This window comes from Nomascus leucogenys, chromosome 21 (assembly GCF_006542625.1).
Source record: "Nomascus leucogenys isolate Asia chromosome 21, Asia_NLE_v1, whole genome shotgun sequence".
Lineage (NCBI taxonomy): Eukaryota > Metazoa > Chordata > Mammalia > Primates > Hylobatidae > Nomascus > Nomascus leucogenys.
The window spans coordinates 27,409,496-27,481,584 of record NC_044401.1 but is presented as its reverse complement, the minus strand read 5'-3'; positions in this window follow the sequence as shown (position 1 = coordinate 27,481,584).

Below are 72,089 nucleotides of genomic sequence, written 5' to 3'. Positions count from 1 at the left end.
AAAGAAGTTTCACAAAATGCCTCTGTGTAGTTTTTATTTGAGGATATTCCTTTTTCCACTATTGGCCCCTTAGCACTCTGAATGTCCACTTTCAGTTTCTACGGAAAGAGAGTTTCAGAACTCCACAATCAGAATTAAGGTTGAACTCTGTTAGTTGAATGCACAGATAAGAAAGAAGTTTCCCACAATTCTTCTGTGTAGTTTTTATTTGAAGATATTCCTTTTTCCACTACAGGCCTCTTAGCGCTCCGAATGTCGACTTGCACTTTATACAGAAAGAGTGTTTCAGAACTCCTCAATCAAAAGTACTGATCAACTCTGTTAGTTGAATGCAGAGCTCAGGAAGAAGTTTCCCAGATAGCTTCGGTGCAGTTTTTATTTGAAGATCTTCCTTTTTCCACAATAAGCCTCTTAGCACTCCGAATGTCCACTTGCAGTTTCTCCAGAAAGAGTGTTTCAGAACTCCTGTATCAAAAGTAAGGTTCAACTCTGTTATTTGAATGCCCAGATCAGAAAGAAGTTTCACAGAATGCTTCTGTGTAGATTTTATTTGAAGTTATTCCTTTTTGCACTGTATGCCTCAGCGCTCCAAATGTCCACTTGCATTTTCTACAGAAAGAGTGTTTCAGAAATCCTGCATCATAAGTAAGGTTCAACTCATGAGTTGAATGCACAGATCAGAAACAAGTTTTACAGAATACTTCTGTGTAGTTTTTATTTGAAGGCATTCCTTTTTCAACTATAGGCCTCTTAGCACTCCGAATGTCCACTTGCAGATTCTACAGAAAGAGTGTCTCAGAACTCTTCAATCTGAATTATGGTTCAACTCAGTTAGTTGAATGCACAGAGCAGAAGGATGTTTCACAGAATGCTTCTGTGTTGTTTTTAATTGAAGATATTCCTTTTTCCACTACAGGCCTCTTATCACCCTGAATGTCCACTTGCAGTTTCTAAAGAAAGAGTGTTTCAGAACTCCTCAATCAAAAGCAAGGTTCAACTCTATTTGTTGAATGCACAGATAAAAAAAAAGTTTCACAGGATTCTTCTGTGTAGTTTTTAGTTGAAGATATTCCTTTTTCCTCTATAGTCATCTTAGCGCTCGTAATTTCCACTTGCAGATTCTGCAGAAAGTTTCAGAACTCCTGAATCAAAAGTAACGTTGAACTCTGTTAGTTGAATGCACAGTCCAGAAAGAAATTTCATATAATGCTTCTGTGTAGTTTTTATTTGAAGGTATTCCTTTTTCAACTACAGGCCTCTTATAGCTCCGAATGTCCACTTGTAGTTTCTACAGAAAGAGTGTCTCAGAACTCCTGAATCAGAACTACGGTTCATCTCAGTTAGTTGAATGCACAGACAAGAAGGAAGTTTCACAGAATGCTTCTGTGTTGTTTTTATTTGAAGATATTTCTTTTTCCACTATAGGCCTCTTAGCGCTCCGAATGTCCATTTGCAGAAAGAGTGTTTCATAACTCCTCAATCAAAAGTACGGATCAACACTGTTAGTTGAATGCAGAGATCAGAGAGAAGTTTCACAGAACGCTTCGGTGTAGTTTTTATTTGAAGATATTCCTTTTTCCACTATAGCCCTCTTAGCCCTCCGTATGTCCACTTGCAGTTTCTACAGAAAGAGTGTTTCAGAACTCCTGAATCAAAAGTAAGGTTCAACTCTGTTAGTTGAATGCACAGATGAGGAAGAAGTTTCACAGAATGCTTCTGCGTAGTTTTTATTTGAAGCTATTACTTTTTCCGCTATAGGCCTCTTAGCGCTCCTAATATCCACTTGCAGTTTCTACAGAAAGAGTGTTTCAGAACTCCTCAATCAGAATTAAGGTTCAACTCTGTTAGTTGAATGCACAGATCAGAAGGAAGTTTCACAGAATGCTTCTGTGTAGTTTTTATTTGAATATATTCGTTTTTCCACTATAGGCCTCTTAGCGCTCCGAATGTCCACTTGCAGTTTCTACACAAAGTGTGTTTCAGAACTCCTCAATCAAAAGTAAGGTTCAACTCTGTTATTTGAATGCACAGATCAGAAAGAAGTTTCACAGGATGCTTCTGTGTAGTTTTTATTTGAAGATATTCCTTTTTCCACTACAGGCCCCTTAGCGCTCCGAATGTCTGCTTGAAGTTTCTACAGAAAGTTTGAGAACTCCTGAATCAAAAGTAAGGTTCAACTCAGTTGAGTGCACAGATGAGAAAGAAGTTTCACACAATGCTTCTGTGTAGTTTTTATTTGAAGCTATTCCTTTTTCCACTATAGGCCTCTTAGCGCTCCTAATATCCACTTGCAGTTTCTACAGAAAGAGTGTTTCAGAACTCCTCAATCAGAATTAAGGTTCAACTCTGCCAGTTGAATGCACATATCAGAAAGAAGTTTCACAGAATGCCTCTGTGTAGTTTTTAGTTGAATATATTCCTTTTTCCACTGATGGCCTCTAAGCGCTGCGAATATAAATTTGCAGTTTCAATAAAAAGAGTGTTTCAGAACTCCTCATTCAAAAGTAAGATTCAACTCTGTTAGTTGAATGCACAGATCAGAAAGAAGTTTCACAGAATGCTTCTGTGTAGATTTTATTTGAAGATATTCCTTTTTCCACTATAGGCCTCTTAGCCCTCCGTATGTCCACTTGCAGTTTCTACAGAAAGAGTGTTTCAGAACTCCTGAATCAAAAGTAAGGTTCAACTCTGTTAGTTGAATGTGCAGATGAGGAGGAAGTTTCACAGAATGCTTCTGTCTAGTTTTTATTTGAAGATATTCCTTTTTCCACTATAGGCCTCTTAGCGCTCCTAATATCCACTTGCAGTTTCTACAGAAAGAGTGTTTCAGAACTCCTCAATCAGAATTAAGGTTCAACTCTGTTAGCTGAATGCACAGATCAGAAGGAAGTTTCACAGAATGCTTCTGTGTAGTTTTTATTTGAATATAATCCTTTTTCCACTATAGGCCTCTTAGTGCTCCGAATGTCCACTTGCAGTTTCTACACAAAGAGTGTTTCAGAACTCCTCGATCAAAAGTAAGGTTCAACTCTGTTACTTGAATGCACAGATTGGAAAGAAGTTTCACAAAATGCCTCTGTGTAGTTTTTATTTGAGGGTATTCCTTTTTCACTATTGGCCCCTTAGCACTCTGAATGTCCACTTTCAGTTTCTACGGAAAGAGAGTTTCAGAACTCCACAATCAGAATTAAGGTTGAACTCTGTTAGTTGAATGCACAGATAAGAAAGAAGTTTCCCACAATTCTTCTGTGTAGTTTTTATTTGAAGATATTCCTTTTCCACTACAGGCCTCTTAGCGCTCCGAATGTCGACTTGCACTTTATACAGAAAGAGTGTTTCAGAACTCCTCAATCAAAAGTACTGATCAACTCTGTTAGTTGAATGCAGAGCTCAGAAAGAAGTTTCCCAGATAGCTTCGGTGCAGTTTTTATTTGAAGATCTTCCTTTTTCCACAATAAGCCTCTTAGCACTCCGAATGTCCACTTGCAGTTTCTCCAGAAAGAGTGTTTCAGAACTCCTGTATCAAAAGTAAGGTTCAACTCTGTTATTTGAATGCCCAGATCAGAAAGAAGTTTCACAGAATGCTTCTGTGTAGATTTTATTTGAAGTTATTCCTTTTTGCACTGTATGCCTCAGCGCTCCGAATGTCCACTTGCATTTTCTACAGAAAGAGTGTTTCAGAACTCCTGCATCACAAGTAAGGTTCAACTCATGAGTTGAATGCACAGATCAGAAAGAAGTTTTACAGAATACTTCTGTGTAGTTTTTATTTGAAGGCATTCCTTTTTCAACTATAGGCCTCTTAGCACTCCGAATGTCCACTTGCAGATTCTACAGAAAGAGTGTCTCAGAACTCTTTAATCTGAATTACGGTTCAACTCAGTTAGTTGAATGCACAGAGCAGAAGGATGTTTCACAGAATGCTTCTGTGTTGTTTTTAATTGAAGATATTCCTTTTTCCACTACAGGCCCCTTATCACCCTGAATGTCCACTTGCAGTTTCTAAAGAAAGAGTGTTTCAGAAGTCCTCAATCAAAAGCAATGTTCAACTCTGTTTGTTGAATGCACAGATAAAAAAAAAGTTTCACAGGATTCTTCTGTGTAGTTTTTAGTTGAAGATATTCCTTTTTCCTCTATAGTCATCTTAGCGCTCGTAATTTCCACTTGCAGATTCTGCAGAAAGTTTCAGAACTCCTGAATCAAAAGTAACGTTGAACTCTGTTAGTTGAATGCACAGTCCAGAAAGAAGTTTCATATAATGCTTCTGTGTAGTTTTTATTTGAAGGTATTCCTTTTTCAACTACAGGCCTCTTATAGCTCCGAATGTCCACTTGTAGTTTCTACAGAAAGAGTGTCTCAGAACTCCTGAATCAGAACTACGGTTCATCTCAGTTAGTTGAATGCACAGACCAGAAGGAAGTTTCACAGAATGATTCTGTGTTGTTTTTATTTGAAGATATTTCCTTTTCCACTATAGGCCTCTTAGCGCTCCGAATGTCCATTTGCAGAAAGAGTGTTTCATAACTCCTCAATCAAAAGTACGGATCAACACTGTGAGTTGAATGCAGAGATCAGAGAGAAGTTTCACAGAACGCTTCGGTGTAGTTTTTATTTGAAGATATTCCTTTTTCCACTATAGCCCTCTTAGCCCTCCGTATGTCCACTTGCAGTTTCTACAGAAAGAGTGTTTCAGAACTCCTGATTCAAAAGTAAGGTTCAACTCTGTTAGTTGAATGCACAGATGAGAAAGAAGTTTCACAGAATGCTTCTATATAGTTTTTATTTGAAGCTATTCCTTTGTCCACTAAAGGCCTCTTAGCGCTCCTAATATCCACTTGCAGTTTCTACAGAAAGAGTGTTTCAGAACTCCTCAATCAGAATTAAGGTTCAACTCTGTCAGTTGAATGCACAGATCAGAAAGAAGTTTCACAGAATGCCTCTCTGTAGTTTTTATTTGAATATATTCCTTTTTCCACTGATGGCCTCTAAGCGCTGCGAATATCAATTTACAGTTTCAATAAAAAGAGTGTTTCAGAACTCCTCAATCAAAAGTAAGGTTCAACTCTGTTAGTTGAATGCACAGATCAGAAAGAAGTTTCACAGAATGCTTCTGTGTAGATTTTATTTGAAGATATTCCTTTTTCCACTATAGGCCTCTTAGCCCTCCGTATGTCCACTTGCAGTTTCTACAGAAAGAGTGTTTCAGAACTCCTGAATCAAAAGTAAGGTTCAACTCTGTTAGTTGAATGCACAGATGAGGAAGAAGTTTCACAGAATGCTTCTGCGTAGTTTTTATTTGAAGCTATTACTTTTTCCGCTATAGGCCTCTTAGCGCTCCTAATATCCACTTGCAGTTTCTACAGAAAGAGTGTTTCAGAACTCCTCAATCAGAATTAAGGTTCAACTCTGTTAGTTGAATGCACAGATCAGAAAGAAGTTTCACAGAATGCTTCTGTGTAGTTTTTATTTGAATATATTCGTTTTTCCACTATAGGCCTCTTAGCGCTCCGAATGTCCACTTGCAGTTTCTACACAAAGTGTGTTTCAGAACTCCTCAATCAAAAGTAAGGTTCAACTCTGTTATTTGAATGCACAGATCAGAAAGAAGTTTCACAGGATGCTTCTGTGTAGTTTTTATTTGAAGATATTCCTTTTTCCACTACAGGCCCCTTAGCGCTCCGAATGTCTGCTTGAAGTTTCTACAGAAAGTTTGAGAACTCCTGAATCAAAAGTAAGGTTCAACTCAGTTGAGTGCACAGATGAGAAAGAAGTTTCACACAATGCTTCTGTGTAGTTTTTATTTGAAGCTATTCCTTTTTCCACTATAGGCCTCTTAGCGCTCCTAATATCCACTTGCAGTTTCTACAGAAAGAGTGTTTCAGAACTCCTCAATCAGAATTAAGGTTCAACTCTGCCAGTTGAATGCACATATCAGAAAGAAGTTTCACAGAATGCCTCTGTGTAGTTTTTAGTTGAATATATTCCTTTTTCCACTGATGGCCTCTAAGCGCTGCGAATATAAATTTGCAGTTTCAATAAAAAGAGTGTTTCAGAACTCCTCATTCAAAAGTAAGATTCAACTCTGTTAGTTGAATGCACAGATCAGAAAGAAGTTTCACAGAATGCTTCTGTGTAGTTTTTATTTGAAGATATTCCTTTTTCCACTATAGGCCTCTTAGCCCTCCGTATGTCCACTTGCAGTTTCTACAGAAAGAGTGTTTCAGAACTCCTGAATCAAAAGTAAGGTTCAACTCTGTTAGTTGAATGTGCAGATGAGGAGGAAGTTTCACAGAATGCTTCTGTCTAGTTTTTATTTGAAGATATTCCTTTTTCCACTATAGGCCTCTTAGCGCTCCTAATATCCACTTGCAGTTTCTACAGAAAGAGTGTTTCAGAACTCCTCAATCAGAATTAAGGTTCAACTCTGTTAGCTGAATGCACAGATCAGAAGGAAGTTTCACAGAATGCTTCTGTGTAGTTTTTATTTGAATATAATCCTTTTTCCACTATAGGCCTCTTAGTGCTCCGAATGTCCACTTGCAGTTTCTACACAAAGAGTGTTTCAGAACTCCTCGATCAAAAGTAAGGTTCAACTCTGTTACTTGAATGCACAGATTGGAAAGAAGTTTCACAAAATGCCTCTGTGTAGTTTTTATTTGAGGGTATTCCTTTTTCACTATTGGCCCCTTAGCACTCTGAATGTCCACTTTCAGTTTCTACGGAAAGAGAGTTTCAGAACTCCACAATCAGAATTAAGGTTGAACTCTGTTAGTTGAATGCACAGATAAGAAAGAAGTTTCCCACAATTCTTCTGTGTAGTTTTTATTTGAAGATATTCCTTTTCCACTACAGGCCTCTTAGCGCTCCGAATGTCGACTTGCACTTTATACAGAAAGAGTGTTTCAGAACTCCTCAATCAAAAGTACTGATCAACTCTGTTAGTTGAATGCAGAGCTCAGAAAGAAGTTTCCCAGATAGCTTCGGTGCAGTTTTTATTTGAAGATCTTCCTTTTTCCACAATAAGCCTCTTAGCACTCCGAATGTCCACTTGCAGTTTCTCCAGAAAGAGTGTTTCAGAACTCCTGTATCAAAAGTAAGGTTCAACTCTGTTATTTGAATGCCCAGATCAGAAAGAAGTTTCACAGAATGCTTCTGTGTAGATTTTATTTGAAGTTATTCCTTTTTGCACTGTATGCCTCAGCGCTCCGAATGTCCACTTGCATTTTCTACAGAAAGAGTGTTTCAGAACTCCTGCATCACAAGTAAGGTTCAACTCATGAGTTGAATGCACAGATCAGAAAGAAGTTTTACAGAATACTTCTGTGTAGTTTTTATTTGAAGGCATTCCTTTTTCAACTATAGGCCTCTTAGCACTCCGAATGTCCACTTGCAGATTCTACAGAAAGAGTGTCTCAGAACTCTTTAATCTGAATTACGGTTCAACTCAGTTAGTTGAATGCACAGAGCAGAAGGATGTTTCACAGAATGCTTCTGTGTTGTTTTTAATTGAAGATATTCCTTTTTCCACTACAGGCCCCTTATCACCCTGAATGTCCACTTGCAGTTTCTAAAGAAAGAGTGTTTCAGAAGTCCTCAATCAAAAGCAATGTTCAACTCTGTTTGTTGAATGCACAGATAAAAAAAAAGTTTCACAGGATTCTTCTGTGTAGTTTTTAGTTGAAGATATTCCTTTTTCCTCTATAGTCATCTTAGCGCTCGTAATTTCCACTTGCAGATTCTGCAGAAAGTTTCAGAACTCCTGAATCAAAAGTAACGTTGAACTCTGTTAGTTGAATGCACAGTCCAGAAAGAAGTTTCATATAATGCTTCTGTGTAGTTTTTATTTGAAGGTATTCCTTTTTCAACTACAGGCCTCTTATAGCTCCGAATGTCCACTTGTAGTTTCTACAGAAAGAGTGTCTCAGAACTCCTGAATCAGAACTACGGTTCATCTCAGTTAGTTGAATGCACAGACCAGAAGGAAGTTTCACAGAATGATTCTGTGTTGTTTTTATTTGAAGATATTTCCTTTTCCACTATAGGCCTCTTAGCGCTCCGAATGTCCATTTGCAGAAAGAGTGTTTCATAACTCCTCAATCAAAAGTACGGATCAACACTGTTAGTTGAATGCAGAGATCAGAGAGAAGTTTCACAGAACGCTTCGGTGTAGTTTTTATTTGAAGATATTCCTTTTTCCACTATAGCCCTCTTAGCCCTCCGTATGTCCACTTGCAGTTTCTACAGAAAGAGTGTTTCAGAACTCCTGAATCAAAAGTAAGGTTCAACTCTGTTAGTTGAATGCACAGATGAGAAAGAAGTTTCACAGAATGCTTCTATATAGTTTTTATTTGAAGCTATTCCTTTGTCCACTAAAGGCCTCTTAGCGCTCCTAATATCCACTTGCAGTTTCTACAGAAAGAGTGTTTCAGAACTCCTCAATCAGAATTAAGGTTCAACTCTGTCAGTTGAATGCACAGATCAGAAAGAAGTTTCACAGAATGCCTCTCTGTAGTTTTTATTTGAATATATTCCTTTTTCCACTGATGGCCTCTAAGCGCTGCGAATATCAATTTACAGTTTCAATAAAAAGAGTGTTTCAGAACTCCTCAATCAAAAGTAAGATTCAACTCTGTTAGTTGAATGCACAGATCAGAAAGAAGTTTCACAGAATGCTTCTGTGTAGATTTTATTTGAAGATATTGCTTTTTCCACTATAGGCCTCTTAGCCCTCCGTATGTCCACTTGCAGTTTCTACAGAAGGAGTGTTTCAGAACTCCTGAATCAAAAGTAAGGTTCAACTCTGTTAGTTGAATGCACAGATGAGGAAGAAGTTTCACAGAATGCTTCTGCGTAGTTTTTATTTGAAGCTATTACTTTTTCCGCTATAGGCCTCTTAGCGCTCCTAATATCCACTTGCAGTTTCTACAGAAAGAGTGTTTCAGAACTGCTCAATCAAACGTAAGCTTCTACTCTGTTAGTTGAATGCACAGAACAGAAAGAAGTTTCACAGAATGTTTCTGTGTAGTTTTCATTTGAAGATATTCCTATTTCCACCATAGGCCTCTTAGTGCTCTGAATGTCCAATTGCAGTTTATTTCAAAACTGCTCCATCAAAAGTAAGCTTCAACTCTGTTAGCTGAATGCAACGATCAGAAAGAAGTTTCACAGAATGCTTCTGTGTAGTTGTTATTTGACGATATTCCTTTTTCCACGATGGGCTTCAAGAGGCTCCAAATGTCCACTTACAGTTTATACAGAAAGAGTGTTTCAAAACTGCTCCATCAAAAGTAAGGTTCAATTCTGTTAGTTGAATGCACATATCAGGAAGAAGTTTCACAGAATGCTTCCATGTAGTTTTTAGGGGAAGATAATTCATTTTTCACCATAGGCCTCAATGTTCTCCAAATATCCACTTGCTTATTCTACAAATGGAGTGTTTCAAAACTGCTCAATCAAAGGTAAGTTTCACCTCCATTAGTTGAATGCACAGACCATAAAGAAGATTCGGAGAATGCTTCCGTGCAGTTTTTAGAGGAAGACATTTCGTTTTTCACCGTAGGCCTCAATATTCTACAAATGTCCACTTGCAGTTTATACAGAAAGAGTGTTTCAAAACTGCTCAATCAAAAGTAAGGTTCAACTCTGTTAGTTGAATGCACAGATCAGAAAGAAGTTTCACAGAGTGCTTCCATGTAGTTTTTAGGGGAAGATATTTCTTTTTTCACCATAGGCCTCAAAGTTCCCCAAATGTCCACTTGCTGAATCTGCAAATGGAGTGTTTCAAAACTACTCAATCAGAAGTAAGGTTCAGCTCCGTTAGTTGAATGCACAGATCACAGAGAAGTTTCACAGAATGCTTCCTTGCAGGTTTTAGAGGAAGATATTTCGTTTTTCACTGTAGGCCTCAATGTTCTCCAAATATCCACTTGCAGTTAATAGAGAAAGGGTTTTTCAAAATTGCTCAGTCAAAAGTAAGGTTCAAGTGTGTTAGTTGAATGCACAGATCAGAAAGAAGTTTCACAGAATTCTTCCGTGTAGTTTTTAGGGGAAGATATTGATTTTTTACCATGGGCCTCAAGGTTCTCCAAATGTCCCCTTGCAGATTCTACAACTGGAGTGTTTCAAAACTGCTCAATCAAAAGTAAGGTTCAACTCTGTTAGTTGAATGCACAGATCAAAAGAAGTTTCACACAATGTTTCAGTGTAGTTTTTATTTGAAGATATTCCTTATTCCACGATAGACTTCAAAGGGCTCCAAATGTCCACTTGCAGTTCATGCAGGAAGAGTGTTTCATAACTGCTAGATTAAAAGTAATGTTCAACTCTGTTAGTTGAATGCACTGATCAGAAAGTGGTTTCACAGAATGCTTCCGTGTAGTTTTCAGGGGAGGATATTTCTTTTTTCACCTTAGGCCTCAATTTTCTGCAAATATCCACTTGCTGAATCTACAAATGGAGTGTTTCAAAACTTGTCAAACAGAAGGAAGTTTCAGCACCATTAGTTGAATGCATAGTTCAAAAGAATTTTCACAGAATGCTTCCATGCACTTTTTAGAGGAAGATATTTCGTTTTTCACCGTAGGCCTCAATGTTCTCCAAATGTCCACTTGCAGTTTATACAGAAAGAGTGTTTCAAAACTGCTCAATCAAAAGTAAGTTTCAACTCTGATAGTTGAATGCACAGATCAGAAAGAAGTTTCACAGAATTCTTCCGTGTAGTTTTTAGGGAAGATATTTCTTTTTTCACCAAAGGCCTCAACATTCTCCAAATATCCTCTTGCAGATTCTACCAATGGAGTGTTTCAAAAGTTCTCAATCAAAAGTAAGGTTCAACTCCGTTAGTTGAATGCACAAATCAGAAAGAAGTTTCACAGAATGCTTCTGTGTTGTTTTTATTGGAACATCTTCCTTTTTCCACGATAGGCTTCAGAGCTCTCCAAATATCCACTTGCTGTTTATACAGAAAGAGAGTTTCAATACTCCTCAATCAAAAGTAAGGTTCAACTCTGTTAGTTGAATGCACAGATCAGAATGAAGTTTCACAGAATGCTTCTGTGTACTTTTTATTTGAAGATATTCCTTTTTCCACGATAGGCCTCAAAGTGCTCCAAATGTCCACTTGCAGTTTATACAAAAAGAGTGTTTCAAAATTGCTCCATCAAAAGTAAGGTTCAACTCTGTTAGCTGAATGCAACGATCAGAAAGAAGTTTCACAGAATGCTTCTGTGTAGTTTTTATTTGAAGATATTCCTTTTTCCACGATGGGCTTCAAAAGGCTCCACATGTCCACTTACAGTTTATAAAGAAAGAGTGTTTCAAAACTGCTCAATCAAAAGTAAGGTTCAACTCTCTTAGTCGAATGCACAGATCAGAAAGAAGTTTCACAGAATTCTTCCATGTAGTTTTTAGGGGAAGATATTTGTTTTTTCACCATAGGCCTCAATGTTCTCCAAATGTCCATTTGTACATTCTACAAACAGAGTGTTTCCAAACTGGTCAATCAAAAGCAAGGTTAAAGTCTGTGAGTTGAATGCGCAGATCAGAAAGAAATTTCACAGAATTCTTCCCTGTACTTTTCAGGGGAGGATATTTCTTTTTTCACCATAGGCCTCAACGTTCTCCAAATGTCCACTATCAGATTCTACAAAAGGAGTGTTTCAAAACTGCTCAATGTATAGTAAGGTCCTACTCTGTTAGTTGAATGCACTGATCAGAAAGAAGTTTCACAGAATGCTTCTGTGTAGTTTTTAGGGGAAGATATTCCTTTTTCCACAATAGGTCTCAAAGCGCTCAAAATGTCCACTTGCAGTTTATACAGAAAGAGTGTTTCAAAACTCCTAAATCAAAATTCAGGTTCAACTCTGTTAGTTGAATGCACAGATCAGAAAGAAGTTTCACAGAATGCTTCTGTGTAGTTTTTATTTGAAGATATTCCTTTTTCCACGATGGGCTTCAAAAGGCTCCAATTGTCCACTTACAGTTTATACAGAAAGAGTGTTTCAAAACTGCTCAATCAAAAGTAAGGTTCAACTCTCTTAGTCGAATGCACAGATCAGAAAGAAGTTTCACAGAATTCTTCCATGTAGTTTTTAGGGGAAGATATTTGTTTTTTCACCATAGGCCTCAATGTTCTCCAAATGTCCATTTGTACATTCTACAAACAGAGTGTTTCCAAACTGGTCAATCAAAAGCAAGGTTAAAGTCTGTGAGTTGAATGCGCAGATCAGAAAGAAATTTCACAGAATTCTTCCCTGTACTTTTTAGAGGAAGTTATTTCTTTTTTCACCATAGGCCTCAACGTTCTCCAAATGTCCACTATCAGATTCTACAAAAGGAGTGTTTCAAAACTGCTCAATGAATAGTAAGGTCCTACTCTGTTAGTTGAATGTACTTTTTTTTTTCAAAAAAAAAGTAAGGTTCAACTCTGTCAGTTGAATGCATAGATCAGAAAGAAGTTTCACAGAATGCTTTGTGTAGTTTGTATTTGAAGATATTCCTTTTTCCACGATAGACCTCAAAGTGCTCCAAATGTTCACTTGCAGATTCCAGAAATAGAGTGTTTCAAAACTCCTCAATCAAAAGTAAGGTTAAACTCTCTTAGTTGAATGGACTGATCAGAAAGAAGTTTCACAGAATGCTTCTGTGTAGTTTTTAGGGGAAGATATTTCTTTTTTCACCACAGGCCTCAATTTTCTCCAAATGTCCACTTGCAGATTCTACAATCTGAGTGTTTCAATACCGCTCAATCAAAAGTAAGGTTCAACTCTGTTAGTTGAATGCGCAGATCAGAAAGAAGTTTCACAGAATGCTTCTGTGTAGTTTTTATTTGAAGATACTCCTTTTTCCACGATAGGCCTCGAAGCCCTCCAAATGTCCACATGCAGTTTATACAGAAAGAGTGTTTCAAAACGGCTCAATAAAAAGTAAGGTTCAACTCCGTTAGTTGAATGCACAGATCAGAAAGAAGTTTCACAGAATGCTTCCCTGCAGTTTTTAGGGGAAGATATTTCGTTTTCCCCATAGGCCTCAATGTTCTCCAAATGTCCACTTGCAGTTTATAAAGAAAGAGTGTTTAAAAACTGCTCAATTGAAAGTAAGGTTACACTCTGTTACTTGAATGCACAGATCAGAAAGCAGTTTCACGGAATGCTTCCGTGTAGTTTTTAGGGGAAGATATTTCTTTTTTCACCATAATCCTCAATGTTCTGCTAATGCCCACTTGCAGATACTACAAAAAGAATGTTTCAAAACTGCTCAATCAAAATGAAGGTTCCACTCCGTTAGTTGAGTGCACGGATCAGAAAGACTTTTCACAGAATGCTTCCATGCAGTTTTTTGGGGAAGATAATTCATTTTTCACCATAGGCCTCAATGTTCTCCAAATGTCCACTTGCAGATTCTACAAATAGAGTGTTTCAAAACTGCTCAATCAAAAGTAAGTTCCAACTCCATTAGTTGAATGCACAGATCAGAAAGCAGTTTCACAAAATGCTTCTGTGTAGTTTTTATATTAATATATTCCTTTTTCAATGATAGGCCTCAAAGTGCTCCAAATGTCCACTTGCAGTTGATTCACAAAGAGTGTTTCAAAACTGCTCCATCAAAACTAAGGTTAACCTCTGTTAGTTGAATGCACAGATCAGAAAGAAATTTCACAGAATTCTTCTGTGTAGCTTTTATATGAAGGTATTCCTTTTTCAATGATAGGCCTCAAAGCGCTACAAATGTCCACTTGCAGTTTATACAGAAAGAGTGTTTCAAAACTGCTCAACCCAAAGTAAGGTTCAACTCTGTTAGTTGAATGTGCAGATCAGAATGTGGATTCACAGACTGATTCTGTGTAGTTTTTATTTGAAGATATTCCTTTTTCAACGACAGTCCTCAAAGCGCTCCAAATGTCCACTTGCAGATTATACAGAAAGAGTGTTTCAAAACTGCTCAATCACAATTAAGGTTCCACTCTGTTAGTTGAATGCACAGATTAGCAAGAAGTTTCACCCAATGTTTTGGTGTAGTTTTTAATTGTAGATATTCCTTTTTCCTCGATAGGCACCAAAGCGTTTCAAATGTCCACCTGCAGTTTATACAGAAAGAGTGTTTCATAACGGCTCCATCAAAAGTAAGGTTCAACTCGGTTAATTGAATGCAGAGATCAGAGAGAAGTTTCACAGAATGCTTCTGTGCAGTTTTTAGGGGAAGATATTTCGTTTTTCACCATAGGCCTCAATGTTCTCTAAATATCCACTTGCAGATTCTACAAGAAGAGTGTTTCAAAACTCCTCAATCAAAAGTAAGGTTCAACTCTGTTAGTTGAATGCACAGATCAGAAAGTAGTTTCACAGAATGTTCTGAGTACTTTTTATTTTAAGATATTCCTTTTTCCACTATAGGCCTCAAAGCACTCCACATTTCCACTTGCAGTTTAAACAGAAAGAGTGTTTCAAAACTGCTCCATCAAAAGTAAGGTTGAACTCTGTAAGTACAATGCACAGATAAGAAAGAAGTTTCACAGAATGCTTCTGTATAGTTTTATTTGAAGATATTCCTTTTTCCACAATAGGCCTCAAAGCCCTCCAAATGCCCAATTGCAGTTTATACAGAAAGAGTGTTTCAGAACTGCTCCATCAAAAGTAAGGTTCAACTCTGTTAGTTGAATGCGCTGATCAGAAAGAAGTTTCACAGAATGTTTCCGTGTAGTTTTTAGGGGAAGATATTTCTTTTTTCACCGTAGGCCTCAATGTTCTCCAAATATCCACTTGCTGTTTCTACAAATGGAGTGTTTCAAAACTGCTCAATCAGAAGTAAGGTTCAGATCCATTAGTTGAATGCATAGATCAAAAGATGTTTTACAGAATGTTTCCATGCACTTTTTAGAGGAAGATATTTCGTTCTTCACCGTAGGCCTCAATGTTCTCCAAATATCCACTTGCAGATTCTACAGATAGAGTGATTCAAAACTGCTCAATCAAAAGTAAGGTTCAACTCTGTTAGTTGAATGCACAGATCAGAAAGTAGTTACACAGAATTCTTCTGTGTAGTTTTTATTTGACGATATTCCTTTTTTCGCCATAGGCCTCAATGTTCTCCAAATGTCCACTTGCAGATTCTACAAAAAGAGTGTTTCAAAACTTCTCAATGAAAAGTAAGGTTCAACTCCGTTAGTTGAATGCACAGATCAAAAAGAAGTTTCACAGAATGCTTCCATGTAGTTTTTATTTGAAGATATTCCTTTTTCCACAATAGGCCCCAAAGTGCTCCAAATGTCCACTTGCAGTTTACACAGAAAGAGTGTTTCAAAACTCCTCAATCAAAAGTAAGGTTCAACTCTGTCAGTTGAATGCAAAGATCAGAAAGACATTTCACAGAATGCTTCTCTGTAGTTTTTATTTGAAGATATTCCTTTTTCCATGATAGGCGTCAAAGCGCTCCAAGTGTCCCCTTGCAGATTCTACAAATAGAGTGTTTAAAACTGCTCAATCAAAAGTAAGGTTCAACTCTGTTAGTTGAATGCACAGATCAGAAAGAAGTTTCACAGAATCCTCCTGTGTAGTTTTTGTTTCAAGATATTCCTTTTTCCACAATAAGCCTCAAAGCGCTCCAAATGTCCACTTGCAGATTCTGCAAATAGAGTGTTTCAAAACTGCTCCATCAAAAGTAAGGTTTAAATCTGTTAGTTGAATGCACAGATCAGAGAGAAGTTTCACAGAATGCTTCTGTGTAGTTTTTATTTGAAGATATTACTTTTTCCACGACAGGCCTCAAAGCACTCCAAATGTCCACTTCCAGTTTATAAAGAAAGAGTGTTTCCAAGCTGCTCCATCAAAAGTAAGGTTCAACTCTGTTAGTTGAATGCACAGATCAGAAAGAATTTTCACAGAATGCTTCCTTGCACTTTTTAGGGGCAGATATTTGGTTTTTCTCCGTAAGCCTCAAAGTTCTCCAAATGTCCACTGCAGTTTATACAGAAAGAGTTTTTCAAAACTGTTCAATCAAAAGTAAGGTTCAACTCTGTTAGTTGAAGGCACAGATCAGAAAGTAGTTGCACAGAATGCTTCCGTGCAGTTTTTAGGGGAAGATATTTCGTTTTTCACCATGGGCCCTAATGTTCTCAGAATGTCCACTTGCAGTTTATACAGAAATAATGTTTCAAAACTGCTCAAACAAAAGTAAGCTTCTACTCTGTTTGTTGAATGCACAGATCAGAAAGTAGTCTCACAGAACGCTTCTGTGTAGTTTTTATTTGATGATATTCCTTTTTCCACGATAGGCCTCAAAGCCCTCTAAATGTCCACTTGCAGTTTATACAGAAAGAGTGTTTCAAATCTGCTCAATAAAAAGTATGGTTCAACTCTGTTAGTTGAATGCACAGATCAGAAAGAATTTTCACAGAATGCTTCCGTGCAGTTTTCAGGGGAGTATATTTATTTTTTCAACATAGGCCTTAATGTTCTCCAAGTGTCCTCTTGCAGATTCTACAAATAGAGTGTTTCAAAACTGTTCAATAAAAAGTCAGGTTCAACTCCGTTAGTTGAGTGCACAGATCAGAAGGAAGTTTCACAGAATGATTACATGCAGTTTTTAGGGGAAGATATTTCCTTCTTCACCGTAGGCCTCAATATGCTTCAAATGTCCACTTGCAGTTTATACAGAAAGAGTGTTTCAAAACTGCTCCTTCAAAAGTAAGGTTCAACTCTGTTAGATGAATGCACAGATCAGAAAGAAGTTTCATAGAATGCTTCTGGTTAGTTTTTATTTGAAGAAATTCCTTTTTTCTGCTATAGACCTCAAAGCGCTCCAAATGTTCACTTGCAGTTTATACAGAAAGAGTGTTTCAAAACTCCTCAATCAAAAGTAAGTTTCAACTCCGTTAGTTGAATGCACATATCAGAGAGAAGTTTCACAGAATGCTTCTCTGTAGTTTTTATTTGAAGATATTCCTTTTTCCACGACAGGCCTCAAAGCGCTCCAAATGTACACTTGCAGTTTATACAGAAAGAGTGTTTGAAAACTGCTCCATCAAAAGCAAGGTTCAACTCTGTTAGTTGAATGTACAGATCAGAAAGAAGTTTCACACAATGCTTCCATGCAGTTTTTAGAGGAAGATATTTCGTTTTTCACCATAGGGCTCAATGTTCTCCAAGTGTCCACTTCCAGTTTTTACAGAAAGAGTGTTTCAAAACTGCTCCATCAAAAGTAAGCTTCAAATCTGTTAGTTGAATGCACAGATCAGAAAAAAGTTTCACAGAATGCTTCTGTGTAGTTTTTCTTTGAAGATATTCCTTTTTCCATGACTGGCCTCAAAGCGCTCCAAATGTCCACTTACACTTTATACAGAAAGAATGTTTCCAAAGTCCTCAATCAAAAGTAAGGTTCAACTCTGTTAGTTGAATGCAAGGATCAGAAAGACGTTTCACAGAATGCTTCTGTGTAGTTTTTATTTGAAGATATTCCTTTTTCCACGATAGGCGTCAAAGCGCTCCGAGTGTCTCCTTGCAGATTCTACAAATAGAGTGTTTAAAACTGCTCAATCAAAAGTAAGGTTCAACTCTGTTAGTTGAATGCACAGATCAGAAAGAAGTTTCACAGAATGTTTCTGTGTAGTTTTTGTTTCAAGATATTCCTTTTTCCACAATAGGCCTCAAAGCGCTCGAAATGTCCACTTCCAGATTCTGCAAATAGAGTGTTTCAAAACTGCTCCATCAAAAGTAAGGTTTAAATCTGTTAGTTGAAAGCACAGATCAGAAAGAAGTTTCACAGAATGCTTCTGTGTAGTTTTTATTTGAAGATATTTCCTTTTCCACGACAGGCCTCAAAGTGCTCCAAATGTCCACTTCCAGTTTATACAGAAAGAGTGTTTCCAAACTGCTCCATCAAAAGTAAGGTTCAACTCTGTTAGTTGAATGCACAGATCAGATACAGGTTTCACAGAATGGTTCCGTGCACTTTTTAGGGGCAGATATTTGGTTTTTCTCCATAAGCCTCAATGTTCTGCAAATGTCCACTGCAGTTTATACAGAAAGAATTTTTCAAAACTGCTCAATCAAAAGTAAGTTTCAACTCTGTTAGTTGAATGCACAGATCAGAAAGTAGTTGCACAGAATGCTTCCGTGCAGTTTTTAGGGGAAGATATTTCGTTTTTCACCGTGGGCCCTAATGTTCTCAGAATGTCCACTTGCAGTTTATACAGAAAGAGTGTTTCAAAACTGCTCAAGCAAAAATAAGGTTCTACTGTGTTTGTTGAATGCACAGATCAGAAAGTTGTCTCACAGAATGCTTCTGTGTAGTTTTTATTTGAAGATATTCCTTTTTCCACAATAGGCCTCAAAGCCCTCTAAATGTCCACTTTCAGTTTATACAGAAAGAGTGTTTCAAACCTGCTCAATAAAAAGTATGGTTCAACTCTGTTAGTTGAATGCACAGATCAGAAAGAAGTTTCACAGAATGCTTCCATGTAGTTTTCAGGGGAGTATATTTATTTTTTCAACATAGGCCTCAATGTTCTCCAAGTGTCCCCTTGCAGATTCTACAAGTAGAGTGTTTCAAAACTGTGCAATAAAAAGTCAGGTTCAACTCCGTTAGTTGAGTGCACAGATCAGAAAGATGTTTCACAGAATGCTTACGTGCAGTTTTTAGGGGAAGATATTTCGTTCTTCACCGTAGGCCTCAATGTGCGTCAAATGTTCACTAGCAGTTTATACAGAAAGAGTGTTTCAAAACTGCTCCATCAAAAGTAAGGTTCAACTCCGTTATTTGAATGCACAGATCAGAAAGAAGTTTCACAGAATGCTTCTGTGTAGTTTTTATTTGAAGATATTCCTTTTTTCCACGACAGGCCTCAAATCGCTCCAAATGTCCACTTGCAGTTTATACAGAAAGAGTGTTTCTAAACTGCTCAATCAAAAGTAATGTTCAACTCTGTTAGTTGAATGCAGAGATCAGAAGGAAGTTTCACAGAAGGCTTCCGTGTAGTTTTTAGGGGAAGATAATTCTTTTTTCACCACAGGCCTCAAAGTTCTCTAAATGTCCATTTGCAGATTCTACAAATAGAGTGCTTCAAAACTGCTCAATCAAAAGTAAGGTTCAACTCTGTTAGTTGAATGCACAGATCAGAAAGAAGTTTCACAGAATGCTTCTGTGTAGTTTTTATTTGAAGATATTCCATTTTCCACGATTGGCCTAAAAGCGCTTCAAATGTCCACTTGCAGTTTATTCATAAAGAGTGTTTCAAAACTCCTCAATCAAAAGTAAGTTTCAAATCTGTTATTTAAATGCACAGATCAGAAATACGTTTCACAGAATGCTTCTGTGCAGTTTTTATTTGAAGATATTCCTTTTTCCACGATTGGCCTCAAAGCGCTCCGAATGTCCACTTCCAGATTCTACAAATAGAGTGTTTCAAAACTGCTCAATCAAAAGTAAGGTTGAACTATGTTAGTTGAATGTACAGATCAGAAAGAAGTTTCACAGAATGCTTCTGTGTAGTTTTTATTTGAAGATATTCCTTTTTCCACGACAGGCCACAAAGCGCTCCAAATGTCCACTCCCAGTTTATACAGGAAGAGTGTCTCCAAACTGCTCCATCAAAAATAAGTTTCAACTCCGTTAGTTGAATGCACAGATGATGAAGTAGTTTCACAGAATGCTTCCGTGCACTTTTTAGGGGAAGATATTTCGTTTTTCTCCGTAAGCCTCAATGTTCTCCAAATGTCTACGGCAGTTTATACAGAAAGAGTTTTTCAAAACTGCTCAATCAAAAGTAAGGTTCAACTCTGTTTGTTGAATGCACAGATCAGAAAGCACTTTCACAGAATGCTTCCGTGTAGTTTTTAGGGGTAGATATTTCTTTTTTCACAATCGACCTCAAGTTTCTCCAAATGTGCACTAGGAGATTCTACAAAAAGTGTGTTCCAAATCTGCTCAATCAAAAGTAAGGTTCAACTCTGTTATCTGAATGCACAGATCAGAAAGAAGTTTCACAGAATACTTCTGTGTAGTTTTTATTTGAAGATGTTCCTTTTTCCACGATAGGTCTCAAAGTGCTGCAAATGTCCACTTGCATTTTATAGAGAAAGAGTGTTTCAAAACTGCTGAATCAAAAGTAAGGTTCAACTCTGTTATTAGAATGCACAGATCAGAAAGAAGTTTAACAGAATGCTTCCGTATAGTCTTTAGGGGAAGATATTTCGTTTTCCCCGGAGGCCTCAATGTTGTCCAAATGTCCACTTGCAGTTTATACAGAGTGTTTCGAAACTGCTGCATCAAAAGAAAAGTTAAACTCTGTTAGTTGAATGCACAGATCAAAAAGAAGTTTCACAGAATACTTCCGTGCCGTTTTTAGGGAAGATTGTTCTTTTTTCACCATCAACCTCAATGTTCCCCAAATGTCCACTTGCAGATTGTACAAATAGAGTGTTTCAAAGCTCCTCAATCAAAACTAAGTTTCAAATCTGTTAGTTCAATGCACAGATCAGAAAGAAGTTTCACAGAATGCTTCTGTGTAGTTTTTATTTGAAGATATTCCTTTTTCCAAGATAGGCCTCGAAGCCCTCCAAATATCCACATGCAGTTTATACAGAAAGAGTGTTTCAAAACGGCTCAATCAAAAGTAAGTTTCAACTCCATTAGTTGAATGCGCTGATCAGAAACTAGTTTCACAGAATGCTTCCATGCAGTTTTTAGAGGAAGATATTTCGTTTTTCACCATAGGCCTCAAAGTTCTCCAAATGTCCACTTGCAGTTTATGCCGAAAGTGTGTTTAAAAACTGCTCAATCAAAAGTAAGGTTAAACTCTGTTACTTGAATGCACAGATCAGAATGTAGTTTCCCAGAATGCTTCCGTGTAGTTTTTCGTGGAAGATGTTTCTTTTTTTACCATAAGCCTCAATGTTCTGCAAATGCCCACTTGCAGATACTACAAAAAGAATGTTTCAAAACTGCTCAATCAAAATGAAGGTTCCACTCCATTAGTTGAGTGCACAGATCAGAAAGACTTTTCACAGAATGCTTCCGTGGAGTTTTTAGGGGAAGATACTTCGTTTTTCACCATAGGCCTCAATGTTCTCCCAATGTCCACTTGCAGATTCTACAAATAGAGTGTTTCAAAACTGCTCAATCAAAAGTAAGATCCAACTCTGTTAGTTGAATGCACAGATCAGAAAGTAGTTTCACAGAATGCTTCTGTGTAGTTTTTATATGAAGATAATACCATTTCAATGATAGGCCTCAAAGCTCTCCAAATGTCCACTTGCAGTTTATACAGAAAGAGTGTTTCAAAACTGCTCCATCAAAAGTAAGGTTAAACTCTGATAGTTGAATGCACAGATCAGAAAGAAATTTCACAGAATTCTTCTGTGTAGTTTTTATATGAAGGTATTCCTTTTTCAATGATAGGCCTCAAAGCGCTCCAAATGTCCACTTGCCGTTTATAGAGAAAGAGTGTTTCAAAACTGCTCAAGCAAAAGTAAGGTTCAACTCTGTGAGTTGAATGTGCAGATCAGAAAGTAGATTCACAGAATGATTCTGTGTAGTTTTTATTTGAAGATATTCCTTTTTCAACGATAGGCCACAAAGCGCTCCAAATTTCCACTTGCAGTTTATTCAGAAAGAGTGTTTCAAAACTGCTCAATCAAAATTAAGGTTCCACTCTATTAGTTGAATGCGCATATCAGCAAGAAGTTTCACAGAATGTTTCGGCGTAGTTTTTATTTGTAGATATTCCTTTATCCACGATAGGTCTCAAAGTGCTCCAAATGTCCACCTGCAGTTTATACAGAAAGAGTGTTTCATACCAGCTCCATCAAAAGTAAGGTTCAACTCAGTTAGTTGAATGCACAGATCAGAGAGGTTTCACAGAATGCTTCTGTGCAGTTTTTAGGGGAAGATATTTCGTTTTTCACCATAGGCCTCAATGTTCTCTAAATGTCCACTTGCAGATTCTACAAAAAGAGTGTTTCAAAACTGCTCAATCAAAAGAAAGGTTCAACTCTGTTAGTTGAATGCACAGATCAGAAAGAAGTTTCACAGAATGCTTCTGTGTAGTTTTTATTTTAATATATTCTTTTTCCACTATAGGCCACAAAGCACTCCCCATTTCCACTTGCAGTTTATACAGAAAGAGTGTTTCAAAACTGCTCCATCAAAACTAATGTTGAACTCTGTTAGTACAATGCACAGATCAGAAAGAAGTTTCACAGAATGCTTCCGTGCAGCTTTTAGGGGAAGATATTTTGTTTTTCACCGTAGCCTTCAATGTTCTACAAATGTCCACTTGGAGTTTATACAGAGTGTTTCAAAACTGCTCACTCAAAAGTGAGGTTCAACTCTGTTAGTTGAATGCACAGATCAGAAAGAAGTTTCACAGAATGCTTCCATGTAGTATTTATGGGAGGATATTTCATTTTTAAACATGGGCCTCAAAGTTCTCCAAATATCCACGTGCAGATTCTACAAATAGAGTGTTTCAAAACTCCTCAATCAAAAGTAAAGTTTACCTAAGTTAGTTGAATGCACAGATCAGAAAGAAGTTTCACAGAATTCTTCCGTGCAGTTTTTAGGGGAAGATATTTCGTTTTTTGCCGTAGGCCTCAAAGTTATCCAAATGTCCAATTGCAGTTTATATAGAGTGTTTCAAAACTGCTCAATCAAAAGTAAGGTTAAACTCTGTTAATTGAATGCACAGATCAGAAGGACGTTTCACAGAATATTTCCGTGCAGTGTTTAGGGGAAGATATTTCTTTTTTCACCATCGTCCTGAATGTTCTCCAAATATCCACTTGCAGATTCTACAAGTAGAGTGTTTCAAAACTTCTCAATCAAAAGGAATGTTCGACTCTGTTAGTTGAATGCACCGATGAGAAAGAAGTTTCACAGAATGCTTCCATGTAGTTTTTATTTGAAGTTATTCCTTTTTCCACGATAGGCCTCAAAGCATTCCAAATGTCCACTTGTAGTTTATACAGAAAGAGTGTTTAAAAACTACTCCATGAAAAGTGAGGTTCATATCTGTTAGTTGAATGCAGAGATCAGAAAGAAGTTTCACAGAATGCTTCCTTGTAGTTTTTAGGGGAATATAATTCTTTTTTCACCGTAGGCCTCAATTTTCTCCCAATGTCCGCTTGCGGATTCTACAAAGAGAGTGTTTCAAAACTGCTCAATCAAAAGTAAGGTTCAACTCCATTAGTTGAATTCACAGATCAGAAAGAAGTTTCACAGTATGCTTCTGTGTAGTTTTTATTTGAAGGTATTCCTTTTTCCACGACAGTCTTCAAAGAGCTCCAAAACTCCACTTGCAGTTTATACAGAAAGAGTGTTTGAAAACTGCTCCATCAAAAATATGGTCCAACTCTGTTAGTAGAATGCACAGATCAGAAATAAGTTTCACAGAGTGCTTCCGTGTAGTTTTTAGGGGAAGATATTTCTTTTTTCACCATAGGCCTCAATGTTCTCCAAATGTCCAGTTGCCGATTCTACAAATAGAGTGTTTCAATACTGCTCCATCAAAAGTAACGTTCAACTCTGTTTGTTTAATGCACAGATCAGAAGGAAGTTTCACAGAATGCTTCCGTGTAGTTTTTAGGGGAAGATATTTCTTTTTCCACTGTAGCCCACAATGTTCTACGAATGTCCACTTGCAGATTCTGCAAATAGAGTGTTTCAAAACTGGTCAATCAAAAGTAAGGTTCAACTCCGTTAGCTGAATGCAGAGATCAGAAAGAAGTTTCACAGAATGCTTCCGTGCGGTTTTTATGGGAAGATATTTCGATTTTCGCCACTGGCCTCAATATTCTGCAAATGTCCACTTGCAGTTTATACAGAAAGAGTGATTCAAAACTGCTCAATCAAAAGTAAGGATAAACTCTGTTAGTTGAATGCGCAGATCAGAAAGAAGTTTCACAGAATGTTTCCATGTAGTTTTTAGGTGAAGATATTTCTTTTTTCACCATCGACCTCAATTTTCTCCAAATGTCCACTTGCAGATTCTGCAAAAAGAGTGTTTGAAAACTGCTCAATCAAAAGTAAGGTTCAAATCTGTTAGTTGAATGCACAGATCAGAAAGGAGTTTCACAGAATTCTTCTGTGTAGTTTTTATTTGAAGATGTTCCTTTTTCCACGATATGCCTCAAAGCGCTCCAAATGTCCAATTGCAGTTTATACAGAAAGAGTGTTTCAAAACTGCTCCATCAAAAGTAACGTTCAACTGTGTTAGTTGAATGCACAGATCAGAAAGAATTTTCACAGAATGCTTGGGTGTAGTTTTAAGGAGGAGATATTTCTTTTTTCACCCTTGGCCTCAATGTTCTCCAAATGTCCACTTGTAGATTCTACAAAGAGAGTGTTTCAAAACTGCTCAATCAAAACTAAGGTTAAACTCCGTTAGTTGAATGCACAAATCAGAAAGAAGTTTCACAGAATTCTTCTGTGCAGTTATTAGGGGAAGATATTTCTTTTTTCACCATAGGCCTCAATGTTCTCCAAATGTCCACTTGCAGATTCTACAAACAGAGTGTTTCAATAGTGATCAATCAAAAGTAAGGTTCAACTCCGTTTGTTGAATGCACAGATCAGAAAGAAGTTTCACAGAGTGCTTCCATGCAGTTTTTAGGGGAAGATGTTTCATTTTTCACCGTAGGCCTCAATGTTCACCAAATGTCTACTTGCAATTTCTACAGAAAGAGCGTTTCACCACTGCTCAATCAAAAGTAAGGTGAAACTCTGTTAGTTAAATGCACAGATCAGAAAGAAGTTTCACAGAATGCTTCTGTGCAGTTTTTAGTTGAAGATATTCCTTTTTAAACGATAGGCCTCAAAGCACTCCAAATGTCCACTTGCAGTTTACACAGAAAGAGTGTTTCCAAACTGCTCCATCAAAAGTAATGTTCAACTGTGTTAGTTGAATGCACAGATCAGAAAGAAGTTTCACAGAATGCTTGGGTGTAGTTTATAGGGGAAGATATTTCTTTTTTCACCGTGGGCCTCAATGTTCTCCGAATGGCCACTTGCAGATTCTGCAAATAGATTGTTTCAAAACTGCTCAATCAAAAGTAAGGTTCAACTCCGTTAGTTGAATGCACGAATCCAAAAGAAGTTGCACAGAATGTTTCCGTGCAGTTATTAGGGGAAGATATTTCGTTTTTCACCGTAGGCCTCAATGTTCTCCAAATGTCCACTTGCAGTTTATACAGAAAGAGTGTTTCAAAACTGCTCAATCAAAAGTAAGGTTCAACTCTGTTAGTTGAATGCACAGATCAGAAAGTAGTCTCACAGAATGCTTCTCTGTAGTTTTTATTTGAAGATATTCCTTTTTCAACGATAAGCCTCAAAGCCCTCTAAATGTCTGCTTGCAGTTAATACAGAAAGAGTGTTTCAAAACTGCTCAATCAAAAGTATTGTTCAACTCTGTTACTTGAATGCACAGATCAGAAAGAAGTTACACGGAATGCTTCCGTGTAGTTTTTAGGGGAAGATATTTCTTTTTTCAACATAGGCCTCAATGGTCTCCAAGTGTCCCCTTGCAGATTCTACAAATAGAGGGTTTCAAAGCTGTTCAATAAAAAGTCAGGTTCAACTCTGTTATTTGAATGCACAGATCAGAAAGAAGTTCCCAGAATGCTTCCGTGTAGTTTTTGGGGGAAGATATTTCTTTTTTCATGGTAGGCCTCAATGTTCTCCAAATGTCCACTTGAAGATTCTACAAATAGAATGTTTCAAAACCGCTCAATCAAAAGTAAGGTTCAACTCCACTAGTTGAATGCAGAGATCAGAAAGAAGTTTCACAGAATGCTTCCGTGTAGTTTTTTGAGGAAGATATTTCTTTTTTCACCAGAGGCCTCAAAATTCTCCAAATGTCCACTTGCAGATTCTACAAAAACAGTGTTTAAAAACCGCTCAATCAAAAGTAATGTTCAACTCTGTTATTTGAATGGACAGATCAGAAAGAAGTTTCACAGAAGCTTCCGTGTCCTTTTTAGGTGAAGATATTTCTTTTTTCACCATAGGTCTCAATTTTCTCCAAATGTTCACTTGCAGTTTATACAGAAAGAGTGTTTCAAAACTGCTCCCTCAAAAGTAAGGTTCAACTCTGTTAGTTGAATGCACAGATCAGAAAGAAGTTTCACAGAGTGCTTCTGTGTAGTTTTTATTTGAAGATATTCCATTTTCCATGAGAGGCCTCAAAACTCTCCAAATGTCCAGTTGCAGATTCTGCAAATACAGTGTTTCAAAACTGCTCAATCAAAAGTAAGGTTCAATTCTGTTAGTCGATCGCACAGATCAGAAAGAAGTTTCACAGAATGCTTCTGTGTAATTTTTATTTGAAGATATTCCTTTTTGCACGATAGGCCTCAAAGCGCTCCAAACATCTACCTGCATTTTATACAGAAAGAGTGTTTCAAAACTACTCCATTAAAAGTTAGGTTCAACTCTGTTAGTTGAATGCACAGATCAGAAAGAAGTTTCAGAGAATGCTTCCGTGTAGTTTTTAGGGGAAGATTTATCCTTTTACACCATAGGGCTCAAAGCCCTCCAAATGTCCACTTGCAGATTCTTCAAACAGAGGCTTCCAAACTGCTCAATCAAAGGAAAGGTTCAGCTCTGTGTATTGAATGCACCGATCAGAAAGAAGTTGTTCAGAGTGCTTCTGCCTAGTTTTTATGTGAAGATAGTTCATAACCCGCTTGGGATGAAATAATCTCAAATATCCACTTGCAGATGCTAGAAAAAGACTGTTTCAAACCTGCTGAAGTTAGAGAAAGCTTTATCTCCGTGAGATGTATACACGCATCTGAAAGAAATTTCGCAGAGTGTTTCTATGTAGTTTTGTGGGAAGATATATCCTTTTTCATCATAGGCCCCAAAGCCCTGAAAATGTCCACTTGCAGATTCTTCAAATAGAGTGTTTCCACACTGCTCAATCAAACGAATGTTTCAGCTCTGTGTATTGAATGCAACAATGAGAAAGAAATTGTTCAGAATGATTCTGTCTAGTTTTTATGTGAAGATATTTCATAACCCCCTTCGGATGAAATAATCTCTAATATCCACTTGCAGATTCTAGAAAAAGACTGTTTCAAACCTGCTGAACTTAGAGAAAGCTTTAACTCCGTGAGATGAATACACATATCTGAAAGAAATTTCGCAGAATGTTTCTGTGTAGTTTTTGTGGGAAGATATATTGTTTTTCAACATAGGCCTCAAAGCCCTCCAAATGTCAACTTGCAGATTCTTCAAACAGAGTGTTTCCATACTGCTCAATCAAACGAAAATTTCAGCTCTGCGTATTGAATGCACCAATCAGAAATAAGTGTTCAGAATTCTTCTGTCTGGTTTAATGTGACGATATTTCATAATCCGCTTTGGACGAAATAATCTCAAATATCCACTTGCAGATTCTAGAAAAAGACTGTTTCAAACCTGCTGAACTTAGAGAAAGCTTTAAATCCGTTAGATGAATACACACATCAGAAAGAAATTTCGCAGAATATTTCTGTGTAGTTTTTGTGGGAAGATATATCCTTTTTCAACATAGGCCTCAATGCACTCCACAAGTCCACATGCAGATCCTTCAAACAGAGTGTTTCCAAACTGCTCAAGCAAAAGAAAGGTTCAGCTATGTGTACTGCATGCAGTGATCAGAAAGAAGTTGTTCAGAATGCTTCTGTCTAGTATTTATGTGAAGATATTTCATAACCCACTTCGAATGAAATATTCTCAAATATCCACTTGCAGATTCTAGAAAAAGACTGTTTCAAACCTGCTGAACTTAGAGAAAGCTTTAACTCCATGAGATGAATACACACATCAGAAAGAAATTTGGTAGAATGTTTCTGTGTAGTTTTTGTGTGAAGATATATCCTTTTCCACCATAGGCCTCAAAGCCCTCCAAATGTCCACTTGCAGATTCTTCAAACAGATTGTTTCCAAACTGCTCAATCAAAAGAAAGGTTCAGCTCTGTGTATTCAATGCACCGATCAAAAAGAAGTTGTTCAGAGTGCTTCTGCCTAGTGTTTATGTGAAGATATTTCATAACCCGCTTGGGACGAAATAATCTCAAATATCCACTTGCAGATGCTAGAAAAAGACTGTTTAAAACCTGCTAAGTTAGAGAAAGCTTTATCTCCGTGAGATGTATACACGCATCGGAAAGAAATTTCGCAGAGTGTTTCTATGTAGCTTTTGTGGGAAGATATATCCTTTTTCACCATAGGCCTCAAAGTCCTCCAAATGTCCACTTGCAGATTCTTCAAACAGAGTGTTTCCAAACGGCTCAACCAAACGAAAGTTTCAGCTCTGTGTATTGAACGCACCAATCACAAAGAAGTTGTTCAGAATGCTTCTGTCTGGTTTTTATGTGAAGATATTTCATAACCTGCTTCCGATGAAATAATCTAATATCCACTTGCAGATTCTAGAAAAAGACTGTTTCAAACCTGCTGAACTTAGAAAAGCTTTAACTCCATGAGTTGAATACACACATCAGAAAGAAATTTCGCAGAATGTTTCTGTGTAGTTTCTGTGGGAAGATATATTGTTTTTCAACATAGGCCTCAAAGCCCTCCAAATGTCAACTTGCAGATTCTTCAAACAGAGTGTTTCCAAACTGCTCAATCAAACGAAAATTTCAGCTCTGTGTATTGAATGCACTGATCAGAAAGAAGTTGTTCAGAATGCTTCTGTCTAGTTTTTATGTGAAGATATTTCATAACCTGCTTCTGACGAAATAATCTCAAATATCAACTTGCAGATTCCACAAAAAGACTGTTTCAAACCTGCTGAACTTAGAGAAAGCTTTAACTCCGTGAGATGAATACACACATCTGAAAGAAATTTCGCACAATGTTTCTGTGTAGTTTTTGTGGGAAGATATATCCTTTTTCACCATAGGCCTCAAAGCCCTCCAAATGTCCACTTGCAGATTCTTCAAGCAGAGTGTTTACAAACAGCTCAATCAAAAGAGTGTTTCAGCTCTGTGTATTCAATGCACCAATAAGAAAGAAGTTGTTCAGAATGCTTCTGTCCAGTTTTTATGTGAAGATATTTCATAACCCGCTTCGGACTAAATAATCTCAAATATCCACTTGCAGATTCTAGAAAAAGACAGTTTCAAACATGCTGAATTTAGAGAAAGCTTTAACTCCATGAGATGAATACACACATCATACAGAAATTTCACAGAATGTTTCCGTGTAGTTTTTGTGGGAAGATATATCCTTTTTCACAATAGGTCTCAAAGCGCTCCAAATGTCCACTTGCAGATTCTACAAACAGAGTGTTTCCAAACTGCTCAATCAACGAAAATGTTCAGCTCTGTGACTGAATGCACCGATCGGAATGAAGTTTTTCGGAGTGTTTCTGTCTAGTTTGTATGTGAAGATATTTCAAAACCCGCTTGAGGCGAAATAATCTCAAATATCAACTTGCAGATTCTACAAAAAGACTGTTTCAAACCTGCTGAACTTAGAGAAAGATTTAACTCCGTGAGATGAATACACACATCTGAAAGAAATTTCGCAGAATGTTTCTGTGTAGTTTTTGTGGGAAGATATACCCTTTTTCACCATAGGCCTCAAAGCCCTCCAAATGTCCACTTGCAGATTCTTCAAGCAGAGTGTTTACGAACAGCTCAATCAAAAGAGTGTTTCAGCTCTGTGTATTCAATGCATCAACAAGAAAGAAGTTGTTCAGAATGCTTCTGTCTAGTATGTATGTGAAGATATTTCATAACCCGCTTCAGACGAAATAATCTCAAATATACACCTGCAGATTCTATAAAAAGACTGTTTCAAACCTGTTGAACTTAACAAAAGCTTTAACTCCGTGAGATGAATACACACATCATACAGAAATTTTGCAGAATGTTTCTGTGTAGTTTTTGTGGGAGGATATGTCCTTTTTCACCACAGTCCTCAAAGCCCTCCAAATGTCCACTTGCAGATCCTTCAAACAGAGTGTTTCCAAACTGCTCAATCAAAAGAAAGGTTCAGCTCTGTGTATTGAATGCACCGATCAGAAAGAAGTTGTTCAGAATGCTTCAGTCGAGTTTTTATGTGAAGATATTTCGTAACCCGCTTCGGACGAAATAATCTCAAATATCCACTTGCAGATTCTAGAAAACGACTGTTTCAAACCTGCTGAACTTAGAAAAGCTTTAACTCCATGAGATGAATACACACATCAGAAAGAAATTTCGCAGAATGCTTCTGTGTAGTTTTTCTGGGAAGATATATCTTTTTCACCATAGGCCTCTAAGCCCTCCAAATGTCCATTGCAGATCCTTCCAACAGAGTGTCTCCAATCTGCTCAATCAAAAGAAAGGTTCAGCTCTGTGTATTGAATGCACCAATCGGAGTGAAGTTGTTCTGAATGCTCCTGTGTAGTTTTTATGTGAAGATATTTCATAACCCTTTGGACGAAATAATCTCAAATATAAACTTGCAGATTCTAGAAAAAGACTGTTTCAAACCTGCTGAACTTAGAGAAAGCTTTAACTCCGTGAGATTAATAGACACATCAGAAAGAAATTTCACAGAATGTTTCTGTGTAGTTTTTGTGGGAAGATATACCCTTTTTCACCATATGCCTGAAAGCCCTCCAAATGTCCACTAGGAGATTCTTCAAACAGAGTGTTTCCAAACTGCTCAATCAAAAAAAAATGTTCAGCTCTTTGTATTGAATTCACCGATCAGGAAGAAGTTGTTCAGAATGCTTCTGTCTAGTTTTTATGTGAAGATATTTTGTAACCCGCTTCGGACGAAATAATCTCAAATATCCACTTGCAGATTCTAGAAAAAACTGTTTCAAACCTGCTGAATGTAAAGAAAGCTTTAACTCCGTAAGATGAATACACACATCAGAAAGACATTTGGCAGAATGTTTCTGTGTAGTTTTTCTCCTAAGATATATCCTTTTTCACCGTCGGCCTCTAAGCCCTCCAAATGTCCACTTGCAGATTCTTCAAACAGAGTGTTTCCAAACTGTTCAAGCAAAAGAAAGGTTCAGCACTCTGTATTGAATGCACCAATCAGAAAGAAGTTGTTCAGAATGCTTCTGTCTAGTTTGTATGTGAAGATATTTCATAACCCGCTTCGGACGAAATAATCTCAAATATCCACTTGCATATTCTAGAAAAAGGCTGTTTCAAGCCTGCTGAACTTAGAGAAAGTTTTAACTCCGTGAGATGAATACACACATCAGAAAGAAATTTCGCACAATGTTTCTGTGTAGTCTTTGTGGGAACATATATCCTTTTCACCATAGACCTCAAAGGCCTCCAAATGTCCACTTGCAGATTCTTCAAACAGTGTGTTTCCAAACTGCTCCACCAAAAGAAATGTTCAGCTCTGTTTATTGAATGCACTGATCAGAAAGAAGTTGTTCAGAATGCTTCTGTCTAGTTTTCATGTGAAGATATTTCATAACCCGCTTCGTATGAAATAATCTCAAATATCCACTTGCAGATGCTACAAAAAGACTGTTTCAAACCTGCTGAACTTAGAGAAAGCTTTAACTCCGTGAGATGAATACACACATCAGAGAGAAATTTCACAGAGTGTTTCTGTGTAGTTTTAGTGGGAAGATATATCCTTTTTCACCATAGGCCTCAAAGCCCTCCAAATGTCCACTAGGAGATTCTTCAAACAGAGTGTTTCCAAACTGCTCAATCAAAGGAAATTTTCAGCTCTGTGTAATGAGTGCACTGATCATAAAGAAGTTGTTCAGAATGTTTCTTTCTAGTTTTTATGCAAAGATATTTCATAACCCGCTTCGGACGAAATAATCTCAAATATCCACTTGCAGATTCTAGAAAGAGACTGTTTCAAACCTGCTGAACTTAGAGAATGCTTTAACTCCATGAGATGAATACACACACCAGAAAGAAATTTCACAGAATATTTCTCTGTAGTTTTTGTGGGAAGATATATACTTTTTCACCATTGGCCTCTAAGCCCTCAAAATGTCCCCTTGCAGATTCTTTAAACATAGGGTTTCCAAACTGCTCAATCAAAAGAAAGTTTCAGCTCTGTGTATTGAATGCACACATCAGAAAGAAGTTGTTCAGAATGCTTCTGTCTAGTTTGCATGTGAAGATATTTCATAACCTGCTTCGGATGAAATATTCTCAAATATCCACTTGAAGATTCTAGAAAAAGACAATTTCAAACCTGCTGAACTTAGAGAAAGCTTTAACTCCATGAGATGAATAGACACACCAGAAAGAAATTTCACAGAATGTTTCTGTGTAGTTTTTGTGTGAAGATATACCTTTTTTCACCATAGGCCTCAAAGCCCTCAAAATGTCCACTTGCAGGTTCTTCAAACAGAGTGTTTCCAAACAGCTCAATCAAAAGAAAGGTTCAGCTGTGTGTATTGCATGCACCGATAATAAACACGGTGTTCAGAATGCTTCTGTCTAGTTTTTAGGTGAAATTAATTCATAACCCGCTTCGGACGAAATAATCTCAAATATCCACTTGCAGATCCCAGAAAAAGACTGGTTCAAACCTGCTGAATTTAGATAAAGCTTTAACTCCATGAGATGAATACACACATCAGAAAGAAATTTCGCACAATGTTTCTGTGTAGTTTTTGTGGGAAGATATATCCTTTTTCACCATAGTCCTCAAAGCCCTCCAAATGTCCACTTGAAGATTCTTCAAGCAGAGTGTTTCCAAACAGCTCAATCAAAAGAGTGGATCAGCTCTGTGTATTGAATGCACTGATCAAGAAAGAAGTTGTTCAGAATGCTTCTGTCTAGTATGTATGTGAAGATATTTCATAACCCGCTTCAGATGAAATAATCTCAAATATCCACTTGCAGATTCTAGAAAAAGACTGTTTCAAACCTGCTGAACTTACAGAAAGCTTTAACTCCGTGAGATGAATACACACATCAGAAAGAAATTTCACAGAATGATTCTGTGTAGTTTTTGTGGGAAGATATATCCTTTTTCACCTTAGGCCTCAACGCCCTCCAAATGTCCAATTGCAGATTCTTCAAACAGAGTGTTTCCAAACTGCTCAATCAAAAGAAAGGTCCACCTCTGTGTATTGAATGCACCGATCAGAAAGTAGTTGTTCAGAGTGCTTCTGTCTAGTTTGTATGTGAAGATATTTCAAATCCCGCTTGAGACGAAATAATCACAAATATCCACTTGCAGATTTTACAAAAAGACTGATTCAAACCTGGTGATCTTAGAGAAAGCTTTAATTCCATGAGACGAATAGACACATCAGAAAGTAATTTCACGGAATGTTTCTGTGTAGTTTTTGTGGGAAGATATACCCTTTTTCACCATAAGCCTCAAAGCCCTCCAAATGTCCACTTGCAGATTCTTCAAAGACAGTGTTTCCAAACTGCTCAGTCAAAAGAAAGGTTCAGCTCTGTGTATTGAATGCACCCATCAGAAAGAAGTTGTTCAGAATGCTTCTGTCTAGTTTTTATGTGAAGATATTTCGTAACCTGCTTCAGACGAAATAATCTCAAATATCCACTTGCAGATTCTAGAAAAAACTGTTTCAAACCTGCTGAACGTACAGAAAGCTTTAACTCCATAAGATGAATACACACATCAGAAAGAAATTTGGCAGAATGTTTCTGTGTAGTTTTTCTCCTAAGATATATCCTTTTTCACCGTCGGCCTCTAAGCCCTCCAAATGTCCACTTGCAGATTCTTCAAACAGAGTGTTTCCAAACTGTTCAAGCAAAAGAAAGGTTCAGCACTCTGTATTGAATGCACCGATCAGAAAGAAGTTGTTCAGAATGCTTCTGTCTAGTTTGTATGTGAAGATATTTCATAACCCGCTTCGGACGAAACAATCTCAAATATCCACTTGCATATTCTAGAAAAAGGCTGTTTCAAGCCTGCTGAACTTAGAGAAAGTTTTAACTCCGTGAGATGAATACACACATCAGAAAGAAATTTCGCACAATGTTTCTGTGTAGTCTTTGTGGGAACATATATCCTTTTCACCATAGACCTCAAAGGCCTCCAAAATGTCCACTTGCAGATTCTTCAAACATTGTGTTTCCATGTGTTTCCGTCAAAAGAAATGTTCAGCTCTGTTTAGTGAATGCACTGATCAGAAAGAAGTTGTTCAGAATGCTTCTGTCTAGTTTTCATGTGAAGATATTTCATAACTCGCTTCGTACGAAATAATCTCAAATGTCCACTTGCAGATTCTAGAGAAAGACTGTTTCAAACCTGCCTAACCTAGAGAAAGCTTTAATTCTGTGAGATGACTACACACATCAGAAAAAATTTTGCAGAATGCTTCCGTGTAGTTTTTGTGGGAAGATATATCCTTTTTCACCATAGGCCTCAAAACTCTCCAAATGTCTGCTTGCAGATTCTTCAAAGAGAGTGTTTCAAAACTGCTCAATCAATAGAAAAGTGCAGCACTGTGTACTGAATGCATACATCTGAAAGAAGTTGTTCAGAATGCTTCTGTCTAGTTTTTATGTGAAGATATTTCATAACCCGCATTGGATGAAATAATCTCAAATATCCACTTGCAGATTCTACAAAAAGACTGTTTCAAACTGTTGAACTTAGAGAAAGCTTTAACGATGTGAGATGAATACACACATCAGAAAGAAATTTCGCAGAATTCTTCTGTGTACTTTTTTGTGGGAAGATATATCCTTTTTCTCCATAGGCCTCAAAGCACTCCAAATATCTGCTTGCAGATTCTTCAAAGAGTGTTTCCAAACTGCTCAATCAAAAGAAATGTTCAGCACTGTGTACTAAAGGCACACACCAGACAGAAGTTTTTCAGAATGCTTCTGTCTAGTTTTTATGTAAAGCTATTTCATAAACCGCATTGGACGAAATAATCTCAAATATCAGCTTGCAGATTTGTAGAAAGACTGTTTCAAAGGTGCTGAACCTGAGAAAGTTTTAACTCTGTGAAATGAATACGCACATCAGAAAGAAATTTCTCAGAATGCTTCTGTGTAGTTTTTGTGGGAAGATATATCTTTTTTCAAAATAGGCCTCAAAGCACTCCAAATGTCCACTTGCAGATTCTTCAAGCAGAGTGTTTCCAATCTGCTCAATCAATAGAAAGGTTCAGGTCCGTGTATTGAATGCATATATCAGAAAGAAGTTTGTTCGGAATGCTTCTGTCTAGTTTTTATGTGAAGATATTTCATAACCCGCATTGGAGGAAAGAATCTCAAATATCCACTTGCAGATTATAGAAAAAGAGTGTTTCAAACCTGCTGAACCTAAAGAAAGATTTAACTCTGTGAGATGAATACACACATCACAAAGAAATTTCACAGAATGCTTCTTTGTATTTTTTGTGGGAAGACATATCCTTTTTCACCATAGGCCTCAAAGCACTCCAAATGTCCACTTGCAGATTCTTCAAACAGAGTGTTTCCAAACTGCTCAATCAATAGAAAGTTTCAGCACTGTGTACTGAATGCATACATCAGAAAGATGTTGTTCGGAGTGGTTCTGTCTAGTTTTTATGTGAAGATATTTCATAACCCGCATTGGACGAAACAATCTCAAATATCCACTTGCAGATTCTAAAGAAGGACGGTTTCAAACCTGCTGAACCTAGAGAAAGCTTTAATTCTGTGAGATGAATACACACATCAGAAAGAAATTTTGCAGAATGCTTCTGTGTAGTTTTTGTGGGAAGATATATCCTTTTTCACCATAGGTCTCAAAGCTCTCCAAATGTCCGCTTGGAGGTTCTTCAAAGAGAGTGTTTCAAAACTGCTCAATCAATAGAAAAGGGCAGCACTGTGTACTGAATGTATACATCTGAAAGATGTTGTTCAGAATGCTTCTGTCTAGTTTTTATGTGAAGATATTTCATAACCGGCATTGGATGAAATAATCTCAAATATCCACTTGCAGATTCTAGAAAAAGACTGTTTCCAACCTGCTGAACCTAGAGAAAGCTTTAACTCTGTGAGTTCAATACACATATCAGAAAGAAATTTCGCAGAATGCTTCTGTGTAGCTTTTGTGGGAAGATATATCCTTTTTCTCCATAGGCCTCAAAGCACTAGAAATGACTGCCTGCAGATTCTTCAAACAGAGTGTTTCAAAACTGCTCAATCAATAGAAAGGTTCAGCACTGTTTATTGAATGCAGACATCAGAAAGAAGTTGTTCAGAATGCTTCTGTCTAGTTTTTATGTGCAGATATTTCATAACCCGCATTGGACGAAGTAATCTCTAATATCAACTTTCAGATTTATAAAAGGACTGTTTCAAATCTGCTGAACCTGGAGAAAGGTTTAACTTTGTGAGATGAATACAAACATCAGAAAGAAATTTCGTAGAATGCTTCTGTGTAGTATTTGTTGTAAGATATATACATTTTCAACAAAGGCCCCAAAGTACCTCAAATGTCCGCTTGCAGATTCTTCAAACAGAGTATTTCCAAACTTCTCAATCAATAGAAAGGTTCAACTCTGTGTGTTGAATGCGTACATCAGAAAGAAATTGTTCAGAATGCTTCTGTCTAGTTTTTACTTGAAGATATTTCACATCCCGCACTGGACGAAATAATCTCAAATATCCACCTGCAGATTCTAGAAAAAGACAGTTTCAAACCTACTGAACATAGAGAAAGCTTTAACTCTGTGAGATGAATACACACATCAGAAAGAAATTTCTCAGCATGCTTCTGTGTAGATTTGTGGGAAGATATATCCTTTTTCACCACAGGCCAGAGTGCACCCCAAATGTCCACTTGCACATCCTTCAAACAGAGTGTTTCCAAACTACTCAATCATGAGAAAGGTTCACCTCTGTGTATTGAATGCATACATCAGAAAGAAGTTGTTCAGAATGCTTCTGTCTAGTTTTTATGGGAAGATATTTTATAACCCACATTGGAAGAAATAATCTCAAATATCCGCTTGCAGATTCTAGAAAAAGACTGTTTCAAACCCACTGAACCTAGAGAAAGCTTTAACTCTGTGAGATGAATACACACATCAGAAAGAAATTTCGCAGAGTTGTTCTGTGAATTTTTTGTGATAAGATATATCCTTTTTCCCCGCAGGCCTCAAAGCACTCAAATGTCCACTGGCAGATTCTTCAAACAGAGTGTTTCTAAGCTACTCAATCAATAGAAAGGTTAAGCTCTGTGTATTGAATGCATACATCTGAAAGAACTTATTCAGAATGCTTCTGTGTAGTTTTTATGTGAAGATATTTCATAACCCGCATTGTATGAAATAATCTCAAATATCCACTTGCAGATTCTAGAAAAAGACTGTGTCAAACCTGCTGAACGTAGAGAAAGCTTTAACTCTGTGAGATGAATACACACGTCACACAGAAACTGCACAGAATTATTCTGTGTAGTGTTTGTGGAAGATATACCCTTTTTCACCACAGGCCTGAAAGCACTCCAAATGTCCACTTGCAGATTCTTCAAACAGAGTGTTTCCAAACTGCTCAACCAATAGAAAGGTTCAGCTCTGTGTATTGAATGCAAACATCAGAAAGAAGTTGTTCAGAACGCTTCTATGTAGTTTTCATAAGAAGATATTTCATAACCCACATTGGATGACATAATCTCAAATACCCAACTGCAGGTTCTAGAAGAAGATGGTTTTAAACCTGCTGAACTGAGAGAAAGCCTTAACTCTGTGAAATGAGTACACACATCAGAATGAAATTTCACGCAATGCTTCCATGTAGTTTTTGTGGGACGATATATCCTTTTTAACCACAGGCCCCAAAGCACTACAAATGTCCACTTGTAGATTCTTCAAACAGAGTGTTTCCAAACTGCTCAATCAATAGAAAGGTTCAGCACTGTATACTGAATGCATACAACATAAAGAAGTTGTTCAGAATGCTTCTGTCTAGTTTTTATGTGAAGATATTTCATAACCCGCATTGGACGAAATAATCTCAACTATCCACTTGCAGATTCTAGAAAAGACTGTTTCAAACCTGCTGAACCTAGATTGCTTTAACTCTGTGAGATGAATACACACATCACAAAGAAACTGCGCAGAATGCTTCTGTGTAGTTTTTGAGGAAGATATATTCTTTTTCACCACAGGCCTGAAAGCACTCCAAATGTCCACATGCAGATTCTTCAAACAGAGTGTTTCCAAACTGCTCAATGAATAGAAAGATTCAGCTCTGTGTATTGAATTAATACATCAGAAAGAAGTTGTTCAGAATGCTTCTGTGTAGTTTTCATGTGAAGATATTTCATATCCCGCATTGGATGAAATAATCTCAAATATCGACTTGCAGATTCTAGAAAAAGACTGTTTCAAACCTGCTGAACCTAGAGAAAGCTTTAAATCTGTGAGGTGAATACACACATCAGTAAGAAATTTCGCAGAATGCTTCTGTGTGGTTTTTGTCGGAAGATATATCCTTTTTCACCACAGGCCCCAAAGCACTCCAAATGTCCACTTGCAGATTTTTGAAGCAGAGTGCTTTCAAACTGCTCAATCAATAGAAATGTTCAGCTCTCTGTATTCAATACCTACATCAGAAAGATGTTGTTCAGAATGCTTCTGTCTAGTTTTCATGTGAAGATATTTCATAACCCACATTGGAAGAAATTATCTCAAATATCCACTTGCAGATACTAGAAAAAGACTGTTTCAAACCTGCTGAACTTAGAGAAAGCTGTAACTCTGTGAGATGAATACACCTATCACAAAGAAATTTCGCAGAATTCTTCTGCGTAGTTTTTGTGGGAAGATATAACCTTTTTCACCACAGGCCTCAAAGCACTCCAAATGTCCACTTGCAGATTCTTCAAACAGAGTGTTTCCAAACTGCTCAATCATAGAAAGATTCAGATCTGTGTATTGAATGCATACATCAGAAAGAAGTGGTTCAGAATGCTTCTGTGTAGTTTTTATGTGAAGATATTTCATAACCCGCATTTGATGAGACAATCTCAAATATCCAATTGCAGATTTCAGAAAAAGACTGTTTCAAACCTGCTGAACCTAGATAAAGCTTTAACACTGTGAGATGAATACACACATCAGAAAGAAATTTCACAGAATGCTTCTGTGTAGTTTTTGTGGGAAGATATATCCTTTTTCACCATAGGCCTGAAAGAATTTCTAATGTCCACTTGCAGATTCTTCAGAGTGTTTCCCAACTGCTCAATCATAGAAAGGTTCAGATCTGTGTATTGAATGCATACATCAGAAAGAAGTTGTTCAGAATGCTTCTGTCTAGTTTTTATGTGAAGATATTTCATCACCCGCATTGGACGAAGTAATCTCAAATATCCACTTGCAAATTCTACAAAAAGACTGTTTCAAACCTGCTGAACCTAGAGAATGCTTTAACTCTGTGAGATGAATACACACATCAAAAAGAAATTTCGCAGAATGCTTCTGTGTAGTTTTTTTGGGAAGATATATACTTTTTCACCCCAGGCCTCAAAGCACTCCAAATGTCCACATGCAGATTCTTCAAACAGATTGTTTCCAAACTGCTCAATCAATAGAAAGTTTCAGCTCTGTGTATTGAATGCATACATCAGAAAGAAGTTGTTCAGAATGCCTCTGTCTAGTTTTTATGTGAAGATATTTCATAACCCGCATTGGATGAAATATTCCCAAATATCCACTTGCAGATTCTAGAAAAAGACTGTTTCAAAACTGCTGAACATAGAGAAAGCTTTAACTCTGTGAGATGAATACACACATCAGAAAGAAATTTCGCAGAATGCTTCTGTGTAGTTTTTGTGGGAAGGTATATCCTTTTTCACCATAGGCGTGAAACCACTGCAAATGTCCACTTGGAGATTCTTTAAACAGAGTATTTCCAAACTGCTCAATCAATAGAAAGTTTCAGCTCTGTGTATTGAATGCATATACCAGAAAGAAGTTGTTCAGAATGTTTCTGTCTGGTTTTTCTGTTTAGATATTTCATAATCCGCATTGGAACAAATACTCTCAAATATCCAGTAGCAGATTCCAGAAAAAGACTGTTTCAAACCTGCTGAACCTAGAGAAAGCTTTAACTCTGTTAGCTGAATACACACATCAGAAAGAAATTTTGCAGAATGCTTCTGTGTAGTTTTTGTGGGAAGATATATCCTTTTTCACCACAGGCCTCAAAGCACTCCAAATGTCCACTTGCAGATTCTTCAAAGAGAGTGTTTCCAAACTGCTCAATCATAGAAAGTTTCAGTTCTGTGTATTGAATGCACCGATCAGAAAGAAGTTGTTCAGAATGCTTCTGTGTAGTTTTTATGTGAAGATATTTCATAACCCGCATTGGACGGAATAATCTCAAATATCTGCTTGCAGATTCTCGAAAAAGACTCTTTCAAACCTACTGAACCTAGAGAAAGCTTTAACTCTGTGAGATGAATACACACATCAGAAAGAAATTTTGCAGAATTCTTCTGTGTAGCTTCTGTGGGAAGATATATACTTTTTCACCACAGGCCTCAAAGCATTCCAAATGTCCACATGCAGATTCTTTAGAGTGTTTCCAAACTGCTCAATCAATAGAAACGTTTAGCCTGTGTATTTAATGCATACATCAGAAAGAAGTTGTTCAGAATTCTCTGTAGTTTTTATGAGAAGATGTTTCATAACCCGCACTGGATGAAATAATCTCAAATATCCACCTGCAGATTCTAGAAAAAGACTGTTCCCAACCTGCTGAACTTAGAGAAAGCTCTAACTCCATGAGATTTAAACACATACATTACCAATAAATTTCGCAGAATGCTTCTGTGTAGTTTCTGTGGGAAGATATATCCTTTTTCACCACAGGCCTCAAAGCACTCCAAATGTCCACTTGCAGATTCTTCAAACAGAGTGTTTCCAAACTGCTCAATCAATGGAAAGTTTCAGCAATGTGTATTGAATGCATACATCAGAGAGAAGTTTTTTGGAACGCTTCTGTCCAGTTTTTAAGTGAAGATATATCATAACCCGCATTGGACGAAATAATCTCAAATATCCACTTGCAGATTCTAGAAAAAGACTGTTTCAAACCTCCTGAACCTGGAGAAAGCTTTAACTCTGTGAAATGAATGCACACTTCAGGAAGAAATTTCACAGGATGATTCTGTGTAGTTTTTGTGGGAAGATATATCCTTCTTCACCACAGGCCTCAAAGCACTAACAATTTCCACTTGCAGATTCTTCAAACAGAGTGTTTCCAAACTGCTCAATCAATAGAAAGGTTCAGATCTGTGTATTAAAGGCATACATCAGAAATAAGTTGTTCAGAATGCTTCTGTCTAGTTTTTATGTGAAGATATTTCATGACCCTCATTGGACGAAGTAATCTCAAATATCCAATTGCAGATTCTAGAAAAAGACTGTTTGAAACGTGCTGAACCTAGAGAAAGCTATAACACTGTGAGATGAATACACACATCACAAAGAAATTTCGAAGAATGCTTCTATGTAGTTTTTGTGGGAAGATATATCCTTTTTCACCATAGGCCTCAAAGCACTCCTAATGTCCACTTGGAAGTTCTTCAACCTGAGTGTTTCCAAACTGCTCAATCAATAGAAAGGTTCAGCTCCGTTTACTGAATGCCTACATCAGAAAGTAGTTGTTCATAATGCTTCTGTCTAGCTTTTATGTGAAGATATTTCATAACCTGCATTGGACCTAATAATCTCAAATATCCACTTGCAGATTCTAGAAAAAGACTGTTTCAAACCTGCTGAACCTAGAGAAAGCTTTAACTCTGTGAGATGAACACACACATCAGAAATATATTTTGCAGAATGCTTCTGTGTAGATTTTGTGGGAAGATATATACTTTTTCACCACAGGCATCAAGACCCTCCAAATGTCCATTTGCAGATTCTTCAAACAGAGTGTTTCCAAACTGCTCAATCAATAGAAAGGTTCAGCTCTTTGTATTGAATGCATACATCAGAAAGTAGTTGTTCAGAATGCTCCTGTCTAGTTTTTATGTGAATATATTTCATAAGCCGCATTGGATGAAATAATCTGAAATATCCACTTGCAGATACTAGAAAAAGACTGATTCAAACCTGCTGAACATTGAGAAAGCTTTAACTTTGTGAGATGAATACACACATCACAAATAAATTTCGCAGAATGCTTCTGTGTAGTTTTTGTGGGAAGATATATCCTTTTTCAACCTACTCCTCAAAGCACTCCAAATGTCCACCTGCTGATCCTTCAAACAGAGTGTTTCCAAACTGCTCAATCAATAGAAAGGTTCAGCTCTGTGTGTTGAATACATATATCAGAAAGAAGTTTTTCAGAATGCTTCTGTCTGGTATTTATGTGAAGATATTTCATAACCTGCATTGGATGAAATAATCTCAAAGATCCAATTGCAGATTCTAGAAAAAGACTGTTTCATACCTGTTGAACCTAGAGAAAGCTTTAACTCTGTGAGATGAATACACACATCACAAGGAAATTTCTCAGAATGCTTCTGTGTAGTTTTTGTGGGAAGATATATCCTTTTTCACCGTAGGCCTCAAAGCACCGGAAATATCCAGTTGCAGATTCTTCAAACAGAGTGTTTCCAAACTGCTCAATCAATAGAATGTTTCAACTCTATGTATTGTATACATACATCAGAAACAAGTTGTTCAGAATGCTTCTGTCTAGTTTTTATGTGAAGATATTTCATAACCCGCATTGGATGAAATAATCTCAAATATCCACTTGCAGATTCTAGAAAAAGACTGTTTCAAACCTACTGAACCTAGAGAAAGATTTACCTCTGTCAGATGAATACGCACATCAGAAAGAAATTTCGCAGAATGCTTCTGTGTAGTTTTTGTGGGAAGATATATCTTTTTTCAACACAGGCCTCAAAGCAATCCAAATATCCACTTGCAGATTCTTCAAACAGAGTGTTTCCAAACTGCTCCATCAATAGAATGGTTCAGCTCTGTGTGTTGAATGCACACATCAGAAAGAAGTTGTTCGGAATGCTTCTGTCTAGATTTTATGTGAAGATATTTCTTTTTTTCTTTTATTTATTTATTTATTTATTTTAATTATACTTTAGGTTTTAGCATACGTGTGCACAATGTGAAGGTTTGTTACATATGTATCCATGTGACATGTTGATTTCCTGCACCCATCAACACGTCATTTAGCATTAGGTATATCTCCTATTGCTGTCCCTCCCCGCTCCCCCAACCCCACAACTGTCCCTGGAGTGTGATGTTCCCCTTCTTGTGTCCATGAGTTTTCATTGTTCAATTCCCACCTATGAGTGAGAACATGCGGTGTTTGGTTTTTTGTCCTTGCGATAGTTTACTGAGAATGATGTTTTCTAGTTTCATCCATGTCCCTACAAAGGACCTGAATTCATCATTTTTTGTGGCTGCATAGTATTCCATGTTGAATATGTGCCACATTTTCTTAATCCAGTCTATCGTTATTGGACATTTGGGTTGGTTCCAACTCTTTGCTATTGTGAATACTGCTGCAATAAACATATGTGTGCATGTGTCTTTATAGCAGCATGATTTATAGTCCTTTGGGTGTATACCCAGTAATGGGATGGCTGGGTCAAATGGTATTTCTAGTTCTAGATCCCTGAGGAATCGCCACACTGACTTCCACAATGGTTGAACTAGTTTACAGTCCCACCAACAGTGTAAAAGTGTTCCTATTTCTCCACATCCTCTCCAGCACCTGTTGTTTCCTGATTTTTTAATCATGGCCATTCTATCTGGTGTGAGATGGTATCTCTCTGTGGTTTTGATTTACATTTCTCTGATGGCCAGTGATGATGGGCATTTTTTCATGTGTTTTTTGGCTGCATAAATGTCTTCTTTTGAGTAGTGTCTCTTCACGTCCTTTGCCCACTTTTTCATGGGGTTGTTTGTTTTTTTCTTGTAAATTTGATTGAGTTCATTTTAGATTCTGGATATTAGCCCTTTGTCAGATGAGTAGGTTGCAAAAATTTTCTCCCATTCTGTAGGTTGCCTGTTCACTCTGATGATAGTTTCTTTTGCTGTGCAGAAGCTCTTTAGTTTAATTAGATCCCATTTGTCAATTTTGGCTTTTGTTGCCATTGCTTTTGGTGTTTTAGACATGAAGTCCTTGCCCATGCCTATGTCCTGAATGGTATTGCCTAGGTTTTCTTGTAGGATTTTAAAGGGTTTAGGTCTAACATTTAAGTCTTTAATCCATCTTGAATTAATTTTTGTATAAGGTGTAAGGAAGGGATCCCGTTTCAGCTTTCTACATATGGCTAGCCAGTTTTCCCAGCACCATTTATTAAATAGGGAATCCTTTCCCCATTTCTTGTTTTTGTCAGGTTTGTCAAAGATCAGATAGTTGTAGATATGTGGCATTATTTCTGAGGGCTCTGTTCTGTTCCATTGATCTATGTCTCTGTTGTGGTACCAGTACCATGCTGTTTTGGTTACTGTAGCCTTGTAGTATAGTTTGAAGTCAGGTAGCGTGATGCCTCCAGCTTTGTTCTTTTGGCTTAGGATTGACTTGGTGATGCGGGCTCTTTTTTGGTTCCATGTGAATTTTAAAGTAGTTTTTTCCAATTCTGTGAAGAAAGTCATTGGTAGCTTGTTGGGGATGGCATTGAATCAATGAATTACCTTGGGCACTATGGCCATTTTCATGATATTGATTCTTCCTACCCATGAACATAGAATGTTCTTCCATTTGTTTGTATCCTCTTTTATTTCATTGAGCAGTGGTTTGTATTTCTCCTTGAAGAGGTCCTTCACATCTCTTGTAAGTTGGATTCCTAGGTATTTTATTCTCTTTGAAGCAATTGTGAATGGGAGTTCACTCATGATTTGGCTCTCTGTTTGTCTGTGATTGGTGTACAAGAATGCTTGTGATTTTTGTACATTGATTTTGTATCCTGAGACTTTGCTGAATTTGCTAATCAGCTTAAGGAGATTTTGGGCTGAGACAATGGGATTTTCTAGATACACAATCATGTCATCTGCAAACAGGGACAATTGGACTTCCTCTTTTCCTAATTGAATACCCTTTATTTCCTTCTCCTGCCTGATTGCTCTGGCCAGAAATTCCAGCACTATGTTGAATAGGAGCGGTGAATGAGGGCGTCCCTGACTTGTGCCAGTTTTCAAAGGGAATGCTTCCAGTTTTTGCCCATTCAGTATGATATTGGCTGTGGGTTTGTCATAGATAGCTCTTATTATTTTGAGATATGTCCCATCAATATCTAATTCATTGAGAGTTTTTAACATGAAGGGTTGTTGAATTTTGTCAAAGGCCTTTTCTGCATCTATTGAGATAATCATGTGGTTTTTGTCTTTGGTTCTGTTTATATGCTGGATTACATTTATTGATTTGCGTATGTTGAACCAGCCTCGCATCCCAAGGATGAAGCCCACTTTATTATGGTGGATAAGCTTTTTGATGTGCTGCTGGATTCGGTTTGCCAGTATTTTATTGAGGATTTTTGCATCAATGTTCATCAAGGATATTGGTCTGAAATTCTTTTTTTGGTAATGTCTCTGCCAGTCTTTGGTATCAGGACGATGCTGGCTTCATGAAATGTGTTAGGGAGGATTCCCTCTTTTTCTATCGATTGGAATAGTTTCAGAAGGAATGGAACCAGCTCCTCCTTGTACCTCTGCTAGAATTCGGCTTTGAATCCATCAGGTCCTGGACTCTTTTTGGTTGGTAAGCTATTGATTATTGCCACAATTTCAGAACCTGTTATTGGTCTATTCAGAGATTCAACTTCTTCCTGATTTAGTCTTGGGAGGGTGTATTTGTCAAGGAATTTATCCATTTCTTCCAGATTTTCTAGTTTATTTGCATAGAGGTGTTTGTAGTATTCTCTGATGGTAGATTGTATTTCTGTGGGATCAGTGGTGATATCCCCTTTTTCATTTTTTATTGCATCTATTTGATTCTTCTCTCTTTTCCTCTTTATTAGTCTTGCTATCGTTCTAACAGTTTTGTTGATCTTTTCAAAAAACCAGCTCCTGGTTTTTTGCAGATTCTATAAAAACACTGTTTCATATCTGCTGAACCTGGGGAAAGCTCTAACACTGTGAGATGAATACACACATGACAAAGAAATTTCGCAGAATACTTCTGTGTAGTTTTTCTGGGAATATATATTCTTTTTCACCATAGGCCTCAAAGCACTCCAAATGTCCACTGACAGATTCTTCAAACAGAGTGTTTCAAATCTGCTCAATCAAAAGAAAGGTTCAACTCTGTGTTTAGAATTCAGGGATGAGAAAGCCATTGTTCACAATGCTTCTGTCTTGCTTTTCTGTGAAGATATTTCAAAACCCGCATTAGACGAAATAATCTCAAATATCCACTTGAAGATTCTACAAAAAGACTGTTTCTAACCTCTTCAACAAAAAGAAAGCTTCAACTCTGTGAGATGAATGCACACATCACAAAGAAATTTCGCAGAATGCTTCTGTGTAGTTTTTATGGAAGATATATCCTTTTTCACCATAGGCTTGAAAGCACTCCAAATGTCCACTTGCAGATTCTTCAAACAGAGTGTTTCAATTCTCCTCAATCAAAAGAAAGGTTCAAGTCTGTGTGTTGAATGCACAGATCAGGAAGAGGTTGTTCAGAATGCTTCTGTCTTATTTTTATGTGAAGATATTTCAAAACCCACATTGGACGAAATAATCTCAAGTATCCATTTGCAGATTCTACAAAAAGACTCTTTCTAATCTCTTCAACGAAAAGAAACCTTCAGCTCTGTGAGATGAATGCACACATCAGAAAGAAATTTTGCAGAATGTCTCTGTGTAGTTTTTATGGGAAGATATTTCCTTATCACCATAGACTTCAAAGCATTCCAAATGTCCACTTGTAGATTCTTCAAAAAGAGTGTTTCTAATCTGCTCAATCAAAAGAAAGGTTCAACTATATGTGTTGAATGCACGGATCAGAAAGTGGTTGTTCAGAATGCTTCTCTGTGGTTTTTATGTGAATATATTTCAAAACCCACATTGGACAAAATAATCTCAAATATCCACTTGCAGACTCTACAAAAAGACTATTTCTAACTTCAACAACTAAAAGAAAGTTTCAATTCTGTGAGATGAGTGCACACATTACAAAGAAATTTCGCAGAATGCTTCTGTGCAGTTTTTAGGTGAGGATATTTCTTTTTTCACTATAGGCCCAAAAGCACTCCAAATTTCTACGTGCAGATTCCTCAAAGAGAGTGTTTCAAAACTGCTCAACCAAAATAAAGGTTCAACACTATGTGTTGAATGCACGGATCAGAAAGAAGATGTTCAGAATGCTTGTGTCTTCTTTTTATGTGAAGATATTTCAAAACACGCATTGGATGAAATCATCTCAAATATCCACTTGCAGATTCTACAAAAAGACGTTTCAAACCTCTTCAACTAAAAGAAAGCTTCAACTCTGTGAGAAGAATGATCACATCACAAAGAAATTTTGCAGAATTCTGCTGTGTAGTTTTTATGTGAGGATATTTCCTTTTACACCATAGTCCCCAAAGCAGTCCAAATTTCTATGTGCAGATTCTTCAAAGAGAGTGTTTCAAAACTGCTCAACCAAAAGAAAGATTCAACTCTGTGTGTTGAATGCAGGGATGAGAAAGAGGTTGTTCAGGATGCTTCTGTCTTGTTTTTATGTGAAGATATTTCAAAACCCGCATTGGACAAAATAATCTCAAATATCCACTTGCAGATTCTACAAAGAGAGTGTTTCAAAACTCTTCAACTAAAAGAAAGCTTCAAATCTGTGAGATGAATGAACGCATCACAAAGAAATTTCACAGAATGCTTCTGTGTAGTTTTCATGTGAGGATATTTCCTTTTTCACCATAGTCGCCAAAGCACTCCAAATTTCTACGTGCAGATCCTTCAAAGAGAGTGTTTCAAAACTGCCCAACCAAAAGAAAAGTTCAACTCTGTGTGTTGAATACCCATATGAGAAAAAGGTTGTTCCGAATGCTTCTGTCTTGTTTTTATGTGAAGATATTTCAAAACCCACATTGGACGAATTACTCTCAAATATCCACTTGCAGATTCTACTAAAGGATTGTTTCTTAACCTTCAGCTAAAAGAAAGCTTCAACTCTGTGAGATGAATGCACACATCACAAAGAAATTTCGCAGAATGCTTCTGTGTAGTTTTTATGGGAAGATATTTCCTTTCTCACCCTAGGCTTCAAAGCACACCAAATGTCCACTTGCATATTTTTCAAACAGAGTGTTTCAAAACTGCTCAATCAAAAGAAGGGTTCAACTCTCTGTGTTGAATGCACATATCAGAAAATGGTTGTTCAGAATCCTTCTGTCTTGTTTTTATGGGAAGATATTTCAAAACCCACATGGGATGAAGTAATCTCAAATATCCACTTGCAGATTGTACTAAAAGACAGTTTGTAACCTCTTCAACTGAAAGAAAGCTTCAACTCTGTTAGATGAATGCACACATCACAAAGAAATTTCGCAGAATGCTTCCTTGTAGTTTTTATGGGAAGATATTTCCTTTTCCACCATAGGCTTCAAAGCACTCCAAGGGTCCACTTGCGTATTCTTTAAACAGAATTTTTCAAATCTGCGCAATCAAAAGAAAGCTTCAACTCTGTGTGTTGAATGCACAGATCAGAAAGTGGTTGTTCAGAATGCTTCTGTCTTGTTTTTATATGAAGATATTTCAAAACCCACGTTGGACGAAATAATCTCAAATATCCACTTGCAGATTCTACAATAAGACTGTTTGAAACATCTTCAACTAAAATAAAGCTTCAACTCTGTGAGATGAATGAACGCATCACAAAGAAATTTCACAGAATGATTCTGTGTAGTTTTTATGTGAGGATATTTCCTTTTTCACCATAGGCCCCAAAGCACTCCAAATTTCTACGTGCAAATTTTTCAAAGAGAGTGTTTCAAATCTGCTCAATCAACAGAAAGGTTCAAATCAGCGTGTTGAATGCACGGATCAGAAAGAAGTTGTTCAGAATGCTTCTGTCTTGTTATTATATGAAGATATTTCAAAACCCGCATTGGACGAAATAATCTCAAATATCCACTTGCAGATTCTACAATAAGACTGTTTCAAACCTCTTCAACTAAAAGAAAGCTTCAACTCTGTGAGATGAATGAACGCATCACAAAGAAATTTTGCAGAATGCTTCTGTGTAGTTTTTATGTGGGGATATTTCCTTTTTCATTATAGGCCCCAAAGCACTCAAATTTCTACGTGCAGATTCTTCAAAGAGAGTGTTTCAAAAATGCTGAATCAAAAGAAATGTTCAACTCTGTGTGTTGAATGCAGGGATGAGAAAGTGGTTGTTCGGAATGCTTCTGTCTTGTTTTTATGTGAAGATATTTCAAAACACGCATTGGATGAAATCATCTCAAATATCCACTTGCAGATTCTACAAAAAGACGTTTCAAACCTCTTCAACTAAAAGAAAGCTTCAACTCTGTGAGAAGAATGATCGCATCACAAAGAAATTTTGCAGAATTCTTCTGTGTAGTTTTTATGTGAGGATATTTCCTTTTATACAATAGTCCCCAAAGCAGTCCAAATTTCTATGTGCAGATTCTTCAAAGAGAGTGTTTCAAAACTGCTCAACCAAAAGAAAGATTCAACTCTGTGTGTTGAATGCAGGGATGAGAAAGAGGTTGTTCAGAATGCTTCTGTCTTGTTTTTATGTGAAGATATTTCAAAACCCGCATTGGACGAAATAATCTCAAATAGCCACTTGCAGATTCTACAAAAAGACTGTTTCAAAACTCATCAACTAAAAGAAAGCTTCAAATCTGTGAGATGAATGAACGCATCACAAAGAAATTTCACAGAATGCTTCTGTGTAGTTTTTATGTGAGGATATTTCCTTTTTCACCATAGGCGCCAAAGCACTCCAAATTTCTATGTGCAGATCCTTCAAAGACAGTGTTTCAAAACTGCTCAACCAAAAGAAAAGTTCAACTCTGTGTGTTGAATACCCATATGAGAAAAAGGTTGTTCCGAATGCTTCTGTCTTGTTTTTATGTGAAGATATTTCAAAACACGCATTGGATGAAATAATCTCAAATATCCACTTCCAGATTCTACAAAAAGACTGTTTCTAACCTCAACAACTAAAAGAAAGTTACAACTCTGTGAGATGAATGCACACATCACAAAGAAATTTTGCAGCAGAATGCTTCCGTGTAGTTTTTAGGTGAGAATATTTCCTTTTTCACCATAGGCCCCAAAGCACTCCAAATTTCTACGTGCAGATTCTTCAAAGAGAGTGTATCAAAACTGCTCAATCAAAAGAAATGTTCAACTCTGTGTGTTGAATGCAGGGATGAGAAAGAGGTTGTTCAGAATACTTCTGTCTTGTTTTTATGTGAAGATGTTTCAAAACCCGCATTGGAGGAAATAATCTCAAATATCCACTTGCAGATTCTACAAAAAGACTGTTTCTAAACTCTTCAACTATAGAAAGCTTCAGCTGTGTGAGATGAATGCACACATCACAAAGAACTTACGCAGAGTGCTTCTGTGTAGCTTTTATGGGAAGATATTTCCTTTTCCACCATAGGCTTCAAAGCACTCCAAATGTCCACTTGCAGATTCTTCAAACAGTGTGTTTTAAACCTACTCAATCAATAGAAAGGTTCAACTCTGTGCGTTGAATGCACGGATCAGAAAGAGGTTGTTCAGAATGCTTCTGTCTTGCTTTTATGTGAAGATATTTCAAAACCCGCATTGGATGAAATAATCTCAAATATCCACTTGCAGATTCTACAAAAAGAGTGTTTCTAACCTCTTCAACTAAAAGAAAGCTTCAACTCTGTGAGTTGAATGCACACATCACAAAGAAATTTTGCAGAATGCTTCTGTGTAGTTTTTATGGGAAGATATTTCCTTTTTCCACATAGTCCCAAGGCACTCCAAATGTCCACTTGCAGGTTCTTAAAAGAGTTTCATATCTGCTCAATCAAAAGAAAGTTTCAACTCTGTGTGTTGAATGCATGGATCAGAAAGAGTTTGTTCAGAATTCTTCTGTCTTGTTTTTATGTGAAGATATTTCAAAAACACATTGGATGAAACAATCTCAAATATCCACTTGCAGATTCTACAGAAACACTGTTTGAAATGCCTTCAACAAAAAGAAAGCTTCAACAGTGTGAGATGAATGCACACATCACAAAGAAATTTCGCAGAATATTTCTGTGTAGTTTTTATGGGAAGATATTTCCTTTTTCACCATAGGTTTCAAATCACTCCAAATGTCCACTTGCAGATACTTCAAAGAGAGTGTTTCAAATCTGCTCAATCAACAGAAAGGTTCTAATCAGTGTGTTGAATGCACGGATCAGAAAGAACTTGTTCAGAATGCTTCTGTCTTGTTATTATGTGAAGATATTTCAAAGCCCGCATTGGACGAAATAATCTCAAATATCCACTTGCAGATTCTACAAAAAGACTGTTTCTAACCTCTTCAACAGAAAGAATCTTCAACACTGTGAAATGAATGCACACATCACAAAGAAATTTCACGGAATGCTTCTGTGTAGTTTTTATGTGAGGATATTTCCTTTTTAACCATAGGCTTCAAAGCACTCCAAATGTCCACTTGCAGATCCTTCAAACAGAGTTTCTCAAATCTGCTCAATCAAAAGAAAGTTTCAACTCTGTCTGTTGAATGCATGGATCAGAAAGTAGTTGGTCAGAATGCTTCTGTCTTGTTTTTATGTGAAGATATTTCAAAGCCCGCATTGGGTGAAATAATCTCAAATATCCACTTGCAGATTCTACCAAAAGACTGTTTAAAACCTCTTCAACTAAAAGAAAGCTTCAACACTGTGAGATGAATGAACGCATCACAAAGAAATTTCGCAGAATCCTTCCATGAAGTTTTTATGTGGGGATATTTCCTTTTTCACTATAGGCCCCAAAGCACTCCAAATTTCTACGTGCAGATTCTTCAAAGAGAGTGTTTCAAAACTGCTGAATCAAAAGAACGGTTCAACTCTTTGTGTTGAATGCAGGGATGAGAAAGAGGTTGCTCAGAATGCTACTGTCTTGTTTTTATGTGAAGATATTTCAAAACACGCATTGGATGAAATAATCTCAAATATCCACTTCCAGATTACACAAAAAGACTGTTCTAACCTCAACAACTAAAAGAATGTTTCAACTCTGTGAGTTGAGTGCACACATCACAAAGAAATTTCGCAGAATGCTTCCGTGTAGTTTTTAGGTGACGATATTTCCTTTTTCACCATAGGCCCCAAAGCACTTCAAATATCTATTGCAGATTCTTCAAAGAGAGTGTTTCAAAACTGCTCAATCAAAAGAAAGGTTCAAATCTGTGTGTTGAATGCACGCATCACAAACAGGTTGTTCAGAATGCTTCTGTATTGTTTTTATGTGAAGATATTTCAAAACCCGTATTGGACAAAATAATTTCAAATATCCACTTGCAGATTCTACAAAAAGACTGTTTCTAACCTCTTCAACAGAAAGAATCTTCAACACTGTGAAATGAATGCACACATCACAAAGAAATTTCACGGAATGCTTCTGTGTAGTTTTTATGTGAGGATATTTCTTTTTTAACCATAGGCTTCAAAGCACTCCAAATGTCCACTTGCAGATCCTTCAAACAGAGTTTCTCAAATCTGCTCAATCAAAAGAAAGTTTCAACTCTGTCTGTTGAATGCATGGATCAGAAAGAAGTTGGTCAGAATGCTTCTGTCTTGTTTTTATGTGAATATATTTCAAAACCCGCATTGGATGAAATAACCTCAAATATCCACTTGCAGATTCTACCAAAAGACTGTTTCAAACCTCTTCAATTAAAAGAAAGCTTCAACTCTGTGAGATGAATGAACGCATCACAAAGAAATTTCGCAGAATGCTTCTGTGCAATTTCTATGTGAGGATATTTCCTTTTGAAAAAGGCCCCAAAGCACACCAAATTACTGCATGCAGATTCTTCAAAGAGAGTGTTTCAAATCTGCTCAATCAAAAGAAAGGTTCAACTATGTGTGTTGAATGCACGGATCAGAAAGAGGTTGTTCAGAATGCTTCTGCCTTGTTTTTATGTGAAGATATTTCAAAACCCACATTGGACAAAATAACTTCAAATATCCTTTTGCAGATTCTACAAAAAGACTGTTTCTAAACTCTTCAACTGAAAGAAAGCTTCAACTCTGTGAGATGAATGCACACATCACAAAGAAATTTCACAGAATGCTTCTGTGTAGTATCTATGGGAATATATTTCCTTTTTCACCATAGGCTTCAAAGCACTACAAATGTCCACTTGCAGATCCTTCAAACAGAGTGTTTCAAAACTGCTCAATTGAAAGAAAGCTACAAGTCTGTGTGTTGAATGCAGGGATGAAAAGTGGTTGTTCAGAATGCTTCTGTCTTGTTTTTATGTGAAGATATTTAAAAACCCACATTGGAAGAAATAATCTCAAATATGCACTTGCAGATTCTACAAAAAGACTGTTTCTAACCCCTTCAACTAAAAGAAAGCTTCAACTCTGTGAGATGAATGCACACATCTGAAAGAAATTCCGCAGAATGCTTCTGTGTAGTTTATATGGGGAGATATTTCCTATTTCACCATAGACCCAAAGCACACCAAATGTCCAATTGCAGATTCTTCAGAGTGTTTCAGATCTGCTCAATCAAAAGAAAGGTTCAACTTTGTTTCAAATGCACGGATCAGAAAGAGGTTGTTGAGAATTCTTCTGTCTTGTTTTTATGTGAAGATATTTCAAAACCCCCATTGGACGAAATAATCTGAAATATCCACTTGCAGATTCTACAAAAAGACGGTTTCAAACCTCTTCAAATAAAAGAAAGCTTCAACTCTGTGAGATGAATGAATGCATCACAAACAAATTCCTCAGAATGCTTTTGTGTAGTTTTTATGTGAGGATATTTCTTTTTTCACCATAGGCCCCAAAGCACTCCAAATTTCTACATGCAGATTCTTCAAAGACAGTGTTTCAAAAATGTTCAATCAAAAGAAAGGTTCAACTCTGTGTGTTGAATGCAGGGATGAGAAAGAAGTTCTTCAGAATGCTTGTCTTGTTTTTCTGTGAAGATATTTCAACACCCGCCTTGGACGAAATAATCTCAAATATCCACTTGCAGGTTCTACAAAAAGACTGTTTCTAACCTCTTCAACTAAAAGAAAGCTTCAACCCTTTGAGGTGAATGCACACATCACAAAGAAATTTCACAGAATGCTTCTGTGTAGTATCTATGGGAATATATTTCCTTTTTCACCATAGGCTTCAAAGCACTACAAATCTCCACTTGCAGATCCTTCAAACAGAGTGTTTCAAAACTGCTCAATTGAAAGAAAGCTACAACTCTGTGTGTTGAATGCAGGGATGAAAAGTGGTTGTTCAGAATGCTTCGGTCTTGTTTTTATGTGAAGATATTTAAAAACCCACATTGGAAGATATAATCTCAAATATGCACTTGCAGATTCTACAAAAAGACTGTTTCTAACCTCTTCAACTAAAAGAAAGCTTCAACTCTGTGAGATGAATGCACACATCACAAAGAAATTTGGCAGAATGCTTCTGTGTAGTTTTTATGGGAAGATATTTCTTTTTTCACCATAGGCTTCAAAGCACTCTAAATGTCCACTTGCAGATTCTTCAAACAGAGAGTTTCAAAACTGCTCAATCAAAAGGAAGGTTCAACTCTGTGTGTTGAATGCACAGATCAGAAAGAAATTGTTCAGAATGCTTCTGTCTTGTTTTTATGTGAAAATATTTCAAAACTTGCATTGGATGAAATAATCTCAAATATCCACTTGCAGATTCTACAAAAAGACTGTTTCAAACCTCTTCAACTAAAAGAAAGCTTCAACACTGTGAGATGAATGCACCCATCACAAAGATATTTCGCAGAATGCATCTGTGTAGTTTTTATGTGAGGATATTTCCTTTTTCACCATAGGACCCAAAGCACTCCAAATTTCTACGTGCAGATTCTTCAAAGAGAGTGTTTCAAAACTGCTGAATCAAAAGAAATGTTCAAGTCTGTGTGTTGCATGCAGGGATGAGAAAGAGATTGCTCAGAATGCTTCTGTCTTGTTTTTAGGTGAAGATATTTCAAAACCCGTATTGGACGAAATAATCTCAAATATGCACTTGCAGATTCTACAAAAAGACTGTTCCTAACCTCTTCAACTAAAAGAAAGCTTCAACCGTGTTAGATGAATGCACACATCACAAAGAAATTTCGGAGAATGCTTTTGTGTAGTTGTTTTTGTGAGGATATTTCCTTTTTCACCGTAGTTTTCAAAGCACTCCAAATTTCTACGTACAGATAATTTAAACAGAAATTTTAAAACCTACTTAATAAAAAGAAACGTTCAACTCTGTGTGTTGAATGCACGGATCAGAAAGAGGTTGTTCAGAATGCTTCTGTCTTGTTTTTAAGTGAAGATATTTCAAAACCCGCATTGGACGAAATAATCTCAAATATCCACTTGCAGATCTACAAAAAGACTGTTTCTTACCTCTTCAACTAAAAGAAAGCTACAACTCGGTGAGATGAATGCACACATCACAAAGAAATTTCGCAGAATGCTTCCATGTATTTTTTATGGGAAGATATTTCCTTTTTCACCCCAGGTTTCAAAGCACTCCAAATGTCCACTTGCAGATACTTCAAACAGTGTGTTTCAAATCTGCTCAATCAAAATAAAGGTTCAACTCTGTGTGTTACTTTCTCGGATCAGAAAGGAGTTGTTCAGAATGCTTCTGTCTTGTTTTTATGTGGAGATATTTCAAAACACACATTGGACATAATAATCTCAAACATCCACTTGCAGATTCTACAAAGATAGTGTTTCAAACCTCTTCAACTAAAAGAAAGCTTCAACACTGTGAGATGAATGCAAACAAAGCAAAGAAATTTCGCAGAATGCTTCTGAGTACTTTTTATGTGAGGATGTTCCCTTTAGCACCATAGGCCCCAAAGCACTCCAAAAATCTACTTGCAGATACTTCAAAGAGAGTGTTTCAAAACTGCTCAATCAAAAGAAAGGTTCAGCTATGTGTGCTGAATGCACAGATCAGAAAGAAGTTTTTCAGAATGCTTCTGTCTTGTTTTTATGTGAAGATATTTCAAAACCTGCATTGGACAAAATAATCTCAAATATCCACCTGCAGATTCCACAAAAAGACTGTTTCTAACCTCTTCAAATAATAGAAAGCTTCAACTCTGTGAGATAAATGCACACATCACAAAGAAATTTCACAGAATGCTTCTGTGTAGCTTTTCCAGGAAGATATTTCCTTTTTCACCATAGGCTTCAAAGCACTGGAAATGTCCACTGGCAGATACTTCAAACAGAGTGTTTAAGATCTGCTCAATCAACAGAAAATTTCAACTCTGTGTGTCGAATGCAGGGATGAGAAAGAGGTTGTTCAGAATGCTTCTGTCTTGTTTTTCTGTGAAGATATTTCAAAAGCCGCATTGGATGAAATAATCTCAAATATCCAATTGCAGATTCTACAAAAAGACTGTTTGTAACCTTTTCAACTAAAAGAAAGCTTCAACTCTGTGAGATGAATGAAGGCATCACAAAGAAATTTCGCAGAATGCCTCTGTGTAGTTTTTATGGAAAGATATTCCCTTTTTCACCATAGGCCCCAAAGCACTCCAAATTTCTACGTGCAGATACTTCAAAGAGAGTGTTTCAAAACTGCTCAATCAAATGAAAAGTTCAACTATGTGTGTTGCATGCAGGGATGAGAAAGTGGTTGTTCAGAAGGCCTCTGTCTTGTTTTTATGTGAAGATATTTCAAAACCCGCATTGGATGAAATAATCTCAAATATCCACTGGCAGATTCTACAAAAAGACTGTTTCTCATCTCTTCAGCTAAAAGAAAGCTTCATCTCTGTGAGATGAATGCACACATCACAAAGAAATTTCGCAGAACGCTTCTGTGTAGTTTTTATAGGAAGAAATTTCTTTTTTCACCGTAGGCTTCAAAGCACCCCAAATGTCCACTTGCATATTCCTCAGAGTGTTTCAGTTCTGCTCCATCAAAAGAAAGGTTCAACTCTGTGTTGAATGCATGGATCACAAAGAAGTTGTTCAGAATGCTTCTGTCTTGTTTTTATGTGAAGATATTTCAAAACCCGCATTGGACGAAATAATCTCAAATATCCACTTGCAGATTCTAGAAAAAGACTGTTTCAAACCTCTTCAAGTAGTAGAAAGCTTCAATTCAGTAAGATGAATGAACGCATCACAAAGAAATTTCACAGAATTCTTCTGTGTAGTTTTTATATGAGGATATTTCCTTTATCACCATAGGCCCCAAAGCAATGCAAATTTCTACGTGCAGATTATTCAAAGAGAGTGTTTCAAAACTGCTCAATCAAAAGAAAGTTTCAACTCTGTGTGTTGAATGCACGGATCAGAAAGAGGATGGTCAGAATACTTCTCTCTTCTTTTTAAGTGAAGATATTTCAAAACTCTCATTGGATGAAATAATCTCATATATCCACTTGCAGATTCTACAAAAAGACTGTTTCTAACCTCTTCAACTAAAAGAAAGCTTCAACTCTGTGAGATGAATGCACACATCACAAAGAAATTTCGCAGAACGCTTCTGTGTAGTTTTAATGGGAAGATATTTCCTTTTTCAACATAGGCACAAAGCACTCCAAAGGTCCACTTGCAGACTCTTCAAAGAGAGTGTTTCAAAACTGTTCAATCAAAAGAAAGGTTCAACTCTGTGTTGAATACACAGATCATAAGGAAGTTGTTCAGAATGCTTCTGTCTTGTTTTTATGTGAAGATATTTCAAAACCCGCATTGGAGAAAATAATATCAAATATCCACTTGCAGATTATACAAAAAGACTATTTCAAACCTCTTCAACTAAAAGAAAGCTTCAACTCTGTGAGATGAATGAACAAATCACAAAGAAATTTTGCAAAATAATTCTGTATAGTTTTTAGGTGAGGTTATTTCCTTTTTCACCACAGGGTCCAAGGCACTCCAAATTTCTTTTTTTTTTTTTTTCTTTTTATTTATTTCTTTTTTTTTTCCTTTTTTTTATTATACTTTAGGGTTTTAGGGTACATGTGCACAATGTGCAGGTTTGTTACATATGTATCCATGTGCCATTTTGATTTCCTGTACCCATTAACTCGTCATTTAGCATTAGGTGTATCTCCTAATGCTGTCCTTCCCCCCTCCCCCCACCCCACAACAGTCCCCAGAGTGTGATGTTCCCCTTCCTGTGTCCATGAGTTCTCATTGTTCAATTCCCACCTATGAGAGAGAACATGCGGTGTTTGGTTTTTTGTCCTTGCGATAGTTTACTGAGAATGATGTTTTCCAGTTTCATCCATGTCCCTACAAAGGACACGAACTCATCATTTTTTATGGCTGCATAGAATTCCATGGTGTATATGTGCCACATTTTCTTAATCCAGTCTATCGTTGTTGGGCATTTGGGTTGGTTCCAACTCTTTGCTATTGTGAATAGTGCCGCAATAAACATACGTGTGCATGTGTCTTTATAGCAGCATGGTTTATAGTCCTTTGGGTATATACCCAGTAATGGGATAAATTTCTACGTGCAGATTCTTCAAAGAGAGTGTTTCAAAACTGCTCAGTCAAAAGAAAGCTTAAACTCTGTATGTTGAATGCACAGATCAGAAAGAAGTTGTTCAGAATGCTTCTGTCTTTTTTTTATGTGAAGATATTTCAAAACCCACAATGGATGAAATAATCTCAATCATCCACATGCTGATTCTACAAAAAGACTGTTTGAAACCTCTTCAACTAAAAGAAAGCTTCAACTCTGTGAGATGAATGAATGCATCACAGAGAAATTTCACAGAATTATTCTGTGTAGTTTTTATGGGAGGATATTTCCTTTTTCACCATAGGCACCAAAGCATTCCAAATTTCTACGTGAAGATCCTTCAAAGAGACTGTTTCAAAACTGCTCAATCAAAGGAAAGCTTCAACTCTGTGTGTTGAATGCATGGATCAGAAAGAAGTTGTTCAGAATACTTCTGTCTTGTTTTTATGTGAAGATATTTCCAAACCCGCATTGGATGAAATAATCTCAAATATCCACTTGCAGATTCTAGAAAAAGACTGTTTCAAACCTCTTCAAGTAGTAGAAATCTTCAATTCACTGAGATGAATGAACGCATCACAATGAAATTTCACAGAATTCTTCTGTGTAGTTTTTATATGAGGATATTACATTTTTCACAATAGGCCCCAAAGCAATGCAAATTTCTACGTGCAGATTATTCAAAGAGAGTGTTTCAAAACTGCTCAATCAAAAGAAAGTTTCAACTGTGTGTGTTGAATGCACGGATCAGAAAGAGGTTGGTCAGAATGCTTCTCTCTTGTTTTTAAGTGAAGATATTTCAAAATTCTCATCGGATGAAATAATCTCACATATCCACTTGCAGATTCTACAAATATACTGTTTCTAAACTCTTCAACTAAAAGAAAGCTGCAACTCTGTGAGATGAATGCACACATCACAAAGAAATTTCGCAGAATGCTTCTGTGTAGTTTTTATAGGATATTTCCTTTTTCACCATAGGCTTCAAAGCACTCCAAATGTTGACTTGCAGATTCTTCTAACAGAGCGTTTAAAATCTGCTCAATCAAAAGGAAGGTTGAACTCTGTGTGTTGAATTCACGGATCAGAAGGAAGTTGTTCAGAATGCTTCTGTATTGCTTTTCTGTGAAGATATTTCAAAATCCGCATTGGAGGAAATAATCTCAAATATCCACTTGCAGATTCTACAAAAAGACTGTTTGAAACCTCTTCAACTAAAAGAAAGCTTCAACTTTGTGAGATGAATGAGTGCATCACAAATAAATTTCGCACAATGCTTCTGTTTAGTTTTTATAGAAAGATATTCCCTTTTTCAGCATAGGCCCCAAATCATTCCAAATTTCTAAGTGCAGATTCTTCAAAGAGAGTGTTTCAAAACTGCTCAATCAAAAGAAAGGTTCAACTCTGTGTGTTGAATGCAAGGATCAAAAAGAGATTGTTCAGAATGCTTCTGTCTTGTTTTTATGTGAAGATATTTCAAAACCCGCATTGGGCTAAATAATCTCAAATATCCACTTGCAGATTCCACAAAAAGACTGTTTCAAATCTCGTCAACTAAAAGAAAGCTTCAACTCTGTGAGATGAATGCGCACATCACAAAGAAATTTCGCAGAATGCTTCTGTGTAGTTTTTATGGGAAGATATTTCCTTTTTCACCATAGGCTACAAAGCACTCCACATGTTCACATGCAGATTCTTCAAACAGAGTGTTTTAAACCTATTCAATCAAAAGAAAGGTTCAACCCTGTGGGTTGAATGCACGGATCAGAAAGAGGTTGTTCAGAAAGCTTCTGTCTTGTTTTTATGTGAAGATATTTCAAAACCCACATTGGAGGAAATAATCTCAAATATCCAATTGCAGATTCCACAAAAAGTCTTTCTCACCTCTTCAACTAAAAGAAAGCTTCATCTCTGTGAGATGAATGCACATATCAAAAAGAAGTTTCGCAGAATGCTTCTGTGTAGTTTTTATGGGAGGATATTTCCTTTTTCACCATAGGCTTCATAGCACTCCAAATGTCCAGTTGCAGATTCTTCAAACAGAGTGTTTCAATTCTGCTCAATCAAAAGAAAGGTTCAACTCTGTGTGTTGAATGCACGGATCAGAAAGATGTTGTTCAGAATGCTTCTGTCTTGTTTTTCTGTGAAGATATTTCAAAACCCACATTGTAGGAAATAATCTCAAATATCCACTTGCAGATTATACAAAAAGACTCTTTCTAACCTCTTCAACTAAAACAATGCTTCAACTGTGTGAGATGTATGCACACATCACAAAAAAATTTCGCAGAATGCTTCTGTGTAGTTTTTATGGGAAGATATTTCCTTTTTCACAATAGGCTTCAAAGCACTCAAAATGTCCACTTGCAGATTCTTCAAACAGAATGTTCCCAATCTGCTCAATCAAAGAAAAGGTTCAACTCTGTTTGTTGTATGCACAGATCAGAGGGAGCTTGTTCTGAATGCTTCTGTCTTGTTTTTATGTGAAGATATTTCAAAACCCGCATTGGACAAAATAATCTCAAATATCCACTTGCAGATTCTACAAAGAGACTGTTTCAAACCTCTTCAACTAAAAGAAAGCTTCAAGTCTGTGAGATGAATGCACACATCACAAAGAAATTTCGCAGAATTCTTCTGTGTAGTTTTTATTTGAGGATATTTCCTTTTTCACCATAGGCCCCAAAGCACTCCAAATATCTACTTGCAGATTCTTCAAAGGGAGTGTTTCAAAACTGCTCAATCAAAAGAAAGGTTCAAATCTGTGTGTTGAATGCACGGATCAGAAAGAAGTTGCTCAGAAATCTTCTGTCTTGTTTTTATGTGAAGATATTACAAAATCCACATTGGACAAAATAATCTCAAATATCCACTAGCAGACTCTATAAAGAGACTGTTCCAAACCTATTCAACTAAAAGAAAGCTTCAAGTCTGTGGGTTGAATGCACGCATCACAAAGACATTTCGGAGAATGTTTCTGTGTAGTTTTTACGTGAGGACATTTCCTTTTTCACCATAAGCCCCAAAGCACTCCAAATTCCTACATGCAGATTCTTCAAAGAGAGTGTTTCAAAACTGCTCAATCAAAAGAAAGGTTCAACTCTGTGTGTTGAATGCTGGCATGAGAAAGTTGTTCAGAATGCTTCTGTCTGGTTTTTATGTGAAGATGTTTCAAAACCTGCATTGGATGAAATAATCTCAAATATCCACTTGCACATTCTACAAAACGACTATATCTAACCTCTTCAACTAAAAGAAAGCTTCAACTCTTTTAGATGAATGCACACATCACAAAGAAATTTCGCAGAATGCTTCTGTGTAGTTTTTATGGGAAGATATTTCCTTTTTCACCATAGGCTTCAAAGCACTCAAAATGTCCACTTGCAGATTCTTCAAACACTGTGTTTTAAACCTACTCAATCAATAGAAAGTTTCAACTCTGTGCGTTGAATGCACGGATCAGAAAGAGGTTTTTCCGAATGCTTCTGTCTTGTTTTTGTGTGAAGATATTTCACTACTCGCATTGAACGAAATAATCACAAATATCCACTGGCAAACTCTACAAAAAGACTTTTTCTAACCTCTTCAACTGAAAGAAAGCTTCAACTGTGTGAGATAAATGCACACATCGCAAAGAAATTTCGCAGAATGCTTCTGTGTAGTTTTTATGGGAAGATAGCTCCTTTTTCATCATAGGCTTCAAAGCACTCCAAATGTCCACTTGCAGATTCTTCAAACAGAGTGTTTCAAATCTGCTCAATCAAAAGAAAGGTTCAACTCTGTGTGTTGAATGCACGGATCAGAAAGAGGTTGTTCAGAATTCTTCTGTCTTGTTTTTCTGTGAAGATATTTCAAAACCCGCATTGGATGAAATAATCTCAAATATCCCCTTGCAGATTCTACAAAAAGACTGTTTGTAACCTCTTCAACTAAAAGAAAGCTTCAACTCTGTGAGATGAATGAACGCATCACAAAGAAATTTCACAGAATGTTTGTGTGTAGTTTTTATGGAAAGATATTCCCTTTTTCACAATAGGCCCCAAAGCACTCCAAATTTCTACGTGCAGATACTTCAAAGAGAGTGTTTCAAAACTGCTCAATCAAAAGAAAAGTTCAACTCTGTGTGTTGCATGCAGGGATGAGAAAGTTGTTGTTCAGAATGCTTCTGTCTTGTTTTTATGTGAAGATATTTCAAGATCCACGATGGATGAAATAATCTCAAATATCCACTTCCAGATTCTACAAAAAGACTGTTTCTAACCTCTTCAACTAAAAGAAAGCTTCAACTCTGTGAGATGAATGCACACATCACAAAGAAATTTCGCAGAATGCTTCTGTGTAGTTTTTATGGGAAGATATTTCCTTTCTCACCAAAGGGTTGAAAACACTCCTAGTGTCCACTTGCAGATTCTTCAAACAGAGTGTTTCAATTCTGCTCAATCAAAAGAAAGGTTAAACTCTGTGTTGAATACACGGAACAGAAGGAAGTTGTTCAGAATGCTTCTGTCTTGTTTTTATGTGAAGATATTTCAAAATCCGCATTGGAGGAAATAATCTCAAATATCCACTTGCAGATTATACAAAAAGACTATTTCAAACCTCTTCAACTAAAAGAAAGCTTCAAATCTGTGAGATGAATTAACGAATCACAAAGAAATTTCGCAAAATGATTCTGTGTAGTTTTTATGTGAGGATATTTCCTTTCTCACCATAGGCCCCAAGGCACTCCAAATTTCTATGTGCAGATTCTTCAAAGAGAGTGTTTCAAAACTGCTCAATCAAAAGAAAGCTTAAACTCTGTATGTTGAATGCGCGGATCACAAAGAGGTTTCTCAGAATGCTCCTGTCTTGTTTTTATGTGAAGATGTTTCAAAACTCTCATTGCCCGAAATAATCTCAAATATCCACCGGTAGATTCTACAAAAAGACTCTTTCTAACCAAAATCTCCTTAAGCTGATTAGCAAACTCAGGAAAGTCTCAGGATAAAAAATCAATGTACAAAAATCACAAGCATTCTTGTACACCAATAACAGACAAACAGAGAGCCAAATCATGAGTGAACTCCCATTCACAATTGCTTCAAAGAGAATAAAATACCTAGGAATCCAACTTACAAGCGATGTGAAGGACCTCTTCAAGGAGAACTACAAACCACTGCCCAATGAAATAAAAGAGGATACAAACAAATGGAAGAACATTCCATGCTCATGGGTTGGAAGAATCAATATCGTGAAAATGGCCATACTGCCCAAGGTAATTTATAGATTCAATGCCATCCCCATAAAGCTACCAACGACTTTCTCCACAGCATTGGAAAAAACTACTCTAAAGTTCATATGGAACCAAAAAAGAGCACACATCACTAAGTCAATCCTAAGCCAAAAGAACAAAGCTGGAGGCATCACGCTACCTGACTTCAAACTATACTACAAGGCTACAGTAACCAAAACAGCATGCTACTGGTAACACAACAGAGACATAGATCAATGGAACAGAACAGAGCCCTCAGAAATGATGCCACACATCTACAACTATCTGATCTTTGACAAACCTAACAAAAACAAGAAATGGGGAAAGGATCCCTATTTAATAAATGGTGCTGGGAAAACTGGCTAGCCATATGTAGAAAGCTGAAACTGGATCCCTCCCTTATAACTTATACAAAAATTAATTCAAGATGGATTAAAGACTTAAATGTTAACCTAAAACCATTAAAATCCTACAAGAAAACCTAGGCAATACCATTCAAGACATAGGCGTGGGCAAGGACTTCATGTCTAAAACACCAAAAACAATGGCAACAAAAGCCAAAATTGACAAATGGGATCTAATTAAACTAAAGAGCTTCTGCACAGCAAAAGAAACTACCATCAGAGTGAACAGGCAACCTACAGAATGGGGAAAATTTTTGCAACCTACTCATCTGACAAAGGGCTAATATCCAGAATCTACAATGAACTCAAACAAATTTACAAGAAAAAAACAAACAACCACATCAAAAAGTGGGCAAAGGATATGAAGAGACACTACTCAAAAGAAGACATTTGTGCAGCCAAAAATCACATGAAGAATTGCTCATCATCACTGGCCATCAGAGAAATGCAAATCAAAACCACAGTGAGATACCATCTCACACCAGTTAGAATGGCCATCATCAAAAATCAGGAACCAACAGGTGTTGGAGAGGATGTGGAGAAATAGGAACACTTATACACTGTTGGTGGGACTGAAAACTAGTTCAACCATTGTGGAAGTCAGTGTGGCGATTCCTCAGGGATCTTGAACAAGAAACACCATTTGACCCATCCATCCCAATACTGGGTATATACCCAAAGGACTATAAATCATGCTGCTATAAAGACACATGCACACATGTGTTTATTGTGGCACTATTCACAATAGCAAAGAGTTGGAACCAACCCAAATGTCCAAAACCGATATACTGGATTAAGAAAATGTGGCATATATACACCATGGAATACTATGCAGCCATAAAAAATGATGAGTTCATGTCCTTTGTAGGGACATGGATGAAACTGGAAAACAATATTCTCAGTAAACTATCACAAGGACAAAAAACCAAACACCGCATGTTCTCACTCATAGGCAGGAATTGAACAATGAGAACACATGGACATGGTAAGGGGAACATCACACTCCGGGGACTGTTGTGGGGTTGGGGGAGGGGGGAGGGAAAGCATTAGGAGATATACCTAATGCTAAATCACGAGTTAATGGGTGCAGGAAATCATATGTAACAAACCTGCACATTGTGAACATGTACCCTGGAACCTAAAGTATAATAAAAAAAAAAAAAACTGCTCAATCAAAGGAAATGTTCAACTCTCTGTGGTGAAAGCAGGGATGAGAAAGAGGTTGTTCAGAACGCTTCTGTCTTGTTTTTATGTGAAGATATTTCAAAACCCACATCGGACGAAATAATCTCAATTATCCACTTGCAGATTCTACAAAAAACTGTTTCTAACCTCTTCAACTAAAAGAAAGCTTCAACTCTGTGAGATGAATGCACACATCACAAAGAAATTTCGCAGAATGCTTCTGTGTAGTTTTCATGGGAAGATATTTCCTTTTTCACCCTAGGTTTCAAAGCACTCCAAATGTCCACTTGTGGATACTTCAAAAAGAGTGTTTCAAATCTGCTCAATCAAAAGAAAGGTTCAACTCTGTGTGTTGCATTCTCGGATCAAAAAGTAGTTGTTCAGAATGCTTCTGTCTTGTTTTTATGTGAAGATACTTCAAAACCCGCATTGGATGGAATAATCTCAAATATCCACTTGCAGATTCTACAAAGAGAGTGTTTCAAACCTCTTCAACTAAAAGAAAGCTTCAACTCTGTGAGATGAATGCACACACCACAAAGGAATATCGCAGAAAGCTTCTGTGTAGTTTTTATGTGAGGATGTTTCCTTTTTCACCATATGCCCCAAAGCACTCCAAAAATCTACTTGCAGATTCTTCAAAGAGAGTGTTTCAAAACTGCTCAATCAAAAGAAAGGTTCAACTCTGTGTCTTGAATGCACACATCAGAAAGAAGCTGTTCAGAATGCTTCTGTCTTCTTTTTATGTGAAGATATTTCAAAACCCACATTGGAAGAAATAATCTCAAATATCCACCTGCAGATTCCACAAAAAGACTGTTTCTAACCTCTTCAACTAAAAGAAAGCTTCAACTCTGTGAGATGAATGCACACATCACAAAGAAATTTTGCAGAATGCTTCTGTGTAGTATTTATGGGAAGATATTTCCTTTTTCACCTTAGGCTTCAAAGCACTCAAAATGTCCACTTGCAGATACTTCAAACAGAGTGTTTCAAATCTGCTCAATCAAAAGAAAGGTTCAACTCTGTGTGTTGAATGCACCAATCAGAAAGTAGTTTTTCAGAATGCTTCTGTCTTGTTTTTATGTGATTATATTTAAAAACCCACATTGGAAGAAATAATCTCAAATATCCACTTGCAGATTCTACAAAAAGACTGTTTCAAACCTCTTCAACTAAATGAAAGCTTCAACTCTGTGAGATGAATGAACGCATCACAAAGAAATTTCGCAAAATGATTCTGTATAGTTTTTATGTGAGGATTTTTCATTTTTCACCATAGGCCCCAAGGCACTCCAAATTTCTACATGCAGATTCTTCAAAGAGAGTGTTTCAAAACCGCTGAATCAAAAGAAAGGTTCAACTCTCGTGTTGAATGCAGGGATGAGAAAGAGGTTGCTCAGAATGCTTCTGTCTTGTTTTTATGTGAAGATATTTCAAAACCCACATAGGATGAAATAATCTCCAATATGCACTTGCAGATTCTACAAAAAGATTGTTTCTAACCTCTTCAACTAAAAGAAAGCTTCAACTGTGTGAGATTAATGCACACATCACAAAGAAATTTCGCAGAATGCTTTTGTGTAGTTGTTTTTGTGAGGATATTTCCTTTTTCACCGTAGGATTCAAAGCACTCCAAATTTCTACATGCAGATACTTCAAACAGAGATTTTAAAACCTACTTAATAAAAAGAAAGGTTCAACTCTGTGTGTTGAATGCACGGATCAGAAAGAAGTTCTTCAGAATGCTTCTTTCAAGTTTTTATGTGAAGATATTTCAAAACCCGCATTGGACGAAATAATCTCAAATATCCACTTCCAGATTCTACCAAAAGACTGTTTCAAACCTCTTCAACTAAAAGAAAGATTCAACTCTGTGAATTGAGTGAACGCATCACAAAGAAATTTCGCAGAATGCTTCTGTGAAGTTTTTATGTGAGCATATTTCCTTTTTCACCATAGGCCCCAAAGCACTCCAAATTTCTACGTGCACATTCTTCAAAGAGAGTGTTTAAAAACTGCTCAATCAAAAGAAAAGTTCAACTCTGTGTGTCGAATGCAGGGATGAGATAGAGGTTGTTCAGAATACTTCTGTCTTATTTTTATGTGAAGATATTTCAAAACCAGCATTGGACGAAATAATCTCAAATATCCACTTGCAGATTCTACAAAAAGACTGTTTCTAACCTCTTCAACTAAAAGAAAGCTTCAACTCTGTGAGATGAATGCACACATCACAAAGAAATTTCGCAGAATGCTTCTGTGTAGTTTTTATGGGAAGATATTTCCTTTTTCACCCTAGGTTTCAAAGCACTCCAAATGTCCACTTGCGGATACTTCAAACAGAGTGTTTCAAATCTGCTCAATCAAAAGAAAGTTTCAACTCTGTGTGTTGCATTCTGGGATCAGAAAGGAGTTGTTCAGAATGCTTCTGTCTTGTTTTTATTTGAAGATATTTCAAAACCCGCATTGGACGGAATAATTTCAAATATCCACTTGCAGATTCTACAAAGAGAGTGTTTCAAACCTCTTCCACTAAAAGAAAGCTTCAACTCTGTGAGTTGAATGCACACATAGGAAAGGAATTTCGCAGAATGCTTCTGTGTAGTTTTTATGTGAGGATGTTTCCTTTTTCACCATAGGCCCCAAAGCACTCCAAAAATCTACTTGCAGATTCTTCAAAGACAGTGTTTCAAAGCTGCTAACTCAAAAGAAAGGTTCAACTATGTGTGTTGGATGCAGGGATGAGAAAGAGGTTGTTCAGAATGCTTCTGTCTTGTTTTTATGTGAATATATTTCAAAACCCGCAATGGACGAAATAATCTCAAATATCCACTTGCAGATTCTACAAAAAGACTTTTTCAAACCTATTCAACTAAAAGAAAGCTTCAATTCTGTGAGATGAATGAAGGCATGACAAAGAAATTTCACAGAATGCTTCTGTGTAGTTTTTATGTAAGGACATTTCCTTTTTCACCATAGGCCCCCAAGCACTCAAAATATCTACATGCAGATTCTGCAAAGAGAGGCTATCAAAACTGCTCAATCAGAAGAAAGGTTCAACTCTGTGTGTTGAATGCAGAGATGAGAAATCAGTTGCTCAGAATGCTTCTGTCTTGTTTTTATGTGAAGATAATTCAAAACCTGCATTGGACGAAATAATGTCAAATATCCACTTGCAGATTCTACAAAAAGACTGTTTCTAACCTCTTCAACTAAAAGAAACCTTCAACTCTGTGAGATGAATGCACACATCACAAAGAAATATCACAGAATGCTTCTGTGTAGTTTTTATGGGGAGATATTTCCTTTTTCACCATAGGCTTCAAAGCACTAAAAATGTGCACTTGGAGATTCTTCAAACAGAGTGTTTCAAATCTCCTCAATCAAAAGAAAGGTTCGACTCTGTGTGTTGAATGCACGGATGAGAAAGAGGTTGTTCAGAATGCTTCTGTCTTGTTTTTATGAGAAGATATTTCAACACCCGCATTAGACAACACAATGTCAAATATCCTCTTGGAGATTCTACAAAGAGACAGTTTCAAACCTCTTCAACTAAAAGAAAGCATCAACTCTGTGAGATGAATGCACACCTCACAAAGAAATTGTGCAGAATGCTTCTGTGTAGTTTTTATGGGAAGATATTTCCTTTTTCACAATAGGCTTCAAAGCACTCAAAATGTCCACTTGCAGATTCTTCAAACAGAATGTTCCCAATCTGCTCAATCAAAGAAAAGGTTCAACTCTGTGTGTTGAATGCACGGATCAGAGGGAGCTTGTTCCGAATGCTTCTGTCTTGTTTTTATGTGAAGATATTTCAAAACTCACATTTGACAAAATAATCTCAAATATCCACTTGCAGATCCTACAAAGAGACTGTTTCAAACCTCTTCAACTAAAAGAAAGCTTCAAGTCTGTGAGATGAGTGCACACATCGCAAAGAAATTTCGCAGAATTCTTCTGTGTAGTTTTTATTTGAGGATATTTCCTTTTTCACCATAGGCCCCAAAGCACTCCAAATATCTACTTGCAGATTCTTCAAAGGGAGTGTTTCAAAACTGCTCAATCAAAAGAAAGGTTCAAATCTGTGTGTTGAATGCACGGATCAGAAAGAAGTTGCTCAGAAATCTTCTGTCTTGTTTTTATGTGAAGATATTACAAAATCCACATTGGATGAAATAATCTCAAGTATCCAATAGCAGACTCTACAAAGAGACTGTTTCAAACCTATTCAACTAAAAGAAAGCTTCAAGTCTGTGGGTTGAATGCACGCATCACAAAGTAATTTCAGAGAATGTTTCTGTGTAGTTTTTATGTGAGGACATTTCCTTTTTCACCATAAGCCCCAAAGCACTCCAAATTTCTATGTGCTGATTCTTCAAAGAGAGTGTTTCAAAACTGCTCAATCAGAAGAAAGGTTCAACTCTGTGTTTTGAATGCAGGGATGAGAAAGTTGTTGTTCAGAATGCTTCTGTCTTGTTTCTATGTGAAGATAATTCAAAACCCGCATTGGAAGAAATGATCTCAAATATCAACTTGCAGATTCTACAAAAAGACTGTATCTAACCTCTTCAACTAAAAGAAAGCTTCAACTCTGTAAGATGAATGCACACATCACAAGAAATTTCGCAGAATGCTTCTGTGTAGTTTTTAAGGGAAGATATTTCCTTTTTCAACTTAGGCTTCAAAGCACTCCAAATGTCCATTTGCAGATCCTTCAATCAGAGTGTTTCAAATCTGCTCAATCAAAAGAAAGGTTCAACTCTGTGTGTTGAATGCATGGATCAGAAAGAGGTTGTTCAGTATGCTTCTGACTTGTTTTTATGTGAAGATATTTCAAAACCCACATTAGATGAAATGATCTCAAATATCCACTTGCAGATTCTACAAAGAGACAGTTTCAAACCTCTTCAACTAAAAGAAAGCTTCAACTCTGTGAGATGAATGCACACATCACAAAGAAATTTCACAGAATGCTTCTGTGTAGTTTTTATGGGAAGATATTTCCTTTTTCACCACAGGCTTCAAAGCACTCAAAATGTCCACTAGCAGATTCTTCAAACAGAATGTTTCCAATCTGCTCAATCAAAAGAAAGTTTCAACTCTGTGTGTTGAATGCACGGATCAGAGAGAGGTTGTTCAGAATGTTTCTGTCTTTTTTTTTATTTGAAGATATTTCAAAACCCTCATTGGATGAAATAATCTCAAATATCCACTCTCAGATTCCAGAAAGAGACTGTTTCAAACCTCTTCAACTAAAAGAAAGCTTCAACTCTGTGAGATGAATGCACACATCACAAAGAAATTTCACAGAATGCATCTGTGTAGTTTTTATGGGAAGACATTTCCTTTTTCACCATAGGCCCCAAAGCACTCCAAACATCTACTTGCAGATTTTTCAAACAGAGGGTTCCCAAACTGCTCAATCAAAAGAAAGGTTCAACTCCCTGTGTTGAATGCACGCATCAGAAAGAAGTTGTTCAGAATGCTTCGGTCTTGTTTTTATGTGAGTATATTTCAATACCCACATTGGACGAAATAATCTCAAATATACACTTGCAGATTCTCCAAAAAGACTGTTTCTAACATCCTAAATTAAAAGAAAGCTTCAAATCTGTGAGATGAATGCAAACATCACAAAGAAATTTCGCAGAATACTTCTGTATAGTTTTTCTGTGAGGACATTTCCTTTTTCACATAGGCCCCAAAACCCTCCAAATATCTACTTGCAGATTCTTCAAAGAGAGTGTCTCAAAACTGCTCAATCAAAAGAAAGGTTCAACTCTGTATGTTGAATGCAGGGATGTGAAAAAAGTTGTTCAGAATCTTTCTGTCTTGTTTTTATGTGAAGATAATTCAAAACCCGCTTTGGACGAAATAATATCAAATATCCACTTGCAGATTCCACAAAAAGACTGTTTCTAACCTCTTCTATGAAAAGAAAGCTTCAACTCTGTGAGATGAATGCACACATCACAAAGAAATTTCGCAGAATGCTTCTGTGTAGTTTTTATATGAAGATATTTCCTTTTTCACCATAGGCTTCAAAGCACTCCAAATTTCCACTTGCAGATTCTTCAAACACAGTGTTTCAAATCTGCTCAATCAAAGGAAAGGTTTAACCCTGTGTGTTGAATGCACAGATCAGAAAGACGTTGTTCAGAATGCTTCTGTCTTGTTTTTAGGTGAAGATATTTCAAAACCCGCATTTGATGAAATAATCTCAAATATCCACTTGCAGCTTCTACAAAGAGACTCTTTCAAACCTGTTGATCTAAAATTAAGCTTCAACTCTGTGAGATGAATGAACGCATCACAAAGAAATTTCGAAGAATGCTTCTGTGTAGTTTTTATGTGAGGACATTTACTTTTTCACCACAGGCCACAAAGCACTCCAAATTTCTACGTGCAGATTCCTCAAAGAGTGTGTTTCAAAACTGCTCAATCAGAAGAAAGGTTCAACTCTGTGTGTTGAATGCAGGGATGAGAAAGAAGTTGTTCAGAATGCTTCTGTCTTGTTTTTATGTGAAGATATTTCAAAACCCGCTTTAGATGAAATAGTCTCAAGTATCCACTTGCATATTCTACAAAGAGACTGTTTCAAACCTCTTCAAATAAAAGAAAGCTTCTACTCTGTGAGATGAATGTACATATCACAAAGAAATTTCGCAGAATGGTTCTGAGTAGTTTTTATGTGAGGA